Source organism: Herpailurus yagouaroundi, unplaced genomic scaffold (assembly GCF_014898765.1).
Source record: "Herpailurus yagouaroundi ecotype Mexico unplaced genomic scaffold, PumYag 203, whole genome shotgun sequence".
Taxonomy (NCBI): Eukaryota; Metazoa; Chordata; class Mammalia; order Carnivora; family Felidae; genus Herpailurus; species Herpailurus yagouaroundi.
The window spans coordinates 27,147,065-27,216,619 of NW_024412434.1; the positions used below are offsets into that span (position 1 = coordinate 27,147,065).

Genomic DNA, 69,555 nt, shown 5'->3' on the forward strand with positions numbered 1-69,555 from the left:
ACTGTAAGTCTTATTGTCTTAAACATGTCTAGAGACAGAAATGCCCTGAGGCAGCCCTCCCCACTAGCACCATCCCAACTCAGGGACCTCCCCAAGTGCCCCTCCCAGCGCATGTCCACCCATCCCCCATGATTCTATCTTCCATGCTGACTCGAGAACATTCTCCCAATCTGGGATATTTGTCTCGAGTAAATTATTCGGGATCATTTTCCCTGTGCCACTCAGCATCACATTTACACCAGTCCCACCATTGCCAACGATGGTGCTGGAGCAGTGGTTTCAAGTCCGCTGGAAGGTCCCAGTGGGACCGCTGGAAGGTCCCAAGCAGGATTCTGAATGACACTGACAGCACAAGGAAAGTATATCTCTCTAGCCCTCTGCTCTCCCTGCCCAAAGGATCCCTGATTGTCTACAACACTTCTCCTGTGACCTTGTCACTAGCTAATCCTTGCCAGGTAATCCACTGGTAACTCAACTCTGGAAAGACTTCAGTAGTTACAGGGATAATAATAACTCTTTAATATTATAGGCTGAATTGGTGTCCAACATAGTTCTAAGGACATTATATACATTAAGTGTCATATACATTAAGCATTTCACTTAATCCCCCACAATAATGAAATGCTTCGAGCATTCTCTTATTGCAGACAAAGCAACTAACACTTAGAGAGGTTAAGTAATTTGCTTTCAAGCGACAGATCCAAAATTTGTACCCGGGTCCTCTGGCTCCGGAGTCTTCTTTTTAGCATTCTGCCGTAGCTGGACATCCAAAGAGACAGAGAGCCACCTGTTACGGGGCCGACCCGGCCCTCGGCAGCCCAGTCTGCAAATCAAGGAATCTATCCGGGCCCTTCTATCCCGGCCCCTTCCCAGATCTTCCATCAGATGGGTGGCTCTGGGAAGGGTGTCCCCACGCTCTCACCCTCCCACTGCAAACTCACGGGGAATAAAGAAATGCATGCCTGGCACGCCACCTTTGGAAAGTTTGCCACACGGGCTGGGTCCTCTCTCTCACCTTCATTCTTTTTTCCAAAGCAACAGTGTCAGTGACCCGGGTCCTTGGAACCAATTTCAATCACTAACCAAACCTGCTTCTTGGCCAAGCCCAGCAAGCTTGGGAATAGAAACCAAACACACCCAGAGGTGAAGCACACAGTACACAGCACCACGAGCTGAAACCAGGCTTCTAAAATTCTGTCCTTATAGGAATTCTGTTCACACCTCAAAGGGGGAGGGGCACCACGTAAAGCCCACCATCTCCTTCCCCCAACACTCCCCAGAAGAAAGCCAGACTGGGCCCAAATATCACAGGAAGTCAGTGAGAAGGAGACCTGACAATTTGGGGGGAGTCTGGAATCTCCGTCCTGGATGTTTTCACCGCTTCCTTTCAATACGCAACTTTGGAATGCCCTTCCGGTCCTTGGACAAATGCTCCAGGGTTGCATCGCCAACTTCGTTTGACCACGCCAAGGGGCACCATTTATAAAAACAAATACAGTTTTGCTTCTTTTTGTAAGTCCATACACAGTTCTGACAGGGCAAGTCGTATTAATTAGCATTAGCCAGTCACCCTCAGATCCAGGATGAAAGGCAGGAGGCCCTGTACGGCATCCCACTATTAATAATATTATTATTATAATTATATTTTATGGCAGTTTCCCTAACCTTTACTGCTCAACACTGGTTAATTTCTCCATTGTAAAAAGTGGGTTCTTTTATTGGACTGAGTGTTTTGTGATTAGTTTGGTTGGATTTTACCAGCTATATATAATTAAAGGTGGCAAGTCTCCAAGTGGTGCCTGAAAACCCGTTATCCGCTCATGCGTGTGGGCAAGCAAGCAATTTGAAAGAAAATGACCACTCTTCACAGGCCATCCAAGACAGAGACTGCATGCTCCTTCTGTCGTGGAAGGGATTTGAAAGCCAGGGCTTCCACGCTGGAGGCTATGCTGGGCTCCTGAGGGCTCCCATGACAAGCAATGGAATCTAACCCCAACGTGCCTCTGCCGAGAACATTTTCCCATGGGACACCAGTCCCGCGCTCCCTAGGTGTGAATTTTTACTGCAGCCTTGACTTTTGCCTGCCATGAGGTCCTGGGCAAGTGATTCCACCTCTTGGGAGAGAGGGTTAAATGGTTAGGTTCCCTGACAAGAGAGAAACTATAGGACAGTTGCTCAACCTAAAGAACCAATGGAAACACTCAGGGGAAAAAAAGAAGAAAAAAAAAACAACCCAAAGCTTGAGGACACAGGAGCACAGCATCCTCTCCTCAGCTCCCGATTTGGGTTGACGAGTGGTGGCTACTCACAGTGGAGCGCAGAATGCAGCAACACAGCTCTGGAGTCTGACAAGCTGTGAGTTTGGTTACCCAATGGGCTTGGCTCCCACCAAGCCTCTTTGTCCACCTACATAAAGCGGGGACGGTAAATAATCATATCTACCTCCTAGGGCCGTTGGGATAATTAAGTCAGAAAACACGGAAAGCACATAGTAAGTGCTCAATACACAGGGTGGCCACAAAGTCTAAAAACATAGGCGAATATATCAATGACTTGTTCACATTAATTTCCTTACACGATAAAATAATTGCCACGTTTCCAGACTTGGAGACCACCTTACGCATTAGCCGATATTATTGTTCAATAAATCGCACCGGTAGGGGGTTGAAAGACACCAAAAGGCCCCTTTGCCCAAAAATATCACCCTGGCACTGGCACTTAGAATTCCCATGGGACTCAAGTACTTGATTTAAGTACTTCTGTGTGTATGTCTACATACACGCACAGTGGAATGTTAGCCATCAGAAAGAATGGAATCTTGCCATTTGCGATGATGTGGTTGGAGCTCACATGTGTATTACACTAAGGGAAATAAGTCAGAGAAAAAGAAATACCGTATGATTTCACTCATGCGGAATTTAAGAAATGAAACAGATGAACATAGGGGAAGTGGTAAAAAAAAAAAAGAAAGGGCAACAAACCATCTGAGACTCTTAACTATAGAGAACAAACTGAGGGTTGATGGAGGGAGGTGGGTAGGGGACGGGCTAAATGGGGGATGGGCATTCAGGAGGGCGCTGGTTGGGATGAGCGCTGGGTGTTACATGTAAGTGATGAATCACTGAATTCTATTCCTGAATCCAGTATTACACTATATGTTAACTAATTAGAATTTAAATAAAAACTTGGAACAAAAAAAATTCATTAAAAAAATAAAAATAAATCGAAAAGTCTTCTGCGTGCAGAGTTCAACAAAGAAGGGTAACTTCAAGCCTTTAAGAGTCATCTACACCTTAGGTCCAAGAGAGCCTGTTGGCTCTGACTAGCTACTAGCATGGAGTTGGGAGGGAAGATCAGTTGACATGCCCCAGAGTACAGGGAGAGTCTTGCATTGAGGTTCTGCAGCTAAATGAGGGACAGTACCAGGAGCTCAACACCATGGTGACAGATACCAAAAGGCACTGGGTGGGGATCAGCTAGAGGGGATGGAAGTGAATGCAAGGCAAACTTCACCTTCTGGAATCGGTCACCCATTCTCTATCCATAACCCATCTCTCAGCCCTAAAGTCAACATCCCACTTAACAAATCCTACTCTATCCCATCAACCTCCAGGAAAATAACCTTTTTTTTTTTTAAGTAGAAGATCACAGTTCACCCCTCCCTTAGACAGCAGTCCATCTTGACCATGTCATTCTCAGGTCAGCCTTGGTGGGACTTCTACACGGTGCCAAAGAAGTCCCGTTGCCACTGAGAACTGGTCTTAGACTTACACATAGCCTGAAATAAGCTATGGACTGGTGAGCATTCCACTTTGTTTTGTTACCTATAAGCCTTCTTTAAACATCCCCTGGAAGTGTCAGTCCTTAAGTTGAGCGAGGCCACGCCTACGCTCAAGCTATAGGCAGGGTGGTATCCAACGGGAAGCTGGAGCCATGTTAATTATAGGGCAAAAAGGTTGGGCTGAAGGGATGCACGGGGCTTCTGTATCAGACATTCCATATTTCACGTGGACGAGTTTGATCCTTTAAGCTCTGAAAACACCGGAGGGCAAACTGTCAGTACCATGCACAAGAATTTTGCCCTGAACAAAATGACCTTTGAGCCCTTAACCGGTTTCATATTCTCCAGGCTTCTGCGTACTTATTCCTCTTCGATCACTCCCCAACATCTTACGTGCATTTATTTGCTGGTAGGGTTGGCCCTCTCTGGCCAACAGCCACTGATTAACATCTAGTCTGCAAACCATGTAGAAACGTAATCCTTAACAAAATGGGGAAGTTCCGAACAAGCCAACATATTGTATTGATTTGCAAACATCAGCTCGTCGTGAGCATCTTTTCTCGCTACGTTACGGCCCTCTGTCTTCACTGAAAATCCACGGAGATGCCAGGATCGAGCTGGGGCTCTCCCACCACATCATCGCAGACATTAAATTTGGTGGCTGGGTGTTGGGTGCAAAGTACGATTCTAAGGCATCAAATGGAACATCCATTGACATAAATGAGACTTTTCTTTGTTTTTAAGACGTGAAGTCACGGTGACATCTTTCATTAGGGGCATCTTCATCTAGATATGTAACATCTTTTTCTCAGTGGTAAGCCAAAGCGGCTTTTCCCTTAGGTTTAAGGCTTACTCTGTAGACTTCCGTTTCATACTGTTAAGGCCGAGGACAGATACACTAGCTCTCTCGCAGTCTAGGACAGGCCCCAGGGGACAGGCCTTTCTGTGTCTTTGGGTAACTCAGATATGCCCATGGAGCTTCAGTTTCCTGGGTCATGACAGAGAGGGCAGGCCAGCAGTGTACCTTAGAGGACCAGGGTGATGGAAAAAGCGGATTGATACATGCCTCTTTCTTTCCTCCTCTCCTTTCACCTTTGTCCAGCCAGCTGGCTGTGGGGGCAGACACCCCACCAGCTCTTCTATCTGTGGTCATGGAAAGCAGAGACACCTAATCCCCAAGCTTCACCGTCGACACTGCCGTAGCTGAAAGCCTCTACCTTCATCAGAGCCGCTGGTGACCAGGGAGGCAGCCAGCACAGCTGGCTGTGCCACCTTTCCTTCCTCGTCTCTGAATGGACATGCTAAGCAGCAGAGGGTCGGGCTGGGTCTGGAGTTAAGAGGAAAAGTTGCCGAAGGAAGGGGCTTGTCTAACCCACAAGATGGAGGGTCCATTTCTGATGGACCCGGGGCTGTGGTAGGGGCAGAGAATCGGGCTTCAAGCTCCAGCCCTTCATGTCGCCACCAGTCACACTGAGGTTGCCCCCATGGCAGGTCTCAGGCCCGGATGCAATTAAGAAGGCATGGTTCTCCTACCTCCTCTCTTGTGAGCTTAGGACTGAGCATCAGAACATGCTCAACCAGTGAGCCAGATCTGCGGTCCCAATTTGTCCCCAGGCACAGAGAGAGTAAGCTTCTAGAAGAGGAGCTCACGTGCAGGTGGATTGGATGTTCGCTTGCACGTACCGTTTATTAGGGGCTGAGGTATGTCCCAGGTATGTCCTGCTCCTCACCCACCAGAGCCTCTGAAGTTCGATCCCAAAAGCACTTTCATGCGGGTGAAAGGCCGCCATTTATACATGACTAAGAACACTCAATCGTCCTGTTACACTTGCCATTCTGGACAAATCCTGAGTAGTGAGAAGACACAGAAAGAGGGCTTCTTCCCTGCCCTTCCTTCGTGAAGCCCTCCCCTCTGGGAGTTTCAAGATGTTCACGTGAAATGAAAAAGATCACACTCTCACCTCACCTTGGGGCCCAAGGAACCCGCCGTCACCCTGTGAGATTAGAGGTTGTGAATAAAACTGTCCTGGGCTTGGGTAAGGGCATTTCCGCCCTTCTGTATTTCTTTAGTAGAGTAGACAGCAGCCAGTGGAACTAATTTCAGCGGACTACCGCCTGATGCAGATGAAGCCAAGATGGCACCCCAGCTCCAGGTGGGGATTGTTCAGTTTGCGTAGCAGAAAAATTCCTCAGCTTCCTGTTGCATACCCAGCCCCGGAGGGGCAGGGGATGGGACCCTCTAAGCCATCTGTTTCTCCAGGTGGAGGAACAGCCACTCCCTTTTGACAAATGAGGAATTCGAGATGTGAGGATGGGAACCAGAGGCTGGCGCGGCACAAGGGAAGGGCCATGAGCCAAGGAAGCGGGAGGCTCTGGAACCTAGAAAAAGCAAGGAAACAGATCCTTCCTTGGGGCCTCCAGACGTGTAAAGAGCATAAATTTGGGCCATGATAAGCTACTACGATTTTGGTAATTTGTTACAGCAGCAGCGGGAAACATACAGATATTGCCTGCATGGAGGCATTGGACTTGACATTCATAAAAAGTTTGCCTGGAAGCCAGAGATTTAGGTGTTCCTCTTCTATTACCTTATCTATGACCAGGCATCCGAGGAACTTCGAGAACATCCTGTCTGTCTCATTCCCCGCCCCCCCCCGCCCCCAGCTACTCCTACCTGCCCAGAAGGCGGTCTAATTGGAAGCCACCATGCTTAGTGAGTAATTTTGACTTCTCCTCCGAGAAAGGGACTGATATATGTTCAAAGCAGCGTAGCAGAGTCACTCGTGTCTCCAACCACATGCTGAGCGTGGCCTATGTGCCAGGCACTTCCTCGCCGGGCTGCTGACGTAGATCTGGCTGCTCCGATGGGGCTGGGCCTCCATCAAGGGGTGGGTTCTACAACCAGTTGGCTGCAAGTCGAAGCAAAGCCACTTGGCAGATGTGTGACTTTGAGCAAGTTACGCCCACTCTACCCCACGGTGTCCTAAGCCACGAAAGGACAACAATTTTCCCACTCAACAGGGCTCTCCTGGGAATTAAGTGAGAAGATCCATCTGGGGAGAAGGGCACCCTTCCTTCCTCACGTCATGCGCTCCACGGAAAGGTTAATGGGTTATGAGCTTTGTCTGGTAGCCTAGGGAGACCGAAAGGCCGCCTCCCAGCCCATCTTCCCACTCTGACCCCTCGAACTGTCCCGGCTGAGTGAGCCCCGAGGGTCAGACGGAACGAATGACCCATCCACTCATCCTTCCAGGAGGTCTCCGTGGGTCCAGACACTTGTCAGGAGTCCTCGGGTCCTCAGAAGAGTGAACCCGATCAGTTGAGCGCTGGGAAATCCGGAATCCTCTGAGGGAGGCCCAGCTTGCTGCAACGCTGAAGACGTTCAAAGTGAAGAAGAGGGTGGCTTCACGCACTCGGTTCTCAAGTTTATAAAAGACAGGTCGGCCTACGTGCCCAGCACAGGATCGGTTTGCCTGCAGGAGAGAAGGGGGATTTCTGACTCAGTACTGTGGGACTGTCGCCGGCGCCGGAGCGAGTCCCAGGCAGCTTCCGCTGCAGCAGCAATGACCGTGGCTGGGGGCTGTGGCTGGAGCCCCCGCGTGTTCCGAGCGGCTCATCGGTGTTCAAGCATCCCACCAGCCGTTCTGGGTAAGGCTCCGGAATGGAAATCCCAATAAAGGAAAGTAGAGTCCCCGCCCCCGACCATAAGAAAGGAGAGAACAGCCCCTTCTTACAAGGTGGATTTTACCTAACGATCCCTTCCAGTTCAGGAGATGGAGTTTTAATGACCCTCAAAAAGCGAATGTTCTACCCGAGCCCCTCTCACCCCCACCCCCAGCCGGAGCCCAGCAGATAGGACAAGGCATTGGAGATAAACTAATTGAAGATCAGGCTGCACATGGCCAATTCAACAGCAGCTCCCCCGCCCCCCCAATTTGCAGTTTCTTCTGCTTCTTTTCCTTATAAAAACATTTTTTTTAGTACTTTACCAGTTTGCTCAATAAGTCTTAATGAATTTTATAGTCAGAAACCAAGAAAGCCGAGGAAGGAAACAAAACTTTCATTTTCCAGGAGGTTTTTATGCCCAGAAACCAAAAAGAAAGGAAGCCCAGATTAGCTGATTTCTTAGTGGACTGCCTAACAGTGTAGGCATCGTGTGCGCACCATCCAATGTTTCTGCAGTGGGGTCCCTTTCAGACCAATTCATCGAATCAGGATCCAGTTCCAGGAGCCAATGGCCTTGCCTGTGTCCACACACCCCTAAGAGGCGTGATTCTCCCCCCAAAGCTGCTTCCTTAGAACACAAACTCCCCTCCAGGTGTTTGCACATCTTTGGGCCGGGCCTGGGCCGGGAGGTACAGGTGAGTGCTTTATAATGCCTGCCTTGTGTTTAGCCTGAGTCCTGTAGGGGTGGACGAGGAGGGGGCAGGGGGCCTGGGGGGAGGGGCTGTGGGCCGGCTCTCCAAATCCCCACTCCAATGTGCAGCCTGCCAAACTGCACACAGACATGACAGGGGATTGTAAAAACGCACCACAAACAATGTGGCTAATGTACCGGGATCCCCTGCAAAGGAGCTCCAGGGTGAGTGAGGAAGGACCTAGAGACATCAGAATCTGTAGAGAGCACCCCAAAAGGAAGAGCTTTGGGGGGGGGGGGGACGTTGATCTCCTTCCTCTGCGTGTCCCAGTCTCCAAAGAGGAGAGGGGTCGGGGAGGCCCGGGGGAAATGAAACGCTGGACCCTGGCTATCTCCCTAGAATAGCCTGTAAGCGATTCCGGCAGAATTTCTTTACACAATGGATGACTGAAATGTGAACCACGTTGCCAACATCAGCGGGACAATCAAGTCCTGTGTATTCCCCTCGAGAGGGGCCCAGACACATGGCAGAAAGAGTAGGGGATCTGCAGACTAGGACACTCACCCCTGTCCGGGGTTGACAGTCACAAAATATAAATTAATTTTGTGTTTTGCAAGATTGTGCCACGAGTGGAATCACCCCGACCCTTCTGGAATCTTATGAACTATTACCACCCTAGGCTTTTAAAATACGCCGGTCAAAACACTGAAGGTGATGTGAGGACGTCTTTCCTAATAAAGGATATTCAAAAGAAAGAAAAGAAAGAAAGAAGAAAGAAAGAAAGAAAGAAGAAAGAAAAAGAAATCCAATGGAATCACAGTATTTGTCTTCTCCAGTGGTCTTGGAGATCATCTCGTCCAATGACACAGATCAAGAGCCGATTCCCAGAGAAATCAAACAATTGGTCTCAGACCGTTGCTCTTCGTTAGTGCAAGAGCCAGGGATGAAACCCAAGCTTTCGGGCTCCCGCACGGCTGTCTTCCTACATTCAAATGATCAGTGAATTTCTCTGAAATCTCAAGTTTTCCCTGCACTGCGCTTTTGCAAAGGATGTGGACAAGTCCGCTCTGAGGGTGTATTCACACTGGGCAAAAGGGAATAAACAAAAATGAAAGTGTGTTTCAGAAGTTCATTTGAAGGTGCAGGAAGGGGCTGGGGTGTGACCCAGCTGTTCTGGATAATGGTTAACATTTTTCGCTTCGCGGATAAAACTATATATCACGTACTATCGCTCCCAATGTTTTCTTTTGGGCTTTCAATTATTGCTTAATTTTCAAGTGATTACTATTATTAATTTTTAAATCTCTGCTTAGCTTGGTAATTGAAGGGGATTTATCTAGAGGAGTCCATCATGACTGCTGTCCAGGAGAGATCACAGAGACAATTCTAGACCTTGGGGTGGATTGGGGGTTGAGGACCGAGGGGGTGCGGAACAGAAGGGAGCATGGAGTAATAGTGCTTCTAAATCTCTTAAACGTAAATGGGACAATTCACTGCTGTGGGGAAGGTATCAGAGGAGTGGGGGGGAAGGATGGCATTTGAGTTTCTGGGTTTGAATTTTGCGAACAGATCTTTTTTTTTTTTTTTTTAATTTTTTTTTTCAACGTTTATTTATTTTTGGGACAGAGAGAGACAGAGCATGAACGGGGGAGGGGCAGAGAGAGAGGGAGACACAGAATCGGAAACAGGCTCCAGGCTCTGAGCCATCAGCCCAGAGCCTGACGCGGGGCTCGAACTCACGGACCGCGAGATCGTGACCTGGCTGAAGTCGGACGCTTAACCGACTGCGCCACCCAGGCGCCCCACGAACAGATCTTTTTTACTAAATTCAAGTCCGGCACACAGACGTGCAAAGGATTTGCTTCCTGCACACAGTTGTTAATTAGGAAACACTAAAATGAAGTCCCATGATGAGGAGGAAGCTTTTAAAATGATTTTAAGGCCAAAGAAAGGCTTAGAAGATAGAGAGCCACCTCAGAGGTGTGCTCTGGGGGTCCCCACTTCTGCAGCCTTCTGTCTGCCTGGCAAGTAACCCAGAGGCCGGACTGGGAGCCTCACCACGGTGCGTGTAGACAGCTCTTGAAGGGGAATACCATGTAAATGTCACACATGTAGAGTAAGACACTGGAGTCTTGGTTTCTCTATTTCCTGATCTGCTTTAAAAAAAAAAAAAAAAAAAGTGGTTTTAAATGGACTCCAACCTAGACGCTCACTAGGTATTTGTTGAAAACGTGATAGAAGGGCTTAAATTCCAAATTTTAACTTCATGAATTTCCACCACCATGTACGAGGGGTTCGTAAACAGCAAAAGTGTTCAATCCCTACGTGATTTATTTTCTTCTAGTATGTTGGCTTTTTAAATGGTTTTAAGAAACGGTCCAAATTTGCACATGTATTTCACACCTAACCTCGTAGGGAGGAGCGAAGGTAACTATTTCAAAAGTGAGGTCAAACAGGTTGAAAATTAATTAGGGACGACAGTTTCCTCAAAAAGATTCCAGCAATATTTTGGCTCCCCCATCTCGCTCTGTTTTCCTAGACTAAACCCTCTCTCACACTGCTCTTCTATTGTGCCTTCTACTGATTCTACGTGAAGTCAAAAGAAAAAAAAAAAAAAAGAACAAAACCATGAAAACACATGACAATGCTCCGAAAAAGTAACCGAATCATCGTTATCAGTATGTTTTAGATCTGTCACACCATCTTCTAGCAATATCTTAGCAGGTTCAATCAACGGACAGAATGATAAAAGGACACTTCTCTGAAGAAGTAGGATCAAAGATGCCAGAGTCCCCACAGTACCCAACACACAACGTGGCTGTGTGCGTCCTGAGTTTGGGATTTTTCTACGTGTGTGTGTGTGTGTGTGTGTGCGCGCACCGCCCCCACCCACCCCCCATCCCGCCCCAAGAATGTCAAGAATTTGAACTCTCTCTTCTTAAGGTGAAAGAGCACGGACTCAAATCTGTTCACGAAGAAAAGAGGTGGCAGGTCTTGAGGCATTGGAACCACACAAGAAAATCTCCCGAATTTAATACGGCAATTGATGACGATGGGAGCCCTCGGTGCTTCAAAAGTGGCTGAAAACAACGTCCCGAGTGCGGGTCATTAATCAGGAGCCAGTAAGATCTCCAGTTTGCAGCTCAGTAGGTCTCTAACTCCTTTATTTCAACATTTAGCCTTAGGTTTAAAATATTTGCTAAGAAAGCAGAGAGGCGATTAACAGAGATTTTAAAATGTGTGCCATGGTTACACATTCTGCCAACAGAGTAAAAGGAAACTATACAGCGTAAGTTACAAAAAACGGTTATTTTCGTGTTCCGCAAACATGCCAATAAACCCTCCACTGTGGTGTTATTCAACAGTAGGAAAGGAAAACAGAGATGAACTCAAGCACCGGCCCCGCGTCGTCACATCTTGCAGAGAAGCATGAGGAATCCATCAGCTGTAGTCCGCTGGTGCATCTCCACGAATTAATCTTCCCACTGCTCCTGCGAGGCGCCCGAGGCCCTGCGGGCCAGCAGGAGGGGCCGCAGCGCACTAGGGGACACAGAAGGTACTCCGGCCCCCCCTACCCCACCCCCCGAGAAAGCCTCTGGGCTGCACAGAGACCTCTGAAGACGCCCAGCCTCCCAAAGGAATACCTGTTGACTATCTGAGGTTTGCATGATGTCCTAGCCACTAACTTAACACGTTTGGGTTTTGTGTTTAAATTAGCGAGAGCTACCAGATTCTAGAAGAGCTTGGCCACCGCTTTGATACGATGTTACTTGGTTGTTTTCAAAATATTTTCACTTTATTGTGTACTTTTATATTATTATCCCAGCAGACTGGATGAAAGGCAGTGATCACTAACACAGAACACAACAGGGAGCTAACAATCAGGCAGGCCGCTCTCAGGACCCGGTCTGTCCAGCCCAAGTCGCTGACATGCACGTCGGTAGCTCGTACACCTGCTACCCTCATAGCACAGGCTGCGGGGTGCGGGAGGGAGGGGCCGGATGCTGCTGTGCCCTTAGAAGCTATTTAATAAATATCATCAAGGAACAAAATGGAAAATAGACCCTCCGGAGCACAGCCGCCTCAGGTCAACTGAACGTCATCTAGTTTATTCAACCAAAAAAAAAAAAAAAAAAACTGGAGAAAGAAGGAAAATATTAAAACAAAAAGTAGTTCTTAACACTAGCAGTAAATAAATTTGTACAACAATTCAGTCTGTATAATATGATGAAATAAATCTACATCTTTTCTTATTTTGGTGCTTTGAATTATACATACAAACAACAATTACAAGGGACTTGTTCACAAAGCGTGTGGGCCCGGAAAAGGCTTGCTGAGCCCCTCTACGGCATCGTGCGAGTGGTAACACTGATTGCCTGGGACTCACAGACTCTCCTATACAGAGAGGCCCACGGCTTTGAACAAATGATTTGCCTACGACTTTTTTCTTTTTTTTGTTGTTGTTTTTTTCCTTTTTTTTTCTTGTTTTTTTTTTTTTTGTTTGTTTTTCTTTTAATGCATCAAACAACTATGGCCAGTGAAAGGAAACAACACTGGCCGTTTGTCCATTTGAATATCAGACCTAGTTTCTTCTCCATTTCCACACTTGATTTCCCCGTATTCCTTAAAATTCTTGGCGTCCTTCATGCCTTTCTTACAGCTCCCCGGATGCCGTAAAGTCTTCTTCAAACGTACAGTATTTCTTACAATATAAGTTATATGCAACGTTCAGCTCAGTTGCTTGCTCGTTTGTTTGTTTTCACAGCACTAGAGAGACCCTGTTCAATAGGGAAGATGAGTCTGAATGGCTTATTCACAAATGGGATCCAGATTCAGTGACTGAGAACACAGAGGCCACAGCAAGCGCCTCTGAGAAAGTGGCAGACGTCATTTTGCTTTGTGCCTTCAAAACACGGGTATCCATCGGATCTCGGCTTCATGATACTGCTCCTGCAAAAACGCACGTAGAAGGGGCTGGAAGGACTCTCGCCCGGAGGCCTTGAAGCATCGAGCAGGGACTCTAACCCATGGCAGTGACCATACTGGACGGGTGGTGAGGTCCGAAGGAGAGGCTGGACGGCGGGTGCATGGGCGTCGGGGTGGTCAGCATGTGGCTGGAGTGGCTGAACGGGGAGATGTGGCTGAGAGAGGACATGTGTCTGGAGAGGGCGGCCGGGTTGAACGAGCTGCTCTTGGGGAAGTCCTCCAGCGTGTCATGTGCCTTCTTGCACTTTTTGGATTTGCTAGACATTTTCCGGTTTCTGGTCTGGATGCCTTCCTTCTTCATAGTCAGGGGTCTGTTAATCTAAACAAAGATCAATTTTTTTTTTTTTTTACACTTTCTGGCTGGCTCTGAAAGGGCACACAGGCTTTCACACCTCCACACGGCTGCTCTGACTGCCCCACACCGGGGGTCTTGCTTGCAGCCGGGCCCCCTCCTCCCCCCACCCCTTCCTGTCTCCTTCCCAGGGACCAGGAGTCACGCAGATCCAGTCTGTGGAGGAGCACTGACTGTCAGCCTCAGAAACCAAGAGACCAGGGGTAAGGTGTTCCAGGCAGAGGGTGTTATTTACGGGTTTGGTTATTTTTTTAATGTTTATTTATTTTTGAAAGAGAGACAGAGCATGAGCGGGGGAGGGGCAGAGAGAGAGGGGGACACAGAATCTGAAGCAGGCTCCAGGCTCCGAGCTGTCGGCACAGATCGTAGAACCGTAAGATCATGACCTGAGCCGAAGTCGGATGCTCAACCCACTGAGCCACCCAGGCTCCCCGGGTGTTATTTAAGTTTGTCCACATCAGTGACTTGGAGGAGAATCTGCCTTGGGAAACTCTGCGTTCCCAGGGACCGTATTCTAGAGACCCACCCACGAGGACTGCATTTCTCTGGTATCGAAAATACAATAACTGGTCTTATTTCCTTAGAATCTCCTTAGAACATTTCATGAGCGTGGAGGCACCTGGGGAATCTTCAAGAGGGAAATAACATCTTGTCTCCTTCTCCGACATCTGTGCTGTGACCATAAAACCACAGCCAACGCAATCGACCTTAAGGGTGTAGGTCTGTCTGCCCTGACAGACTAGCGTCGCACCCCTGTTCAAAGTAATTTTTGGTCGCCTCTCTCCTGCCCGGCTTTATCGCAGTAAGAGGCGCTGTACGATCTTCCCCTGGAACCTGAAGGCTCTGGGGTGGTGTTTTACCGCAGCGGGTCTCTCCACAAGGTAGTCTCTTGCCCCTGTCACAGCAACTTTGATGACTGAAAGTTGCAACTCCCGCCCGGTTCTGACTGTGCACTTCTACTAGACCCACGGCCCCCCAACCCGTCACCAAGGACTCGACGACCACTTTGGGGCGCACAGTACTGGGCCGGCATGCGGGCACCCTCGTCCTGGAAATTGTGCAGCAGGAGCGAGCTCCAGGAAAGAGACAGGCAAGGCCCTACCCCAAAGGTCTTCAGCTAGTCTGCGGCACCCGAGGCGGCATGCCGTTCTCTCTCTTTTCGAGAAGCTTCTGTCTGTTTTGTTTTTAAAATACATTTTCCCGGTGGGGGAGACAGAATCAAGACAGGGGACTTTACAGAGCATCAGAGACCGCTCCCCACAAGGAGTCAGAATGGGATTAAACTCAATTGCAAACAGGTGCCCCACACAGCGGACCACACATCGGGCCACACGTCGTCGGGATGTGGCAAAACAACTCAAGGAGGCGATGTCAGGGTCTCAGTCGTTGCGGACTCTGCAGGGACAAGTGTCATCTTCCACCCGGGCCCTCGAGGGGGAGAAAGACAAGAGGCTCCCTCATGCTCTCATGGCTCTAGGATCTACCTGTCCGCTCCCGAAGCTAGAAAGGGCAAGTTCAGGAAGAGAGACTCCAGCCGTCGAGAGAGAGAGGCCACCCTGAAGAGGGGCACAGAGCCACATGCTGGAGCTGAGACCCAATCCCCCCTCGCACCAGGAAGGCAGAAGAGCTAAAAGGTCACTGCCAAAAGCACATCTCAGGGTTCCTTCTTCAAAGCAACAATCAAGATAAAGACGCAGACTACAGAGGTGATAGGAATCTATTGTCACATCAAATCTTCCCCCAAGATAATGTCTAGACACACAGCTCTTTACCCGGTATCTAGATATACACAGCCAGATATCTAAATATAATATCTAGTTACCCAGATAGCAGCACAGACCCAGATAACTAGTCTCAACGCCACCTAGAGACACTGATCCTGAGATAGGTAGTTATCGAAACACCTCGATAAGAGGAAAGGAACTATACATAAACATATACAGGTATCCAGGTGGGCATAACAAAACATGATGTGATGAGAACGTTAATAGATTATAATCTCCTGCCGTTAAATATACATCAATTGCCTCCTTCTGTGAGGTCTTGCGAAACCAGCGAAGACAGAAAAGCCATGCCGGCCAGGGGAGCGAGTTTCTCTCCCAGGAGGGAGCAGCAAAGAGGGTTCCCTGACTGTTCTTTGAGTTGATGAGAAATCGATCTCCTTCAGAACTTTGTTTAGACTGGACACAACTGAGCCCGTATCTCATCGTGGCTAAGTCGTCAGAGAAATTTAGAGCCGGGTAACTTCCCATCGTTCCCGGGCTCCTCTGGGAATAGGAAAGACAATTCCTTGCTTTGAACTGAACTTCTGGCACATCCTGAACTGAGAAAGTGTTCACTTTCCACTGGTCCCTATCAGTCCTGACGCCACTGACCTCCCCAGAAGGCCTGTGCTGCTCGGAAATCGGTCCTGCCCGGCTCTTCCGTTCCATCGGCCAAGTCCGTTTGCACAAAACACTTGATTCTCTGAGTCATAACTTCTTCAAGTACAACGGAAATAGAATAATTTCTGCCCTGTCTACATCATGGGACTACCTGAGGCTCAAAGGTAATCAAGTAACTTGAAAGTTCTTTGAAAACCATGAGTTACAGCCAAAAGCAACCGGAGAGGCTGGGCTGATGACTGGCTAGACCATAAACTCTGATGCCCCGAACCTTCCAGATTTTAATCACAAATCTGTTTTGTTTTTTTTTTTAATTTTTTTTTTCAACATTTATTTATTTTTGGGACAGAGAGAGACAGAGCATGAACGGGGTAGGGGCAGAGAGAGAGGGAGACACAGAATTGGAAACAGGCTCCAGGCTCTGAGCCATCAGCCCAGAGCCTGACGCGGGGCTCGAACTCACGGACCGCGAGATCGTGACCTGGCTGAAGTCGGACGCTTAACCGACTGCGCCACCCAGGCGCCCACAAATCTGTTTTTTATCTCCACTGCAGTGAGCAAGTGAGTCCCCAAAGTGAAAACGGAACTAGGGTTTCATTGCTGATAAACAGGTATACACGGCATTCGGAGGATCTGAGAGACAAGAACTAGAAAGGCCAGTTCCGCTGGGCTGGGCATTGCATGGGGACCAAGTCAGGAGGGGATGACCCCAAAGGCAGGCACATGAAAGTTGCGGGGTCCCTGGGAAATCGCAGGAGCTTATTCCCAAGAGGCAAAAAGGGACCGGGATGCCGGGACCACCCTGAGAAGCTCTCTGGGACTGCCAAACTCTAAGCAGAAGAACTTCCTCCCGACTCCCAGCTAGGGTGAACGTGCCACGGAAACGGCCCTGAGCAAGACGCCCGCCTTCTCCCCGCACCGCTGTGGCCTCCGCCAAAGTCACACCGGCAAAGATGCTTTAGGAGAATCAGAGCAAAAGAGGACAGTGAGAGAGAGCCGGACAGAGAGAAATGGTCCTTCTTCCTCTGGGAATAATTGAACCTCAAGCCTCATTAGGTCATGGCCTGTCAGCCGGAGTTATTTCAGGGGAAAAAAAAAAAAAAAAAAAATCCAGGATTTTTTTTTTTTTTTTTTTAACGTAAACATATCGCAAACCGGGAGGACCCCCAGTGAAAAGACCAGAAATGACCCAGCGGAGCCCGGGTGACTGACGGGCAACTCTGCTCACTCTGCTCACACAACACAGAAGAGGAAATGAGGGTTTCTTTCAACCCTGCTCTCTGGATAACCTCACTCCACTGCTTCCCTCCGTTCTCTGCTGCTTAGGACAAAGACACCTTGGCCACATCTCGCAGACGCTTCATTCCATGTCTTTGCGGCTGAGAATCCACTTAAAATTCACCACAGAGGTGAAGAGGCTTCTGCCCCTTTGAGTCACCGAACTGTCCTCTGTCTGAAGACTTCCTGTGCCACGCACCACACTTTCTTGCGTGCCCTCTCTCTCTCTCTCTCTCTCTCTTGCAAAAAGTTGAAACTCTCAGGAACACCACGCTATCACCCAAGGGAGGACGGGGAAGCCCGGAGCGGGCCCACCGCGGACGCCGGGGCGCTGCATCGCACAGCATCGTCCACACCGACCTGGGGGACCCGCGTCATTCTCCGCCCCAAGCTCTCCGGCCTCCGCACGGCCGCGTTGTGCCAAGTCGCTTCCTTATTGCACTGTTCACCTGAGGCCTGTTGCTGAGCCCGGAGGACGGCCATCAAATGCAGAAGGAAGCCTGCGGCGGGTGACGGTGTCTCCTGGGTGCACCCCCCCCCCCTCCCCGGGCTGGCCGCCGGTCCCGGCCCCGTGACACTTACATTGTGTAGTTTGTAGTACAGCCCACAGGCGTTGCAGACGGGGTCTCCGTTGGCATTTCTTCTCCAGAGAGTGGTAGTGGTGGTCTGACAGTTTGCACAGGACGTTCCTGCTCTTCTCGCTGCCGACTGGGAGTAGGGGCGGAGAGGGAGGGAGAGGGAGGGTAAAATCAAACCAGATGTTAAATGTGTTTTCAGAACTACGGAGACAGACTTAAAAAAAAAAAAAAAAAGGAAAAGAAAAGAAAAGAAAAAATTGTCATTGTCATTGAAATCAAACCTAGTAAGTAAGTGGCCCCCGTGAAAATAACAAAGACCCCTAAAAGCTGCCCCAAGAAGAAAACTACAGGTGATCGCTGGACGAGAGCAGGTCAGACCGTGGTCCGGTGGTCAGGGCGTAGCCTGCCGCTCCCCAGGCTGGGGTCCAGAGGGTCCGAGAGCCCACACCACCTCCCTGGTGGCCAGATGTTTAAGTTTTGTGGGTGGCAACGCGGAATTCACCTGATTCGTTTTGGTACCGGGCTCTTGGGGGGGGGGGGGGGCGCGGGTCTTTGTCAAGGGCAACTGTGAAATAGCAATTCTCAATTCTCCACGAGGCAATCGGCCCATCACAACGCACGAACAGCACAAGAAGAGGAAGCCCAAACAAACATCGAGAGCACTTGACAGATCCCAAATGAAGAAATTCTGGATGAGAAAGAGAACAGAGGGCCAGCACAGTGGGAGAGTGTCCGCGCGTGTGTGTGTGTGTGTGTGTGCGCGTGTGCACATGCGGAGCTCACAGGACCTGCCCTCTTAGGAAGCACCAAGCACGACGCCCAAGCCTCAAACCGGCACCGGCCCATCCTTCCAGGCCGGGTCACTCCTGGTGACTGCCACCCTCACTCCCCTTAGCTGGCTTCCAGCTCACGAGACAAGCTGAAAAGCACGAAGAATTCGGCTCATCAACAGAACACCTCCCTGCCCAGCTCTCGTTTCATTTCACCTTTGTGAAATTAGGTATTTCCTACTCGCTGCTCACAGGGCAGAATAGTTGTAGGTCAGATGTCAGACTCAGCTTGAATTTTAATTATTCGGTTGTGTCACTGTCTTCATTTCCTTGAAGAGGGAGATTTTTCTTTCGCTTTTTGATGCACGTAAATTTACAAGGGTGCTATTCTCGACGTCCGTGCTTTAAAAAAAAATTTTTTTTTAACTCAAAAAGTTTCCAGAGAAAATGAAGTTGGACCTATTACCTTTGCTGTCAACCCCTCATCCCCTGATATAAACAGAAAGTTTTAACTGCAGAAGTATTCCCTGCTCTGGACTCAAATATATCATCAAAAGCAAGAGAAAGAACAAGAATTCAGCTATCTGTGATCAAGAAAGTTCTGGCATGTTTATAAAAGCCTGGAACATAGGGATCGTGGTGTGCTTTTCCATCAATATTTTATCAAGTAAAAAGTTAGGCAGTTGCCAGATATGGGAACCCTGGTGGAAATTCTCAATTAACCCGACTGACTCCCCTCCTTTAACACCACTAAATTGTCCCACAGACGTGCTCCTCTTCCTGGAAGCTTCCATGGCAGGGTCATGGGTTTCGTTTGTTTTTTAGATTTTTTTTTTCGGTAATTCTTTATTTTCTGTGTTCTAAAAAACTAGGAATTAAAAATAGTTCTCGGGGCACCTGGGCGGCTCAGTCGGTGAGGCGTCCGACTTCGGCTCAGGTCATGATCTCACGGTTCAGGAGTTCGAGCCCCGAGTCGGGCTCTGTGCTGACAGCTGGGAGCCTGGAGCCTGCTTCGGATTCTGTGTCTCCCTCTCTCTCTGCCCCTCCCCCACTCACTGCCTGGCTTTCTCTCTCAAAAATAAATAAACATTAAAAAAAATGTTTTAATAACTTAAAAAAAAAAAAAAACAGCTCTCATCTGTCATAAGTAAAAAAGTTCTACTTTCCGGCTGCCCGTTTTGGAATAATTCACCATAGTCCTGACCTCCTCTAGATGCCCATGCCCACCTGCCTTGATGAAATGTGCTCAGCTGAGACGCATATAACTTTCACTCGCATGCTCTTGGGAAGAAAATGATACACAAAATCAGCGCTTAATGATTCTGACAATGATGTTATCGTGTGATTATTACTATCTTCCTGTACTTTCTTCTTTAAAAGAGATACTCAGATATAGTAGATTAATATCTACCCAGGCACCAGATTTCCCAGCTCAGCAACTTTAAATGTGTACTCCAAGCACACACTGCCAGCCGGTCAAATTCAAGCTCCAGACGATGAGGTTCCTGGTGTCAGTCCCTCCCCGTATAGTGACAGTCACATAAATACAAGCAGCCTCAGAACACGTCTCTGGTCCACAGACTCTAGGCGAATTTATACAGACCCTCTAAAAGCCACAGTGTTTGGTTCACTAGCAGGAGACAAAGTACATTAATAAAGCAAACTACTCAGCGAGCCCTCAGACACCCGGAAAACCTGGCAACACGAGGGAAAAAATATCGTATGGATCTTCTCTGCAGTCACCTCTTCTCTTTCCTGCTGGAGTGTATTCAGTGTTAGACAGGCATCATGCATAAGAACTAGCTCCAGGATGGGCTGGGTGTTCTGCATTGAATCTGCAAATGTGCAAAGCAAAAATAGCAAACCGGAGACACGGCACTGGCACGAAGGAACAGGCATTATAGGAAAGAAGACAAAGAAAGTTCTAGGTACTCAGAAGTCAAATACATCTAAGGACGGGGGAGAAAAAAAAATAGCTCTCTATCCTGAATGCGCTTGCTCTGAGTTGCTCTCTGGAGCAAATGAATTCTATGGAACTAAAAATGTAAAACCACCCAGAACAGATGAGTAAGAAAGAAAAGACACTTTAAATGCGACAGCCAATGAACTCCGGAATTAAAAGAAATTATTACTCAGAGTTCTGGAGACTTATGAAAGATGAATGAAGACACACGTCTATAAAATGCACGTAGAGCCTTCCTATGCGATCTGCCCAGACAGTAGAAACCCCAAGAAAATGTCAAATGCACTCTCACTCATCATTCAGCCCATCGTCTGAGACTTGACACCCTCTTTTTCCTTCTTTATTTTTTTACCTCAGAAAAAAAGTCCAGTTATGCTGATGGTACCATGACTTATTTGAACGAGAAAGTTTTTGTTGTTAGTTATGTTTCTTTTCCTCTCTTTCTTTTTTTCTTTCTTACTTTTTTTTCTTTCCTTCTTTCTTTCTTTTTTTTTTTTTTTTTTCTTACTAAGGCCAGGTTTTGAGTGATTCAGAACATTCTTTTGTGGTGCGATCATATTCATTCTGTGCTAACACCTCCAGCCATTTTTTTTTTCAAACACGTCTTGTTCTGATATGTTCAAACATCTTGATGTTTAGGTTGGGGAAGCTGAGTTGTTGTTTATGAGTTATCTCCAGTGCTCAGATATCCGGCAGCTTTTTCCTAGGAAGTTAGCTTTGCACATGAGAGAAAGGAAAAAAAAAAAAAAAGAAAAACCCAAGTGCATGGGGACAAGCAGGGGGAGGTTGAGAAAGGCTGGCGAAGGGGGCAAAGATCAGAAGGAATAAAGCTTAGAGACCACGGATCGCCAAAAATTAAAGTCACGTGGGCACTTCCATCCCTAGAAAGTTTTTCCTTCTGAAAAGGATGCGAAAGGTGTTGAGTTGCACTAAAATCTGATGGAGATGACAAATAATTCTTTGAAAAGAATACAGAAGATTTGTCCCCCCCCCCCCCATCACCATACACACACACACACACACACACACACACACACACCCTTAGAATTTGATGGATGCTACCTTTATCCATTAATCTGCGTGGGGAAATTCCCCTCCTCCCCTCTCTGCTTGGTGAATGTCATCACCACAAAAAGCATTTTGATCTCTTGACTGTGGTTAGGGTTGTCATTTGCCAAGCCTGCTTTTATTTGTCTGTTGCATACACTTGGTACTCAATCCGAGCCTGAGGTACCAAAGACAAGCTTACAAATGAACTTCTGTTGATTTTCTTTATAAATGTTTGGTGGTGCCAGGTTTCCTTGAGTATTATTCCTAAAGGTCGAGACATTTAAGAAAGAAAGAAGCAGGGATCAAAAACCCTCACCCTACTGACAGGAGTTCAAAGGGAAACTAAGACCAAATGCAGGAGACAGGAGACCAAGAGGCAGGATGGGAATCACACAAGTTTTTCCCAAAGGAATTAGCTGTGGCAAGTTCTCAATTCTCAAGACCACGGAAGAAGGCAAACTCTGCCAGATTCACTGGCTGCTGCTCAAGAAACTCAGTTAATTGGCCCCATCAATCTTCAAGCATGGGCTCATGAGACTCATCCACGGCACGAAGGAAGCGCACTGAGACCGTGCTCACTAGGAGCCCTGGCACTTAGGGACACGCCCTAGATGGTGGCTAGAACATTCCGTCTGCGTCCTACCTGTCACAGTGATTATCTGCGACTCTTACATCGCTTGCTCGCGTCCCGTTAAAGCTCTCACGTAAATACATTAGGGATTCGATCACCAGAAAGCCAGCATCCCTAAAAATTTGGTAAGGGACTTAGGAATTGTCAAGACGAAAAAGAGGGGGAGCTTTTCCGTATGTCTAACTTGAGAAAACAAAAGGGGAGGGGGAAAAAAAAAAAAAAAAACTATCCCAAGCAAGCTGACATGATTTTGAGCCTGTCCTGCCAATTTCCTGCAGAAAGCTCTCCTTCCTGAAGAGAGGAAATTAACAACACACAATGGTTAGTGTTAGATCAGTGCTTCTCCGGGGGGACTCACCAGCCTTCGCTTGGGCTTGATGAGGGGTCGGTTCTGTCCGTTCATTTTGTGGTAGAGCCCACAGGCGTTGCACAGGTAGTGCCCGGTCCCGTCACGTCGCCACAGCGGGGTGGAGGTGGCCCCACAGTTAACGCACTCCCTGCCTTCTGGAAACAAGATCGCACATAAGTCACTTATGGAGGAAAAACACACAGAAAACGCTGACAGCGCTCCCTCGGAACGAGGGAAGGAAAGTAGAATCAAGAACTTTCTCTCTTCTCCCTCCTTCGGGAAACTTTCCTACCCCCACCTCCCTCCAGGTGGCTCCCAAGTGGACAAGGGTCACCGTGTGGCCCCGTCCACATTCAGCTCTGGCCCCAAGAAGGGACACACGAAGAAAAGGCAGCAGGACCTTGCTCTGGGGCTGCCTGACTTGACGAGGAAGATCAGGCACAGCCAAGGAGGAAGGCAGATTTGAACTTGAAATAGTTCCCTGAGAAAATTCTGAGGCCTGGGCAACGGCAGAGCAAAACATTCCACTCATTTCCTTCAAAGGAAAATAAAGGTGCCTCGTTATCATCGCCGGGTCTGTCTCGGCAGATTGATTCAACCACAGAGATTAGGACGGTGGTGGAAAAGGAAAGAGTAATCGATGGCGAGATAGATAAACAGATAATAAATAGATGAAGAGATCGATCAATCGGCTGATTGATTTTAGGACCCCAGGCTTTAGATTTTACTTCCAGTAAAACTGCAAACGTCCCTGGCTGGCAAGTAATAGATGAAGACCCAGCGGGATCCACTCATTTCTCCCACCATCTTTTTTCTCTCCAGAAAAGGCCAAGGTTTTCTAGAATTTTCCAGCCACTGTGCCAGAGACTGAAGGGTAAGTGTGACCCCAGCTGGACCAGGCCAGGAGGTGTTGGAAACAGTGCGATCTGCAGGCAAGGCCCCTGGAGATGTTGGCGGGAGGAGAGCGGCGTGAGGGGCAAGATCAGAACAGGCCAGTTAAGGAAAAATGGGGTGGGGGGGGGGCTCCTGGTCGGCTCCTTAACCTAGGCCTCTCTACAGTTGCCCTTTTTCCAAAAAAACAAATAAACAAAATAAACAAAAAAACCGGCCAGGCCGGTTCACTCAAGGGCCAGGGAGAGTGACCCAGACCCATCTCCGGAGGGAAAGCTGCTGGAGAGACTCCCTCAAAACGGCACTTGAGGACCACAGGGGAGAGTCCAGTCCCTGATTTCTTTGCAACTTCTTCGGGAGAAGGAAGGGGAGGCAGTTTCTAGGAGAACCTGCCCAGCTCTTGGGGGGGGGCCTCATCCTCCAAGGCCAGGTGTGGACCAGTGGCTCCGCAGGCCAGGCCACACCCCAGACCGGGAGAAGCCCCCTCACGCCTACTCCCCCCCTACCCCCCACCCCCTGACCCCCGGAGGGCCGGCAGGAGCCAGGGGCCCCACCAGAGCTGGTCTCTCTAGGGGACTTTCTCTGGAGGCGCCAGGGGGCAGGTTTGGGAGGAAGGAAGGGGAGAAAGATGTGCCCCCAAAGGTTGTTTCGTTTTAGGAGATTAATCGGCTAACTCCAAACCACCAGGGAGACAGGGTGGAGGAAGAAAACCGGGCAGGCTGCTTGGGAATCTGGCCGGCTCCCTGTACAAGGAGAACAAGGCTGGCTCGAGGGCTCTGGGACCTGTTTGGCCTTTGGAAACCCCTAAACCAAGTATGAAAAACTTGGGGGGGGGGGGGGTTCAAATCTATAAGCCTTTTTTTTCAGGTTTTTTTTTTTTTTTCCTCTAGGGACAGGTTCTGGGAGAGGAAAAAGACTTTCAGAAATGGAGGGGTTTTGCCTGACATTGGAGTTCACGATGGTACTGAATAGTTTTTGTCCATTTTCCTTTTGCAAAAAAAAAAAAAACAAACAAAAAAAAACATAGGGAGTTAAGAGAAATTCTATATTTTTTTTCCTCCAAATTCCATAAAAGGTCTACAGAGAGCCTCCCAAGAGCCCCTGAGATTATTACAAACACGGGCAGTAGTGTTCCAGGAGCACATGGGCAGATGTCCACCATTTCCACCAGACCTCAAAAAGGCTGGGGACTGAACCACATCCAGACACCTTGCACTGGGGTCAGAAGCCGAGGCCAGGCCAGGGGCAGGCGAGGGGGAGGCAGGGAGGAAGGAGGAAAGGGCAAGTGGTCCAGGAGGTGCCAGCCAGGGGGCGGGTGGGCCACGGGCCCCAAGTAGGCACTGGGTCGGCCCCTTCTGGGGTGACAGCAGTCTGGCTGTCACCTGGGGTGACGGGCCCCGGCTCGGCCCCCAGGCCCACTCCCCGTGACCTGGTGAGACGGGGCCTCTCAGGTGCCCACGTTTTCCGTCCCTTTCTTCAGGCAGGGGCTCAGGCAGGGGCTCGGGCAGGGGCTCGGGCAGAGGCTGGGGTGGAGTCACCCTGCGGCTGGTGTGGGGCGGGCAGCCCCGTTCCTAGGCACCTGGGCTGGGGGATCTCCCAGCCTGACGTGAGCAGTCAGATTTCCTTTCCTCTGTCAGGCAGTGGGGACGGTGACAGCTTCCTTTTCAGAGGGACCTTCAAACACGAGCAACGGTTGCCTCTTCAGCGAGGCTCTGCACACTAGAGCAATTTTCTGTCTTGCTTCACTCCGCAAGCTTGCGATTGCCTTGTCTGGGTTTTTCTTATTTTTTCCCCCCTTTCTCATTGTTGCCAAACAACCGATTTTCCTCACGGAGGCCCCGACTGTCTCCTGCTTTCTTTCCCCTCTCCTCGCTCACTGCCTGGTGTGAGCTGTTCAGACAGACACCTCTCTCTTAGGTGACAAGAACCACAGAGGCCTCCTGACATTCGACCGCCATTTTCAAACACCCCCTGGCCTCCAACTGAAATCCTGAGAAACTGGGCTGGACGGAAGGGTGGGGGGGGGGGGGGGGGGTGCGCGCAGAGGCTTCCAGATGCCCGAGATCAGACAAGGGTAGGGACAGCTGAGAACTGGCTTCTTTGCTAAAAGGCTTGGTCTTTTGTTTGTGGAGGGAGACCCAGCATTGACAGCCCGGGCCGGCGTTAAAAAAAGCACTAGGTGCCCTAACCACTGTTCAACCGTTTCTCCCAACGGTGACAACCCTCCCTTCTCCCGTCTCCACCTTCGGCAAGTGCGTTTGTGAAGAAGACTTGAAAAAAAAAAAAAAAAGCAACCACTAAAACCCAGAGAACTCCATCCTCAAGAGAAGTGTGCCACTGACACCCCCTTTACCCAGAAGGGTCTGGAAACCCTCCTTCCCGCTCCCACACTCCCGAAAGTCCCAGCTCCCTGGCTGCCCAGATGGGCTGCTCTGGGGTGTCTGACTGTGAGAGAGGGATAAAAAGGGGGAAGTAAAAAGCCAGATTGCAATGTCTTCTGTCTTCTCCCTCCTCCCCCAAAATATAAAAAGTAGATGATAAAAATAATAATAATAATAATAATAGGAGCATAGGTGCTCCTGGTTCTGGTTTAGGGTAACTGCGGCTCTTCCCCCCCCCCCCACCCGCCCCCAAAAGTTCAGGGGAAAGAGGGAGAGAAAAAGGAAATGACTCTCGGAAGACTGAAGGTGTAGACGCAGAGGGCGAGAAACCAGAGGCTCTTGGAAAAGTCGCTCTGCTCTGTCCCCTCCCCCCCACACACAAACCCCCACGCCGGCCGCAGATCCCACGACCTGCCCCCACAACTTGGCGCCGCCCAGAAAAGAGAACTTTAAACAAACAACCCAAAAAAATCCCCTCGCTAACCTCAAAATGCACCGGTTTGCTCTCGGTGCCATCAGTCCTCAAAGCCTTGACCTAATCCCGGCTTTTCTGAGCAAAGCTGAACCCCATTTCTCTCGAACCCTCCACCCCACACCCCAGCCCAGCCCCTGGCGAGGCGGCAAGGCAGCGTGGCCACTTTCCTCCGCCCGGTCTCCCTTCCTCTTGCTTTCTCTTAGACTCCACCAGCTAGCCTACCTCCCTCTCCCTCTGCCGACTTTCATGTACTGAACACGCAGGTCAGAGTTCTTCTGTCAGCCTAACCGCATCCGGACTCTATTAAAGTTCCTGGCGCGGGATAAACAATGCGACTGTCGCGTGCAGCAGTCTGAAAATAATTGGATTAGCTAAAACATATCAACTAAATAGAGACAGTCCTGCCCAGGCAGTCAGAGTGAATGTCACCCTGGAAAAAAAAAAAAAAAAAAAACCCTGAAAAGTGATCTCATGGTCACTGGGCTCCCAGGGTCCTCCCTCGGAAGTTTCTGAAACCGGGGTTTTGCAAACCCTGTGTCAAGACTGCTCATCCTACCCCTAAAAGAGCGAGGGATCTTCATCCCGTCTTTGTATGTTGGGAGCTCTATAGATAGAGGGCAGAGGTGAGACGTTGGAAGGAGCCAGCACAGAAACACCCACCCCTGAAACGGAGCCACCCGAGGAGACAGAACCCTCTTTGAAAAAATCGTCTTTTTAAAATACAGTTAAAGCTCAAGGGAGAGAATCCCGAGGTCTCTCAGCCTCTTTGGTTACGAGCAACGTTGGCGACGGATTATTTTATTTTGAAAGCCAAGATATTTTGTGGGGGCTGGGTGTCTTGTTTTGTTTTCTACAGCAAGCGTCTACACCAAGAGAATAAAACGCAGCGCGCGTTTAGACAGGGGGTGCTCGTTTGAGGGAGGATGTGCGGAGGAAGCAAAAGAGACTCACACCTGGGGAATGTTGTTCAGTCCTCCCTACCTCTTCTGGCTTCAGCTCAGGGGAGGACTAAGTCCTACGACGCCTTCCTGCCACCACCACCCTCACCCTCCCGCCCTCCACCCCCCTGCCCCTGCCTGCGTTACCGCTTTCAGGTAGCTGGTCCATCTGCCTTCTGATTTGCCTTCCGGTTTCCCCAGGGCAGAGCCCCCCTCTCTCCCAGAAGTTGGGATGACAGCCCCCTTGTCCATGCCAAGAACGCGTGTGCTGTTTCTGCCAGGGTCCCGACCACCCCCTCCCAAATATCCCCACGCCTTCATCATACACGTCTGTCGGAGGGGCTGTCCCGTGGGCAGGACCCCCTCCGAGCTCAGCCTGGAGGAAGAGGCAGCCGCAGAGGCCAAGGGGGGAGGGGGCGGTCACAGGACGGACCTGTGCTCGCTAAGGTTTCGTTTCAGCATTAAACACTAAAGATTTATTCCCTCGGCTTCCCATTTGGTCTCGGAAACGGACTAAAGGTTACAGGCAGAACCCGGAGGTCCCCAGGCAGGCAGGACAGGGTATTTGTTTTTGTTTGTCTTTTTCCTTTCCAGCTCAAGGGGATGAGGTAAATTGGATCCCACTTCCCCTCTGCTCGGAGGACTGGAATGAGATAGGACACACCTCATTCTTTCCCCGCTGGAAGAATGGGAAGAAATCAAATCTCAGAAGGGTCTGGAACACCAGCCAGCTCCCCTGAGGGGCCAGACTCTAGCTCCCTCCTCCCTGCCCTGGATTTAGGGGAAGGGAGAGGTGGGGGGAGGAGAAAGGACCTGGCACGTAGGGGTGGGGGGAGCGGAGATGGGTCCTACCTGTGCTGGATCTCGCCTTGGGCCTCGACTTACATCCGAAGCCGGTGGGGGAGCCCCCCAGCAGGCTGCTGGGCGGGAAGAGTCCGGAGCTGTATTCGGGGACGTAGGGCGGGTAGGTGGTGATGGGGTGGTGGGCCGACGAGGCCGCCCCTCCCAGGGTGGTCATGCTGCCCCGCGAGTGCGTGGACTCGAGCTTCATGCTGTCGGGGAGCGGCACCTGGTACTTGATGCACTCCTTCTCGTCCTGCCGCGCCGAGCCGGCCGAGCCCGGGGTGGACAGCGACGGGTCGGGGGAGACGTCCTTCGGCGGGGTGGGCGGGAAGGTGAAGAGGTGCGGACTGGAGTGGCCCGCCGACAGCGAGGAAGACGAGGCCGGGGGGTAGACGGAGAGGGGCCCCGGGGAGCCGTGGTGGATGGACGTCTTGGAGAAGGGGCTGAGGTTCCAGGGCGAGGCGGTGTGGTGGCTGCCCAGGGCTTTGCCGCCGTCCAGCCAGGGCAGGGATCCGTGCAGCAGAGGCGGACGGCATACCTGACTCCCTGCGCGGGGACGGGGGATGCAGGGGGAGGGAGGGAGAGAGAGAGAGAGATGCCCGTGAGAGCAGCTTCGGGGGGGGGGCCCTCGGACGCATCTGGGGTTCCTCCCCTCCACCCCAGCCTCCCCACCGGGCAGTCCCAAACAGTCCCGGGCGCAGGCCCGCTCCCTCGTCCAGGCCGGCCCGCCGGTACCTTGGCCAGCACGCCCTCTACACCCATCTGTGCCACACCAATGTCCCATCAGATCCAGCAGCACGAAGGGCCTGTGTCTGACACCCGAGAGGTGCTGGGAGGGAGTGGAGACGGCCCCTGGGCTTATTTGGGCTCTCCAGATACACTTTCTGAATGGCATCCCTGCAGTCCCTCTCCAGAACCTGACTTGATTTATTGGTTTCCATCAATGGCCCAGCGTCCCCCTTCCCAGACCTAATCCCAGCCAGCCTGATAAGAGAGTCGGCTGTGAATAATGAGGCCTGAAGGGGTGAGCCTGGCCGCACAACTGCTCCGCACCAGGAAGATACTTGGACCCTGGAGACAGGCCCAGCTCCCCGGCCCCGGTGCAGGAAGGAGAGGGCTTGGAAGGGAGGAGGGGGAGCCTTCGGGGGTTCCCTTCAAGTGACCCCTCTGCAGTGCCTTCACGACTGGCAAGGCCTGAAACGCGATTTGCAAGGAAATAGTAATTGCTCAGACCACTGGAGGAAGTTTGCAAGGCTGGGCCCTGCCTCTCCCACTCTCCCCAACCCTTTAGAAAGAAAAATAAAGTAACCCTCATACGCCCTCAGAGTTGTGATTCCCCCAGGGCCACATGCGAATTTTCACCGGAGCCCCCGAGACACGAAATTCCATCTTATGTATTTACAGCTGACTTATCCACGCAGCACAGTCAGCCTGCGTTTGAAACACGCAGTTTTAAGATGACCATAACTCAGACAACTCCATCCACTCCGAGAAGGGGGCAAATGCAAACCGTAAGTGCAAATCCACACACGTATTGATCTTTTAATCCACTACCTGCCTCAGCATTTGACATTCTATTTAACCATTAAGAACAATACTGAAACTAAAATCTTGAGAGAGGAAGGGGAGGGGAGGGGGAAGGAGAGTTCTCTGAACGCCAAGGGGTCAAGATTCATGTTATGCAGGAAGTAGTATAGTAAATAATATTAAGCCTGCTTCTACGTTTCCACTTAACTGCTGATCTGCACCGAACCAGGGCAAAGAGCGCCCCATCCGCAGAGACAATGGTTCAAAGCCCGGTGACAACAGGGCAGAGGATGCCTGCTGCAGGAGGGACTGTGTCATCGGCGACACGGGGACCAGGGAACCCTCGGTCGCCTGGAGAGAGGCTCCCATCTTCTCTGCCTGAAATTGTGCCTGTTTCTTCTTCACCAACCCACGGAGGCTGGAAAGCTTAGAGCTCCCCCCTGCCCCCAACCACACAGGGCTGGATTTCTTAACATTTCAGAACTCTTACCAACTTTTCAAGGTGAAAGAGAAAGGGGAAAACAAAACAAAACAAAACCAAAAGACAACTGGAATCGCCCCCACGTAAAAAAGAAGCCCTGTGGTGGATCCTAACTCTTCTCCGCGAGCCTAATGGGACTGTCGTAGGCCGGAGGGGACAGTAAGGCAAGAGTTTTGGGGGAGCAGGCAATGGGGCAACCTAAAAACAAGACGCAGGAAAATTCTGTGCAGCCGGGAATCTAGGAAAACTCCGAATGTCTCAAATTTAAGACAGCAGTGTCTCCAGCAAAACCCGCTCAAGTTCCAGAATCCCATTCCCCAGAGCCAGGAAGCAGGGGACCTGCCTGGCCACCGAATGCACTCGCTTTGGGGAAAGGTTGAAAAAGTAATAATCATAAAACCAAAACAAAAACAGGGCTGCGGATAAATCTCTCTCGGGCCTTTCTGCAGAGGTGCCGGAAAAAGAAACTGAGGCACGCTGGCCGAAGCCCCTGGAGACAGAACTCCAGGCCAGCCGGGGGAGCGGGACCCTCTGAAGGAACCGAGCGCCAGCCGGTTTGGCGGCGTCGGCTGCGGGCCCGGCGAGCCGCGGCCGCAGAGGCAGAGCCCGGGCTCCCCGCGCCCCGCACCGCGGAGGCCCCCCGGGACGTGCGGCCGCCTGGGGAGAAGAGGGGGGCGGCCCGGCGCCCTCCAGGTGAGCGCCAGGCCCCAGGCGCGCCGGCCGCGGAGAGACGCCTGCTGCGACTTTTTAAAAACACACTCTCGCGGCGGCTGAGGCTGCTTCCTCGCGCATTTCCGGGCCCCAATTTAAAAAAAAAAAAAAAAAAAAAAGTGGCAGGAGCGGCACTTGGGGGCTCTCGCGGGGTCTGCCCACCCCCTGGTCGCTCCCCGCCTCCGGGACCCGGGCCGGGAGTGGGGAGGTGGAGCGGCGGCGGCTGGAGGGCGGGGGGGGGGGGGTCCCCGCACCCGGGGCGCACTCACCGTGGTGGGTCGGAGGGTACCTCTGCACCGTGGCCCTCACTGAGTTTCCGTAGTAGGAAGGGACGTGGTTGCCTTGACCGTCGATGTTAAAAAGTACATCCACCTCCTCGGGCAGGGGGTACTGCGCCGGGTCCATGTAGGAGTGGCCGAGGCCCGGGTGGTGCGTGTCCGGGTGCTGGCCGTTGAGGACCGCGGGGTGGTGGTGGCTCACCCAGCGCGGCTGGTCCGCCGTCACCTCCATGGCCCCGGCTGCGCTCGCGCCCTCTCGCCGGGCCCGGAACCCGCGCGCGGAGAGGGAGGGCGGTCGGGCTGGGAGGTCGGGGGGGGGGGGGGGGGGGGCGGGGGGGGGGGGCTCCGAGGCGCTGCAGGTGCTGCTGCCGTCGGAGGGGCGGGGGTCGTTTAACGATTTGCTTTCAGTGGGGCAATGTTGGAAAGGTGGGAAGGAAAGGCGAGCAAAGAAGGGGAAGGGGAGAAAAGTCTTTTAAGTGGTCGCTTAGCAAGGAGAAGAAGAGGAAGGAAAGAGGAATCCCCCAAAACCAGGGAGGGAGGGATAAAAGGGGACCGAATTTGAAAGCGGGGGGTGGGGGGCGAGCGAGGGTGGCTGGACTTCTGCAGAGACGAGGCTCCTCTGCGCCGGGGCTTCCTCAGCGGCTCCGAGGCCGAGGCTCTGCTCGGCTCACCTGCGAAGGAGAGAAGCGGGGAGACCTGGATGAGCTCCTGAGGACCGGAGCACCTGAGTTTATGAAGTGGCACCACCTCCCCGCCGGCCGCCCGGCCCCGCGCCCGCGCGCCCAGGACACGCGCGCACACACGCGCACTCGCGCACGCCTCCTCCCGAGCGAGGCAAACCCGGCCGCGGCCGCCCAGGGAACGAGTCCCGGGCACATCCCCGGCCGCCTGGCCCTGGCGAGGGCCCTGCCCTGACTGAGCGGATCCAGTTCGGCCGACGGCTCCCTCCCCCCCCGGGGACGGCGATCCCGGGACCTGCCTTCCAGCCTCCCAAAAGAGCGGGGCTGAGTTTACAGTATTTTGAAAAGTCCTCCCAAACGGAGCAGGGGGGGAAAAAAAAAAAAAAAAAGAAAAATCAAACTTAAAAAAAAAAAAAAAGTTGCCAGTACCAACCTGGGTCTCGAGGAGCAGAGAGGAGGAGGAGGAGGAGGCGTGTGACCTGGGAGAGCAGAAACTGCTCGGTCAGATTGCGTGGCTCGCTCTGTCGCGCGCGCTCTCCGTCTCTCTTTTCCTCTCTCTCTCTCCCTCTCTCAGTATTTTTTTTTTTTTTTACAGGGAATGCATTCTTTCTGAAAGTATCAAGACGGCGCCAGGCAGCTCAGTGTTCGCAGACAGCTGTGGCGCGACGCAACTTAAGGAGGTCCTAGTGTCATCCGCGCCGAGGGGGAGGAGCCTGGCGCTGGCGAGGAGGGGACAGGATCACTAGCACAAGGAAACTGCAACCCAAACCCGCTCCAGGACCTCACCCCCACCCCCCCCCCCGCACCCCTCCGCCCCTGCCCCCGCCCCTCCACTGACCGGAAGGGGGGCGCCGCGGAGGGCGGCCCGGGGGCGGGGGGGGGGCGGCGGGGCGGGTGGGCAAGGCCCGCCGGGTTTGGGGCGGAGAGGGGCGGGCAGGAGGGAATGCGCGCTCTGGCCCTTTAAATGTGGCTCCCGCTCCAGCCAATTCATTCCGGCCCAGTGGATTATTCCGTGCCGGGGAAACCGGCCTGCCCCATTCATAAAGTCAATTTCTACAGGCAGCCTTTCTTTTTTTCAGACTTTTCTTTTTTTTTTTTTTTTTTTTTTTTAATGACCAAACTTGTTTTTCAATTCAATCCGGTATTGGGGACGTTATGGATTTGGGGTTACGTGCCTATAAAAACCGACGAGAGAAAAAAAAAAAAAAGGTTTTCATGCCAAAGGACTTTGGGATTTGCCTCCCGAGAGAATTGCTTAAGAGCTGGGGGAATCGCGCAAAGGGAGCGAGCCTTTATTGGAAGGTGTGTGTTCCTCGGGTGGCCGCCGTGCACGGTTTCCCCAGCCTTTTGTGTTAGCAAGCCTCTCAAATGCACGCTTCAGCTGTCGTGCTTGGCCTTTCCAGACCTGGAATTTGCAGCCCCTGCGTGCTTCCGACCTGAGTGACCATGGTGATGGGTGAAGAGGAAAGGGACAGAAACAGGCACGCCAGCCAGGTCCCTCAGTACAGTGAGAGCGGCCGCAAAGCAAGAACTCGGGGCCTCTTTCCACTTACCCAACTTTTCCCTTCACCCCGCCCAGGGCCCTACTTACTCCGGCTCCCGGCGTTTTTCCCCAGCCGAGGAACCGGCCCCTTTCCAGCGACCCACATCCCGGCCGGCGGGCAGGACTGCGGCGACCGTCCCCGGACTCGCACCGCCCGGGCCAGGCAGCCTGGGGCGGAGGGGGTGCGGCTCCAGACGCCCCGGCGAGGGGGGCGGGGCGGGCGGGGCGGGGCGGGGCCGCGGAGGGGCCAATCAGCGGGCGAGGCTGCGGCCGGGCCGCGATTGGCCGGCCCCGCGGGCTCCAACCTCCCGGGCCTCTCTCGGTCCTTTGAGCCACTGCATCCCCTAGCGGCGCCCTGGCTCCTGCAGCCTGCAAGCCCGAAAACGCGGCCGGGGCGAGCAGGGGTCAGGCGGGAAAAGAAGACTCAGGTTCCACCCTCTCTGCTCACCCTAGGGCAGAGTGTGGGTTCTCCCGCAGGCGATCCCACGGCCGGCACTGAGAGCTTGATTTGGGGTTTTCTCTGAGCGGAAGCCATTATTCCCTCTTGTCTCCTCCACCCCATAAAATTCCCTGCAAACACAAAAAACTCGAAATAGAAGAGAGCGTCCCTAAAAGTAAGTTCCGGAGGTGGCTTTCATGAGATGAAGGAAAATCATCAGCATTCAACCTTAACGTGGGGTCTGTGTGTATGTGTGTGTGTTAGAGTGGGGGCGAGAGATGTCGTGTTTTAATACACAATCATTGTAGAAAGATTAGTAAAATTTATTTGAAATTAGTGGAAACGTGGGTCCTCCCGATCTTGGGTTTGGAGCTTCTCTGGAATCCCCGTCTTCTGAAATCTGATGTTTGTTAGAAATCAGGGTTGAGTTTCTAGATACGGGACAGGAAGAAAATTCCTAAATTAAACACACACACACACACACACACACACACACACACACACCGCCTCCCTCCTAATGTTTCTCCCGAGCCCATTTAGTTCCCGTTTATGAGAGCGGCCCAGTAAGGAAGCATCGATTTTTTTCTTCCACTCTGACCACTTCCCTCTAGGGCCGGCCAAGCTCCCAGCCTCTACTCCTGCACACGGTGCTCTCCAAACCTTTTAATTATTTAGTTTCTGTCTAACATTCAGCGGAAACCGCTTCATAAACAAGGACAGACCGACGCGCACACATTTTTGCTAAAAGTCCCCGAGATTTAACATTAAGGATGCAAGCAGAGAGAAGAACTGAAAAGCGCTTCTCCTCCGCGCGTCGGCCCCGGACCAGGAGACGCTAGACCCGGACCCCAGTTCAAAGTCACGCGGGGAATCCCAAACGTGGCTTTTTGGTCCGGAGACCTGGAAGCCACGGGGGGGGGGGGGGACGACGAGAGGGGGGGGAAGCCATCCTCGGGTGAAAACAGCTGCTGACGCCAGGACTTGAAAATGTTAACTTGAGAGCTTCCAACAATTTTAAAAGACAAAGAGAAAATATTTGAGAAAATGAGGCCTTCCGGTGTATCGGCGCCTCTCCGATAACGCACAAAAGTTGGGGGGCGGGCATTTATTCGTTTTAATTAAAAGCACCGAGTCGGGCTGCACCGAGATGGAGAGGCCCCCCCACCCCCTCCTCCCCACACCTTGGAAAAATAAAAGATCTTGAAGGCCCTTCTTGGTCTGGGTGGTTTGGAGCTGGCAGAGAGGCGTGGGGGGCTGCGGCTGGACGCCCGGTGTAATGGAGCCAGCCTGTAGGGGGTATTTAACATTTAATTCCCAGCCGGTCCGCCCCTGTTCCCGGACTGACAGTGGGTAATTGGGAAAGAGGACGTTGCTCTTTTGATGGCCCGCGCCGGCCAGTCTCGCCGACGCCACACTGGGTTTGACGTCACGGGCCCAGCCCCAGAGCCGGGAGCCCCGGGAAGGGGGGTGGGTAGGGAAAAGGAGGGGAGGGGGCTACCCGGCGGGGAGGGCCGAGGTCGGCCCCGGGACCCGTGGGGAAGCAGGGGGGGGGAGGGAGCGAGGCCGGAGAGACGCTGCAGCGCGTGGCCTGAGGCGGAGAGCCGGGCTGCGGGGGTCTGAGCCAGGCCAGGCGCCGGCCTGACCCGCCTCGCCGGCAAATGCAGGCCGGGCTTCCTCCTCCCAGTGCGGGCGGGGGAGGGGAGGGGGCTCGAGGCCGGGGGGAAGGGGGGGGGAAGGTGGTCCCGACTCCCCCTCCGCCGTAGCCCGCAAAGCCGATCCTGGCCTCCTGCAGAGACGCCTCAGCGCCCTCCTGCAGACCTGACGGCCCCCTCCCCGGGCACCCCGGCCCTGGCCGGGTCTCGCGGGTACCCCCTCCTCCCCGGGAGCCGCCGGCGGAGCGCCGGTGGAGGAAGCGAGGAGACCCAGGAGGATGCCGCCGCCGCCGCCGCTGCAGGGCCCGGGGCTGCTGCAGGGCCCGGGGCTCCTGCGGGGCGCGAGGCCTCCCTAACCAGGGTAAGGGGCTGTCGAAGGGCCTGGATGGCCGGGACCCCGGGGGCGAGCATCCCGGAGCCGAGCCAGCGACGCCGCAGCCACCGGCTCCGTCCCAGGAGCCGGGTCCCGGGGCCGCGCGTGGGGCGGCGGGAGCCAGTTGGGCCTGTCGGAAAGGTCAGGCCTCGAGGCGGCTGCTGGAGGCGTCAAGTTGAGTGGGGTGTGTGTGCCCTCTTGGGGAAAGGGTAAGAAATGGAGCCTAACTTTCTCTCCTCGGTTGGGGTAAGCTGGGGCACACACACACACACACACACACACACACACAGATGCCCAAGTACAGGTCCCTCCCACCCCCCCTCCCGGGAGCGCAGAAGCTCTGTCCTGGAGGAAGTGGGTCACCCAGTCCGGCAAGGGAACCGGAGCCCGCGACGCAGAGGGGAGGAGCGCGCCCCCAGGTTCACCCCTGGGGTCGCCGCACCCAGGGAGCAGAGATCCACGCGGCCAGAGAGCGTCACCCACCCGAGCCTGGCGACCGGCGCATCCAGGCGAGCTCCGCGGGGTCGAGGCGCCCGCGCGCTGCCCGCGGAGGCTCACCCGAGAGCCGAGGCTCACCCGAGAGCCGAGCCTCGGGGTCGAAGTCACAAAGTTACTAATCCCGCGCAGGGGGAGTGAGCGTGCTTCGCGCCGCCTGGGGCGGTCATTTGAGCGTGTTTACTTAAGGACTTTGCAAGCGGAGCGCGCGCGGAATAGTCGGATTTCCAGCGAGGCAGCAAATATTTGCAGGCAGGAGAAAGAAGCGGAGCCGGGCCGCGACGCCGCGTCCCTCCCCCCGGAGCCGCGGCGCCGGCCTGGGCGGACCCGGCCGCGTTGTTAAGACAGAAGTGAAGCCGGGAACCTGCGGGGCTGGGGGCAGGGAGGGCGCGGAGCTACAGCAAAGGCCAGAAATTGGAGCGCGGCCCCGAGGCCCCGGCGAGCCGGGGCTGGGGGAGGAGGAGTCCCTTCCCATTCCCGCTCGATCAATCTTCCTTGGCTGCGATCGGTCAATAAAAATGGTGTGAACCGGCCGCGGTGGCTGTACGTCTGGGGAGGAAGTGGAGGCCAGAGGTGCCGAGGCCGGCGCCGGCGCCCCACGCCAGCCGGGTCCGCGGCCCGCCGGTCTGCAGGCTTCAGGCCGGCGGCCAGTTCGTCTCCCGGAGCCGAGCGCTGCCCGGCGGGGCCTTTAATTGGGTGTCTCCGTTTTAATAGTGGCCATTGTTGGAGCAATTAGCGAGAGACAATAACCGCCAAGAGGCGTTTAATTCGATTCCTTGCGCTGGCTGCGCCCGGCACCGGGGCGCTCTGGAAGGAGAGGCCCGGCGGGGAGGAGCTGCTGAAGGGCCGGCTCCCGCCCCTGGTACTTGGGTCGGAGGTGTGGGGGTTCAGAAAGAGAGCAAGCAGGTCCTGGTCCAGGACGGAGAAACCAGTCCTGGGCCTCGCCAGCCCCGCGCGGCGCCTCCGGGGCGGCCGCGCTCGCGGGCCGCGCGCGTCCACGCTGCGACCACCGCGCGGGCTCCCCGATGCCTGTTCGGGGGGGGGGGGGAGAAAAGCAGAGAGCACACGGACGTGGAAGTCGGGCCCCCTTCCTCCGCAGCCCTATAGGGCCCCCACCTCGATCACCCAATTTCCTTCCCAATCGGGAAGAGAGAAGAACCCCCTTCTGGCGCGTACACACCTTCCCCTCCTCTGCCTCGGCCCTGGGATTAGGTTACCGTGGCCGGGCGAGGATTTCCACGGGTTAAGAGAATAGCACAGGTAAAGCTGTATAAACAGCTCGCAGGCTGCGGGGCGGGAGGGTTACGCCGCGGACGCGGCCCAAGGCGCCACCGCCGGGCGTGAGCTGCAGCGGTGAAATGACCAAGGAGCCCGCTTGGACGCGGCGCCCCGGGACCGCGCAGGCTAAACACGTCCTGTGTTGTATCTGTATCTCTGCGGTTCCCTTCCAAGCCCCCTTTCTCTTTCCCGCGTGAACTGAAATGCAGAGAGCGGGGAGAGGAATAAAGGAGATGAGAAAGCAGCAGGCGTTGGCTAGTGCCCGCCGTTCTCCCATGAAACACGGCGAGCAGGGGACCCCAAAACTCACTGTCAGAGGGCAGATGCTGGAGGTGGAGACGTCAAAGGGGAAACCCACGGGAACTCAGGCGAGGAGAGCCCCGACCCGCACAGCTCGCTTCCCGGTTCCCACGCCCACCCGCCTCAGGCCTAGAGTCTACCTGCCCAGGGGAATGAGCCATCGCTTTAGGGGTGGTAGGTGGTTTAATTTACTTTTTTTTTTTTTTTTTTTTTTTGCTTATTCATCTATCACCATTTAAAACTCGGAAGGAAACCCGCCCAGGCCAGGAGGAGCGGCTAGAGCTGTGGAGAGTCAAAGAGAGGAGATGCGCTCAGAGATTACCCCCTCCTTCTCCACTCCCCACCACCAGGCTGGGCCCTCCAGCTTCGGGGGATCCTGGCCCTCCCTCTGCCACTACCCTCTTCTCCTCGGGTGAGAAAAACCCCGATGGTATCGAGATTAAAGAGAAAAAAAAAAGGGGGGGGGTAGGTAGGGGTGTAGCGGAAAGAGGGAGGAGGAAGGGAGAAGGCAGGGGATTTCTGTGTTCGAGTGTAACAGGGCACAGGCCGGCGGGTGGCTGTGGGGGCAGCCCCGGGGTTGGGTAGGAGAGAAAGACCCCCCCTGGAGAACGATTAGAAAGGCCTTGACGTCACCCCGAGGAAGGGCGCACCTCCCAGCTGCCCCTCCTTCCTGGCCCCGGTGGTCTGGGGGACAGGTGGGAGACCCAAGAGAGGACCAAGGGGCTCCACAAGGTCGCATGGTCCCTCCCGAGCCATTAGCCGTTTATCCGGCTCCCAGCAGTACCACTGGCCCTTAGGTGGAAGCTGGCTGTGTCTAGACTCAGGCTCTCCTTCCCTGGGGGGTCCTCAGGCTACTTGGCTGAAGCATCCCGCACTCCCCAGGAAGGGAGCACCACGGGGGCCAGGAAAGCGGCAGCAGTGCGGGATTCACCCGTGTGAACTCCAGGCCCCAGCATTTTTCGGAGGAGAAGGGGTGCACTTGGGACACCTGCTCTGTTCCCCGCAGCACCCTGGCCCTCCCGGCTTGTTGCCCCCAGGCGGCCCCAGCTCGGGGAGCCTCAGGCTCTCACCTTAGCCGACTCTCGGGCCACTAAAATTTGGCATTCCAGGAGGAGGGCTTACTCTTGGAGCTATTGTGCTGTTTCGGTTCTCTGGATTAGCCAGGAGACCGGGGTGTGCTTGTTCCTGGATCACGGACGGTGGGCTTCCAGGAAAGGAGGCAAGTGGGGGTTCGTAACAGGGAGAGGGAACATGGGGAAAGATCATTTCCTTCAGATCAGGAGACAGGAGAGGCCAGCTTCTAAAAGCACGAATTGTTCACATCTTCCTTCGGACACGCTGGAGACCCCACTGTAAAATCTGTGAACTCAGGGCTCTTAGGAGAGGGCTTCCCGCAGACGCCCTCCGCCTTCTCTTCCCTCCGGAGCTGCACCCACCCGCCCGCCTCTCCCCGCCAGGCCCCTGGCTCGCGCTTGGCTCTCCGCCGTCTGCCACCTCGCGGACCTCAAGCAATTTGTTATATAAAACAAAACAGCAACCACACACATGAGCCTGCAGACCCACAGCGACGGACACCCAGGGAGACCTCTGCTCTGGCACCCTGGGCAACGCATCTCTTTCTCGCCCTTCCAGCGGCCGCACCCCGCCACCACCTCTAGTCCCCGCTGCCCAGCGGCCACAAGCAAAGCGGGGTTCGGCCTCCAGCAACGAGGCTTCCCTGGCCGGATCGCTGCGGCTGTTAAACCTCCCTCCGGTTACCCCAGCCATTAAGAAAAAGGTGATCGAGAAATATTTGGTCCACACACAAAGACATCCAGCGAAACGAAGGCACATTTCTGTGTGAAATGGCACAGGAGCGGAGGAGACAACGCGTCAGCGCAGCCCAGAAATGATAAGAATAACCGGGTGCCAGAGAACAGTGGGCTTTTGGATTCTGCCCCCGCGCACCTTATCAGGATCCCTAATTCCCTGCCACCTCCCGGGGTTCCCAGACACAAACCGCCTCGAATTCCCAAAGAGGGGGCTCTCAGCCACCCGCCTCCCACATACCTGCCCCTTCCTTAGGCTCTCTCTGTGTGGCCCTGAGCTGCTGGGCGGCCCAACACAGAGGCTCCACCAATGAGTGCCCAGGGGCGCCCACTCCCATCCACTCACTGCACCCCCGACTTACCCCCACCTCATATATCAGCTGAAAAAAAAAAAAAAAGCCAGGGTGGAAATATCAATAAAGGAAAATGCAGCTTCCCATGTCTCTGGGCTTTTGGCTGGATAGACTAACCCCAAGCCCGGGTCTCCCCGTGGCTGGCAGAGGTCCCTCGCATAGAATGGAGGGTGGGCCCGCAGGGATTGTGAACCAGCGAGCACTCACCCGTCTCCTCAGGACCCAGCTGGTTTCTCAAGCCAGGAACCTTAGGCCTGGCGGGGAGGCTGTCTGGAAGCTGAAAGCTGGACCCCCTGCTGGATCCCACAGGGGAATCAATAATGGGAGCCCAGGGGACCTGACCCCGACCTGGGTCTTGGTCTGGCTGACCTGGACACCATGACTCTCTCCCATTCCAACGGGCAGCAAACTATCCTCTTCCTTAGAATCACACAAATGTTTAAAGGGTTTCATGGGAAGCCTCCTCCCCACACTCAGCCATTTGGGTGGGCCCTGCAAGCGTCGGGGCGCATCAACTTGGGTTGACTCCCTGCCCCAAGCCAGGCACGGGACCGCCCCACCTCCCCAGCCCCCCGACACACACCCCTTTTCCGCCACAATCGCTAAGGGGTGGAGAGCTGCACGTGCTACTTCACTACTTGCCGCCTGCGAGTCCATAAGCTCCTTCCTGTCGTGACCCCGGTGTCCTAGTGAACGTGGGCAACAGGGGGGGAGAAAAGAGCCGAGAAACACGGGAACCGAACCGAGGGAAGATCCTGCGGGTTAGACTCCTTTCCATCCCCTGCCCTAGATGGAATCACCGTGTGGGTTTCCCCGGGTAGTGTCCGTGAGGAAGAAAACGTATAGCAAGGCAACTCTCAAGCAACTTCCCATGCATTTTAACCGATTTCTGTCTTTGTAGGGAACTGCCTCTGACTGAGTGACTGTGGGTCCAACGTCCCAGGAGAAAGTAGAGTTCTCGCCCCTCTGCCCGTCCTGCTCCCCCACGACCCTGGGCGCCCTCTCTTCTGGGCCGTGGTTTTCTCACTCACCTCAGGGTGCTCCTGGAAGCAAAGGTGCCTCCCGGCCACCAGCTCTCCAGGGATGCCAGATGCCCACACATCTGGATTCCCACCTTGTATCTCACAGTACACAGCTGTTTCTTTAATTGTATGCAGAGACAATGAGCCTAAGCAAACACTTGTAAGCAAAGGGAAATAAACACCCAATCCGCACTGGAACCTTCCGCCCGCCACCTTTGGGAGAAGGCTGAGCTGCTTTTCCCTAATGAGTTCTTACCCCCAATCCTCTGCCCTCCCTGAAGTGGAAAGCGTGTGTCCAGCCCTTCCGGAACATCCCCGCCGTCTCTTACACTTCTGTTTAGTTTTTCTTCGCATGCTTAGCTCTACTAGCTTTTTCCTCCATACAAGGGCACACACACACACACACACACACACACACACACACACACACACCAGCTCGCCCAAGGTCATTGCAGAAAGCCAAAGACTGCCAATGACCAGGAAAAAAAAGACAATAAAGACTGGGGTCTAGTTCACTTTCTTCCAGGGGCAGCTGTCCCTTTGGAGTCGAGACCTCCTCTTAATTCTCTCCACGTGGAGCGGGAAAGCGAGTGCGGAGTTAGAAGATAACGATATTCACTGACCTGGGTATTTTGCTCCCGCGGGCCAGCTGTGTTTTATTTATTTATTTTTTCCTGACTTGCCGGAGATCCGAAGGCAGAAATGACAGGCAGACTTGGCCACTGTTGTCGCCGCTGCGGTCCTGACCGCCCCAGCTGCTTAGGGCATCTCACACAGCCTTCCAGCCAGCAGTAAAACCTGGGTGATGCGCATCCTTTCTAGGAACCCCCTCCCTCCGCCTTCTTCTGCTCACTGTAGAGAGCGGAGCTCTTCCGGGTTGCGAAGGGGGGAAAGGGAGGGAGGAGAGAAGACGAAGCGAGGAATGGATTTCACCCCCTCTTGCAAACGCGCAAACCGCACATCAGGGGTGTGTGAAACCGGCAGAGGTGGGGGGGGGAGGGGGGAAGACTGCCTGAAATGTGACCAGCCCCTGGCGCCTCACAGCCCACTGTCTCTGGCAGGATTGGAATCAACACTGCAAATGGCATCGGTAGTGTTGACTGGGTCCTTACCTACCGTAGATATAAAAAGCTTTCGCCGGAGTCTCTGCCTCCCATTTTTGGAGCACGTGGGGATCCAGTGGGAGCGTCTAGAGGTACAACCCGGAGCCACCACAGCAGGGCCTCTGCCTTTCAGCGCTCTCCCTCTCCCTTCTGACTTCCTCCTGTGTATGCAGACGCCTTAAAGATGCCTGTGCTCTGCCTTCATCTGTCTTGGGTCCGGCTGGCCAGTAAAAGTTTAGGAAAGAATGGTTGGGAGTAGGCTCTAGGCTCGTTGGTGCCCTTTGTCCCTCCTCACGGTGGGCATAAAACCATTTGGAGGTAGGCATATCCGTGCACGCACTAGGCACACGTTTGGGGAGGAGGCTCTCTAGGGGTCCCAACTCTTTTTAAGAAGAAAAGAGGGAAATTTACCATGTAGGAGAGTGAGATAAGGGAGCGAGCATCGCAGGGAGCGCCGGGGAGAAAACGTCTGGAGGAAAATCACCCTATTCGTCTACCCGCCAGCCCCAGCGCCCTCCAGCCCTCTCCTTCAAAGCCCCCTCTCCTGTACCCTCTCTGCTTCTGCTGGTGGGGGATCAAAAAATAATCCACGGAGGGGGCAATCTGTCGTAAATAAATTCCTGCCAGAGTGAAAGGAGGCTCCGTGAACACCGGGGTAGAAAGGTCAGGGTCCATTTGTTTTGACAGGTAGCGTTTTCCCTTCACAATATTTACACGACAAGAATGTGGAGACTGGCTTTAACAATAAATACATCTTTGGGACGAAATAAAACACAATGTATCCATTGCTGGGCCAGGAAGTCAAGAACTTTCTTGCGCGGGACCCAGTTCGGTAGTAAGGAGCTGCCCGGCTTAATGCTGCCAGGGGGTTGGGGGTGGCTGGTCCTAGGGGGTGTCAGTGGGGGGCGGGGAGAACGAGGCCATTGGCCAGCAAGGGCAGAGTGAGGGGTGCAGAGGTGGGCCGCGCGCCCCGAGGAGGGAAGTGGGGAGAGTCGAGGGGTGCGGCGTGAGCGTCACGCTGCAGCGCCGGGTACGCAGAGGAGGTCAGAGCCGCCCCCTGGCCGGGGGGCGCCGGGTTCGGGCTCCGCGAGGGGCCTGCGTCCAGCCGCTCGGAGTCCCTCGACTGCCACACGCCGCCCAGCGGCCCGCGCCCTCCGCCCCCACCCTCGGGGGGTGGGGGTGGGGGTCCGGCTCCGAGCCCAGGGTGGGGGCAAGCCGGCCGGGAGAGGGGAAGGGGTGTCCCCGCCACGGAGGGAGCCCCGAAGCCCACCTGGCGTCACCATCTCAGCCCCTCCCCGCCCCCCTGCCCGCTCCCTCCCGCCTGCCGCCACCCAGCGGCGGAGCCAAGTTCTCGGGCGCCGGGACGCGGAGTCTGCAGGGCTGCGCGTCGCGAGGACGCAGGACAGAAGGTCACCCGCTTGCCAGCTTGTACCCAACCTGTTGCCCCGGCCCCTTCCAGGTGGCTGCGCGGCCCGCGGCGAGCGGAAGGTGGGGGGGGGGGGAACGGGGGCGGGGCCCCCCCCGCGGGCTCCCCGGTCCCCCCTGGCTGCTCCTCCAGCGCTGCCTCGCGGGGAACAGGGGGCCCCCGGGAGACGGCGACAGTCCTCTCCTCGGCCCGGGCTTGAGCTGCGCCCCGACCCACGGGGCCTCCGCACTGGCGTCCCTGTCCGGGCTCCCCCCCTCCTGCCCCTCTCCCCGCGCTTCCCGATGGAGAGTCTGGCTCCCTCCCGGGCGGCGGCACCCCGCCCTGCGCCCCCCAGGGACCCCCGCCCCTCGGCTCCCCCTCCCCACCCCTCCCACCCGCAGCCTCGCCGCCCGGTCCCCCGCCCGGGTCCGCGGGTCTGGCGGCCCCTCTCCGCGTGCCTTTTCTGCTGACGCGGGCACTCGCTAGACTCCGGGTCTAAAGTGACGCTTTGGTCGGGGACGCAGGAACCTGATCGCGGGCTCCGCTCCCCCCCATCAACCCCAATACTCCCTTTAGCAAAGGAAGGCTTCATTTTAGGAAACTCGACTGCCAAAGACACTCGGGCTTAGAAGGACTTAGAATAGGACCGATTTTCAGTTTATGGTCAAGCCGGGCAAGATTCAGGGCATTTCTTGTCGCGATGGAGTGGACTTGGGGGGCGGAAACGGCTGCTGATTTGGGATACAAGCGCGAATTAGTACTGGAGGGTTGGGGGCGGTTGGATGGTGGGGGGTGGGGAGGGTGAAGAAAGGAGAGAATTTATCCTGAGAAATGAACAGTGAGGGAAAGACGCTGGTCGCTCAGTGAGACGCTGAAGGTTTATTCTTGATTCGTGGACACCGGCCCTCGCACACTGTAAAGATGTTGCTTTAATGAAGCTACAAGTCGCTTTCTGAATTTTAAAAGCTACCAGTCCGGCTCACTGATTCGCGGTTCAGGTCTCTGTGTGTGTGTATATACCTGTGAGAGAGTGAAAGAAAGAAAGAAAGAAAGAAAGAAAGAAAGAAAAAGAAAAAAAAGAAAAAAAAGAAAGAACCCCCCGCCCGTTATTCAAGGGCGCTGTCTGTGTTCAGCGCTGAGGGGCAGCGGATCCCAGGTGGTCAAGAGCATGTCCTATTCTAACAAGTCTGAGGGGACAGGTTGCCTCCACTCCCAAGATGTCGGGACTCTCAAGGGAACCTTTGCCTTGAGGAGTCCTTCTTTGGTGAGCACCAGGAGCGTCAAGGCCAGAAGGCAAGAGACCCCCTCACACTGGGGGGTCCTCACCTATTGCCTGCACCCCGCGCCCACGTGCCCTGCTTCGTGGCTTCCCTGACTCCTTTTCCCCTCTCTGGAGCCCCTACCAGCGGCCTTTTAACCCCTTAACCCTGGGCAAGCGAGCATCCTCCCCCCCACTCTAGAATTCAGAGGCTGGAGGCAATCACGACACCCTAATTGGTGCCAGCACGAACTGCATTAAATCCTGTGCTGTGTTGGGCCACATTCCTACAACCTAAGGCATGTGATTGGATTTTAAGTATAAAAGGAAGTCACTGGGCATGTGGAGGTAGAAGACAGATCAGTAAATGACTAATGGTAATGGAAACACTGTCCCGGATCTCCGCCATGGCCGAGTAGATAGGAGGTTCACCTGTTGGATAAAGAAAAAGGAGACCCTGTAGGAAGAAAAAATCGCTGGCAGTATCTCCAATCTTTCTAAGGATATGTGGCGACTTAGAGTTGTTCGAAGCAGGGCTAGGGGAACCGTCTATTTATTCTTCCAGGTTTGCAACATCCCATTTCTTTTCCCTAAAACATAGGTAATAGTTTTCTCCCTGCCTATCGGTCTCCAGCATCATTCCCCTTGTCAATTTATCTACCTTCCTGGATGCACCCTCGGATTGGTTGAGTTCCTTCACACGTGCTCTCTAGCAGATGAAAACATGCTCCATATTAACCTGGGTTTAAAAGTTCCAATCTTTCCTTTCCACTCATTGAGTTTTGTTTTATTCTAAGTGTGTTAGGTTGGGGGGGGGGGGATTGGGAGGGTATAAAGGGGCCTGGGGTGAGGAAAACCAGTTCTTTCATTTTTCTTTTCTTTTCTTCTAACAGGACATTTTTTTTTATTAAGCTCAACTTTTAGGTCTGTGAATTTGCCTATGTTTCCGTGACCAGGAATTGCAGGCTGGTTGGAGGTGGGTGAGTGGGTGGGTGGTGCAGGGCCTGGGTGGTGTGGAACCAGGGACATCTCAAATGAAAGTTTCACAAAGCAGTGACTGGAAATTAAAAAAAAAAAAAAATCAGACCTATTCCACCCAGGCGCCCTAAATAAATAGCCCCGTTTGCAAATTCCTATCAATTATTACGTGATGGGAAAAAATCCTATCTGAAAATAAAGCACGTGGACGTGGAGAATTTTAATTAAATCTTACTGTGGATATAATAACATGGAAGTGATTTTTCATCCGGCGCTTGCCTGCTCACCAGTGTTTTATGGCGTTTTCTTGCCTCTGACTTTATTTTAAAATATTAGACGAGGTGGAGAATTATAAACGACTCTTTCCTTATCTGTACTGCTCACATATCCAGGATCAGAGGAGCTGATTAAGAAAGAAGTCAGAGGCAACGTTGGATTCATAATGATTTGGAATAATGAATCCTTATCTCTGCTTTCCAGATTATCTGCCTTTCAGCTCCCAATGTTTTGTTACATGGGATAATTTATTGCATCTAATACATCACAATGAATCTGATGGTAGAAAGTGATGGCCAGCGTTGTGAAAAGGGGGCCCTTATTTTTTATCCCGGGGCAATGAAACTGCTTTTTGCAGTTTTTAATTGGGAAAATATAAGGTAGATCTGATAAAAAAAAAAAAAAAGAGCTGGGTATAATCTTGCCTGCTCGTGCCTTACCACGCGGCTCTTTAATTACTGTGTCAATTTCAGGCTGAAATTAACAAGATCGACCTGAAACCAGCCCTTACTTTCTCTCCAGCACCTAGATCCTAATTTTTAACATGATTTATTTTTATGAAAAAGGAGATAATTAATCATAAACACTGACTAAAGCACAGAGCCAAGTTAAGATAAAATGCCATTTGCATCTTTATATAGAAAGATACCAATAATGTTAATTTTCCTGAGATTTCCTCTCTCCTCACCATCGCCTGCCCCCACACAGCTCCCGCCCTGACCCGCTCCCCACTCCAGCCTCATTCCAAGTAAACAAGGGGGAAAAAATCAATTTCAGGTTTCTCTTATTCCCTGCTCTCTTTTTTAAAGTACGTATACATTGTATATATTTATTTATATATTCAGCTCTTCTGGCTTTGTCTGTTAACACATGCAGGATGTGCACAGGGTCCCCCCCCCCACACCCCCAGGAGCACAGTGGTGGGTACCTGTTCTCCCAGATCCCCCCTGTACCTACCCTCACCATCTTCCCTCCATTTTGGAGCTGGAAAGAAGACGACACACATCTCATTTAATGGTTAATTAGTTACGATAATTGCCATTTTTGTTTCTTTTGTATTTTGCCCTAACGCCAAAGGAACAAAAGCCATCTAAACGCAACAGGCTTCACTCTCTGCCTGTTTCAGGAGGGATTTCAGAATCCAAGGCTACGCCGGGAGTCCCCTCCCAACAGCTAACAAGAGCAACCTCCCGGCTTCAGGAAGTAGAAGGGGCAGGAGTCACTGGTAATTTGTTCTTTAAGGTTTTTGTGCCTGTTGACTACTTTCTGGTTGCTTGGATTAAACAATCGTTGCAAATATGCAAACCAGTGAGAGGAGATTCATACATATTGGCTCTCCAATTGTTCCTCCTGACGTCAGATCCTAATTTCTTGGTAATTGGATGGCTTGTACCCGAATAACGCTCATCTGAATTTCTCTACCTTTCTCTAGGTCAAGGTAGATTTTGTACTGGGAGATGGGCAGGGTGGGGGGTAGGGGGGCAGGGTTTGATTTTTTTTTTTTTTTAAAGAATTCATTTCACCACAGTCTTATTGTCTCCCTTTCTTCCCCACACTTCAGAACATTGACTTCTGAAGTGACTCGGTGGTTTGCTTCCTGGGAATGTAATTTCCCAGACAGTTCTAGAGTGGGCTGAAGAATGCTGAACACAGGTGGTAGAGGTGAAGGGAGTGGGGGTGCACTTGGGGCAGAGGCAAGGGTAAGGTTCTGTAGGGCCAAATACACTTGTCCTCTGCCTCGACCCACAAGAGTTATGCTCAGTCACCCCTTCCCACCAGACAGCCTTCCTCTCCTGAGATTACCCTAGGTTCCCAGCGATGTGGGGTTCAAGGGTCAGTTCCTGATCCGGTCCCACACTCTTAGGCAGAGTTGGCAACCAAATAATGCCAGAATTTAAAAGCTCGCTTCTTGATGATGAAGATACTTCAGGTTTTAGGCGGGAGTGGAGAGGGAGAGACCTGATTTTCTGGGATACTCGCCCTTTATCTTTCGGCTCCCTTTGGCCTTACTACAGGGGATTTCAGGTGTCTGGTTCCAATTTTGTATTAAATATCGCATGACTTCCCTCTCCAACCTCTCCCTTCCTCTCTCTCCCTCTCCTTCTCCTCTTCACCCCTGCCCCCTCTCCCGTTTCCTCTCTTTCTCTCTTCTGTCTCTTTAGGACACATCACTCCAAGAATTTCAAGTATCAATTATAAGTAATATTAATTTCTCAGTCCCAACCAGGGAAGTGAGGATGATCTGATAGGGGCATAAAAACGGTGCTTCCCTAGATGAAACAGACCAACGGAGCCTACTGGGCCATTTCCCATGCCCAGATGAACATTCAATTTTCCGGCATTATCTCCACACTTAAACTCGCGTTCTCCATTTCTGTGCCAAGATAAATTTGCATAATATTTGCAGCTGTAATTAGCTGATGAGCATCTCTCAGCCTCCGCCTTTTGTCTCTCTCTGCATTTGGTCTTCCATTGATGCCACATTTGATCTTTAATATTACAGGATTCCCGATAGAGGATTGCATATCTTATCTTCTCGGCTCCAAAATCTTTTAAGAAGGAGGGAGAAAGGGAGAGAGGGGGTTTGGGGAAAAGCGTGAGTGCAGAGAATGAAGCTTCACTAATCAGAGTTTGAAAAGGTTACGTCGGAAGAAGGTATAGGTAGAGACAGAACGAATAAGAGAGAGAGATGGAGAATTATGGTGGATGGGGGTGGGGAGAGCTGGGACCAGCCTCTTGGAAGGGGGGAGTCTGGAACAAATGGGTTATTATGGACAGAATTCAGGAGTGGGCTTGGGGAGGTTGGGCTGAGATCTGGGACATGGCTGAGGTGGGGGACTTTTGTTGGTTGCCAGCCTCAAACTGTGTGGCCCTTCCTCCCCTCTGGGAAGAGGGTCCTTGTCCGCCGGGGCTCCCAGGAAGGAGCTTAATGGGGTAGCACCCCTCAAGCAGAAACTGGAACTTCTGAAACCAGGTGGCTCTCTTATCTGTTCATCTGGTTGTCTCTCTTTAATAGAGAGCACAGCACTGCTGAATTTCTAATATGTTCCAGGCATTTTCATTCTCTGCATTGCTGTTTATAAGAAATAAAAGCCCACCCCCCCCCCAAGAAAAGAAGGAAAAGAAAATGATAATAAGAGCCAGGGGCGGGAGGGGGGCGGGAAGCAAAAGCAAAGAGATAGGAGAGTCTACGGAAAAAAGGAGACAGGGCAGTCCGTCCTAGGGAACGGTATCACCTCCATAAGTGGAACAAAACCAGAAAAGTCCCCCCCCCCCCCAGCCTCCTCCTGGTTGTTATTGTCCTGTTAGTTTTCTCCGATTAAGTTTTCTGACCTGGGTGGCGGCAGGGTGGATGGGAAGGCGGATTAGAGGAGCCACTGGTTGAATTAGTATTTGTGGGAATCCGGAGGGGTAGAGAGAGAAAGGAAAGGAAAGAGGGAGAAGGAGGAAAAAAAGAAGTCAAGACAGAGTCGATTTTCATGCCAATCATTGGAACAAATAGCTAACATTTAACGTTTACACCCGCACTGGCGGCGCCCTGGCGCTGCGAGGGCCTGAAGCCGGGCTAAAATGTCCCGAAAGCCTTTGGAGAAAACGAGTTTCCAGCTATCAGGTTCTCCCCATCTCCCCCCTTGCACAGGGCTTCGGTTTCAGGCCGGACTTGTCCAATGTCTGCGTTACCGCTGCGCGCTCCTAAATGAGTGTCAAGGAGGCAAATATCAAATAGCGCCGGGGTCAAGGCGGTTTAGTTAACCGTGCAGGGCGCTCGGGACTCGAAACTTGTGTGGGACCCACAGGGGAGTAAGGCCGGCGGAGGGAGGGTGGGCGGCTGGAAGGGTGGAAGGGCGGATGGACGGATGAGTGGGTGGGCGGGCACGCGGCTGGGTGGGAGGGTGGAGAGGTCCGCTGAGCGCACCTCCTCGCACCTCCTCGCCCTCTCAAGGCAAAGTAAGGCTCTCAGTTTGAGAAAAGTTCCTTCAAACTTTTTCTTCTTTTTTTTAATGAGGCCAGTTTTCCAAATCGAGGTTGAAGTTGGTGTCTCCTCTCGGCCCTGTCGATGTGTACCTTTAGTAATTCTTATCAGCTCAAGGCCTCAGTTGCTAATTGAGGGGGTTGGACAAGATGATGGCCAACGTCCCCTCCTGCTGGGAAAAAGAGCAGGCACTGGGCCCAGGGCGGTTAATCGGGAGTGGAGGGCGCCTGAGGTGACCGCCTCTCCAGCTCCAATGCACCCTGGAGACCCTGGGACGGCCCCCAGCTTGGCCCTCAGGCGCTGGCCGGACAGACTTTCAGAAGACTGAGACCAAACACCGCCTCACGCGAGCACTGAGGGGTTCCACCGAAGCCCAGGGTTCGGTGGCCAGGAGCTGTAGCGACGATCCTGGGGTCACCGCCCCGGGGAAGTCCAGCTTTCCCTACCGAGCCCACCCAAGGTCCTGCGGCGCTGTCTCCTCGCTGTCTTGTGCTTCTTAAGTGTTTCCAAAGGAGAACATCTTTTTGGGGGGGGGGGGGGGCGGATGGAGGTTGCTCTCAAAATGCCTGACTCCGAGCGCCAGAGCGGAAGTCCCAGCAGAAGCAGCCTTGGGGCGGAGAGCGGGGACCCGCCCGCGGTGTCAGAAATGGATTAAACCGGAGCGCGCTGCGTGGGATTTAAGGGTGTCTCTTTTGGCCCCGATTTCTGACCCGGCTGTCAGCGCTCAGGGTGCGGCGCGGGTGGCGCGCTCACAGGTGCGCCGGGTCTGCGTGCGCGGGGGGCGCAGCCCTGCTCCGCGCGGGTGGGCCGGGGGGGGGGGTGCGCCAGACTCAGCCGCTTAGGTCCCCCAGCGGGGAGCCGAAAATCGAGGGGAGGCCAGAGGTTGCTTCGAAGGCTGCTGTCCAGGGCCCAGAGCTGGGATCCAGGTCCGCACCGTCTACGCCCTCACCCTCAGCCTGCAGCAGCCCCCAGCCCCAGCTCCCCACTCCTCGTGCATGGCTGGGGGTGCGTCCCAGACCGCCCAGGCCCCAGGCCTCTCCTCGAGTGAGTCTGTGCTCCAGGCAGGAGGGACAGCGGGGGCGGGGTGGGGGGTGGGGGTGGGACACCAGAGCGAGGTGCCCAGACTGTGCGGGGGGGCGGGGGGCGGACCCGCGGGGGGGGGCTGTCTTCTTAAACAACCCTCTTTGGGTGAGTCTCTCCCTTCCCTCGGTGTAATTCTCAGTGATAGTCATGAAGACTAATCACGATGCTACTTTCCCCCTTCTTTCTCAAATTAAAAAGACAGAGAGAGAAGGAGAGAGAGAGAGAGAGAAAGAGAAAAAAAAAATACGCACCCGACTCCACTACCGTTCGGGTTCCGGAGAAATTCTCAAATAGAGCAGTGTAATTTCTCAGTTGATTTTGATTGACATACTGTCCCTGGGATCATGTGTTAATCCCTTCTTCACTCAAGCCTTTTCATAACTCATTTCTCTCTTGCTAGATGGGGACTCTGATGGTTACCGAGGCAACGACGATAGCACTAAGCTATTTCCCTCTCCGCAAGGAGACCATTATTCCGCATGCATAGGCCATTTGCAGCAGAGGTCGTCGCAAAGTCATTCACAACACAGCACACGTTTATTAAACTTTTATTCTCTTTTTTTTCCCCCAACACAGAAACTAGTTTGCGCTTGTACCCGGGGGTGTCATTGTCCCGCTCTGTGTCGGCGGTGACTGCGCTGAAAGGGCGCGGGCCCCACGGGGACCGTCAAGTGCGCGCGCGCGCCCACACCGCACCCCGGCGGCGGCGGCGCTGGGGCCAGAGGTGCGTTCACTTCCCCGCCAGCCCTCGGGGTCTCCTCCGACGCCACCTCTGGGACCTTGAAGATAAGAGGCAGGGGCAACATCTCAAGTGTAGACCTGGGAGGGGGCTTCCCAGGCCGCGGACCTCCGCTGCGGACTTGGTTATCGGAGGCTCCCTCTTTGCCTACTTTGATGTCCAGTCACCTGCCCCCCCCCGACTCCCCAGGCCCTCGGGGTCCCCCCTGGGCAACATCCCTTTCTCCTCTCCAGCCTGGGCTCTGCCTGTCCCCGGGGGTGCCTGCGGGATCCGCTGGGACGAGCCGGCTCCGGCTCCGCTCCGGAGCGCAGGGGTCTCGGGCCCTCTCCAGGGCCCGCTGGTGGCCGCTTCAGTGTCCAGCACGTCGGGGAGGGGGCGCTGCGGGAAGGACGGCTCCGGTTCCCAGTCTTGTCCGCATGGGCCTGGGGCAGGGGCCGGTGTTCCGAGCATGGCAAGCATTCTCTTCCCCAGTTAGGAAAGCCGCGAATGACAGCTGCCTCTTTCCCTCAACGTCTCCCAATTCCTCTCTTTCCTTCCTTCCCTTTCTTTTTTTTTTTTTTTTTTTTTTTTCTTTTGCCACTTTCAGCCTCCAAGTCTTTGTCTTTTTTGTGTTGTTGTTTTTTTTTTGAATAGGGGTGGTGGATGCTAGGGTATGAGTCTTGGGCTTCAAAGGCCTCTGTGAACTCAACCCGGAAGGCCTGGCCTCCACCCGCTTCTCAGCCCGGTCACTGACCACTTTCCTGGGCTCCTGCAGCCCCCACAGCGCCTACCCCGCCTCGTTCCCGCTCAGCCCACAGCCAGGGGCACCTCCCAAAGGAGCGCCCTCCAGGCACCGCCATAGCTGCCCGTCGGGGGCACCCGGCGGGTCAGCAGCTCAGCGGACACTGGTGGGGACCCTGAGCTGCTCAGGGACAGACGCGTGGCAGGGTAGAAGGTTAGGGGCCGGGCTCCTAGATCAGCAGGAGGAAGGTGCCCCATGGGGCTCCGAGGGTCAGCCTCTGTCCCCAAGCCTGTGATGGCCCAAAGGTCTGTCTCCAAGAGCAGGCGGTGAGGAGGGCCAGAGTCTCCCCCACTCCTGTCCTATTCCTAGAGTGCGGCGGCACTCTGCTCTCGACCGCAAAGGGGACATCGCCTGCCCAGTGAGGAACGCGCCTGTCTCAAGGTCAAAGATCCCACGGTGGGTCCCCACAGCACCTTCACAGCGCCCCCACCCGTGGGGCCGTGGGGCCCCTAGTGCAGGCGAGATGCCGGGCAGAAAGGGAGGAGACCTTTCCCACACCTACAGACCTCCTCCAGGAACGTAATCCAGAGAAATGAACCCTCGGGCCAGCTGGCCTTCCCAACAGGATCTAGAACGTCCTGACGGGGCTGGGAGGGGACGTGGGGTGTAGGGCGGGCTGCGGTGGCCCCAGCAGAGATCCCGAGTATGGATGGGTGTCAGTGTCTGGCCCGGCTTTTTAAAAGAAGATTCCAGCTGCCCGGAGAGGGTGGAGGGCAGGAGGAGGCCCAAAGAGGCCACGTCACAGTCCCCTTCCCCGCGGTGCCGGGTTGGATGGGAGGGTGTGGTCTCAGATCTGGGTCTGCGTGAGTGTTGGAGCCAGGCACCTGCAGGGCGCGACGGGAAAGGCCATAGATGTCTGGGATGTCGGGGGACATATAGTCAGTGGGGGTGAAAATCCAGCGGTGGCCACGGGAGTCTTCCTCCAGGGTCAGCTTTAGGTCTGACCAGTCTGCCCTCCTGCATCTTAAGGCACCGAATGTCACCCCTCACCACCCAACTGTGTCATCCTGGGGAAAACCAAACTGCCAAAGTCCTGCCCTAGGAAAACGTCCATCCGGATTACTAAAGCTTGGGCACTTGTACCAAAACCCATCACAATATTATTATATGGTATTAGTAACCGCATCCGTCATAAAGCACATAGGTTACTAGATGATGCTCCTCAAATACTTAGAACAGCCTCTAGTCGGGGCGCCTGGGCATCTCAGGCGGTTGAGCGTCCGACTTCGGCTCAGGTCACGACCTCACGGTCCGGGGGTTCAAGCTGACCGCTTAGAGCCTGGAGCCTGCTTCGGATTCTGTCTGTCTGTCTCTCTCTAAAATAGATAGCACTAAAAAAAAAAAAAAAAAAGAAAAAAGAAAAAGAAAGATAAGCAAATAGATATTTATAGAGGCACCAAACCCTCCAGTAAAGGCAGGACATGTTGGTGTGTAAGCCCAGAGGAGGGACTGCTCGGGAGTGTCCCCACAGGCCGACCAAATTGGTAACACTTGATCTGGGTCTCAGCGGATGCTTAGGAACTCGAGGAGCAGAGCGGGGGCAGAGGGCGTTCTAGAAAGGCACAGGGAAGTTCGGCGGCACGGGGTTGAGGAAGGGGCCCAGAGAGGCCAATGAACTGTGAGAAATGTCTGCCCCGAGCAGGGCAGAAGTGGCAGGGGCAGGAACGCACGTCCGTCCGTGAAGGGCCTTGAAGGCCAGGCCAAGCGGCTTTATCTTGCGGGCCCTGGGGAACCGGCGCTGAGCGTGTGGCCAGGGAGCAGCGCGATCGGGAGTTAAGCTATAGATTCTAGACGCCGCTCTGGTCTGGTCGGTAGCTTCTCTCAGACTCCCCCCCCCTGGAATGCAAACTTTGCCTCCACACTTCCAACCGTATCAGGTCAGTGGGCGATAACAACCCTGTGCTCTTGGGTTCGTCTTTCCGGACGCTTGGGCAAAACCAACGCGCCGCAGGGCTCGTGTTTCTCTGTGTTGTTGTTGTTGTTCTCCATTTTGCCGCGCGGGACCTTCATCCAATGGGGTTGTGTACGTGTCCCGAGCCCAGCCGCCCCGGTCGCTGGCTGTGCTGTGCTGGCCCAGCTTGGCCTGGACCAGGGGCGCTCGGACGGGTTGATCGGGGAGACGAGGCGAAGGCCAGAAGGTGGGCAGGGAAAGTGCCCTGCAGCTGGGGCTCAGCAACATATGGCAGGTATCTACAAACCCTCACGCTAATTGATGGGCTCTCTATATATCATCCTAGATAAAGGGCCCCAGTGCAGTAAATGCTGATGTTTAGAACATCCTGATAGGGCTTTGTTAACAAGAAGATAACGGAAAAGCAAGATATGTTTGCTTAGCTGCCTATAGATAAACCCAATAGGTCTTTGTTAAGTTTTCATGACTGATGGCAAGCAGTCACCATGATAAATAATCCCGGAACAGGGAACTTTATTTAAAGTGCCAGGAACGGGGCCCAAATTTTTAGCTCTTTTGAATGAGCAGGAAGCATTCTCTGCGCGTGAGGACACGTTACGTCATCGGGTATCAGCACTTGACTCGCTCGAAATTATTTATTTACTTATTTATTTGTTTTTATTAAAAATTTTATTTTATTTTATGTATTATTATTTTTTTAATGTTTGTTTATTTTTGAGAGAGACAGAGACAGAATGCGAGTGGGTTAGGGGCAGAGAGAGGGAGACACAGATCCCGAAGCAGGCTCCAGGCTCCGAGCTGTCAGCACAGAGCCCGACGCGGGGCTCGAACTCACGAGATGTGAGATCATGACCTGAGCCGAAGTCGGACGCCCAACCGACTGAGCCACCCAGACGCCCCTAAAAATTGTTTTTTAATGTTTATTTATTTTTGAGAGAGAGAGAGAGGAGAGAGACAGACTGTGAACGGGGGAGGGGCAGAGTGAGGGAGACACAGAACCGGAAGCAGGCTCCCAGCTGTCAGCACAGAGCCCGACACGGGGCTCGAACTCACGAACTGGGAGATCACGGCCCGAGCCAAAGTCGGACGCTTAACCGACTGAGCCACCCAGGCGCCCCATATTTTTAAAAGCCGAGGAAATAAATTTTGTCACCAACTTTAAATAAGTCTTGCCTACTGAGGTTTGTCACTGCATTATTTCGATGAAGCCACAAGTAATGCTGTGCCCAGAACGCACCCAAAGTGAAAGCCTCAGCGTACATCGAAGGCAGCCGTTCCCTAATCTGGTTCGAAAGAGACCAAACTTTTGTGCTGTTGACGAGAATTACCATTATGCTGTTGTCTTTAATGCCATCTTTTAAAAGAAGGCGATCATTTTTACTAAAAACATCATTTGAATTTCATCTTTGCGAAAATGCTGGGGAGGAGGGGTGGAGTTGGAGCTGTCCATATCATCGTCCCCAACCTGCCGTCTCCTCAGTTTTGAGGGCAGAAGTGATCCTGGGCTTCGGAAGTTACCCAGATTTGCCACCGGTGAATGGAGGTCCTGGCTGAAATGATGTTTCAGTTAATAAAAGGAATATTAAAAGGAACTCGTTCTTAACGTAGAACAGTTACAAGTTGCAAGAGCCACGGGTGAAATATGTCCTAACATACTAGGGAAAGGTTTCTTCTTCTTCTTCTTTTTTAATGTGTCACCACTAAGAAAGAGCTATTGTCACTCAGTTCCCATTTTGGTTCTAAGAGAGAACTCTGGCTGGATTCTCTCCATGGCGCAGCTCAGTCCTGAAAGCAAGAGATTGGGTTCCCCAGACTCCCTGGAACCACAGACTCACATCCCAGAGGGATTGGGCCCAACCCTTCCTCCTTCCTAGGCAATAAATAGCATGGAAACCAGGTTATCTCCGTGGCCAACTTTCAGGAAAGACCTTGAAACCAGAGCCCGGGTGGACCTGGGCGATCACGTGGTGCTTTGCATTTCCCGTGGGGCGGGGGGTGGTTACTGCAGGGTGGCTGAGCCGATCGGGGCGGACGTTGATCCCAGGAGATCCTTCAGCTGGCTTTTTAATAGAAGTCCATTGAAAAGCCATCAGCAGACTGGATAGACGGCTGAGCAGCCGCTTCTGTTTACCCCTGCGCAGACTCATCGGGTGGCTCCATCAGATTAGGTGTGAGAGGGGCAGGGAATCTGGAATGTTCCCTTTCATGTTCACTCCGCGGCCGCATTTCCACAGCACCTTAATATCTCAGCTCCATAGTTGAATTCCCGATCCTCAGGTTGGCTTAGGTACATGATTAATCTTTTCTTTTCTTTTCTTTTCTTTTCTTTTCTTTTCTTTTCTTTTCTTTTTTTTTTTTTTTTTTTTTTTTTTTTTTGGCCCAAAGAGCTCGTGTCCTCACCTGAGTCTAAACAATCAAGCTCCTGAAATTCTAGCACACTTTTTAAACCTCAGTTGCTCCTTGACATAAGGCGCGCCGTTCCCACTAGTCTTCTGCACACACGGTTTGCCTGATTTCTGACACGACTCAGTACGAAAGGCTGGCTTCTCTGGCTGGAGATAAAGGGGAAAAAAAAAAAAAATCTGACCACGCCAGCGAAGACCAGCGAAGGGCTGTGTTGAAGTTGGCTTGTTCCAGTGATGTGGGCTGTCGTCACATGTGAGCGGTGACTGGGAGAGGTGGGGAGCTCACCTGGACCTTTCCTTACTATTCCTCCAAACCTTTTATTTTTCTTCTGATCTCCGGGCACTAAAGCCACATGCTTACCACGTGGGAGCTTGCAAAGTCTCATCTTGTCCCCATGGCAGCCAGGTAGTGTGACTTTTGTGCCTGCAAAAATTGTACAATTGTACAATTGCAAAAATTGTACCCAGGTATATACGTACGAAGGGTTGTGAGGTGTACGTAAGAATGACACGATGTGCTTTTAGCTAGACGTCCTTCAGAGGAATCCACATACACAAAGTTTCATATGCTTTCCAGGGAGAAAGTGGGCACCTGCCTAATATCAACATTAACCAGTTGCTGGGGAAAAGAGGTGAGTAACCTCGTATGGCAGAAATACCATCCATCTTTCGAATCCGGTCAGGATTTCTGCTGCCTTAAATTGCTGTATTGTCTGTGACTACCAACTGAAACGTGGGCCAGCTTTGTTTTGGCGGTCTGGTAATCCGAAGCCCTCGAATCGGCCTGGTATTTTGTAATCAATAAGCGGACCTCCTCTATTGTTTTTCGGGATCCGAAACAAAGTTCAGGGGCAATCATTTGGATGGTAAAAATGCTTGAAAAAAGAACTAGCCATCCAAGAAATGAGGTAGATGTTGAAACGGGCTGTGTTGCCTCCCGGATGCCGCGGACGTCAGGAGAGCGGTTCAGATGTCGACAGATTGAGTGCATGTCTACGGGCCCAGTATGTCTCGTGTTCATCTTAATGGGTAAATCAATGCGGTACAAAATTTTCGCTAAAGTCTAATACAAACTACTGACAAGTGATATTCTGCACATAGGTTCAGAGTCCTGGGGACATCAAGTATGTACTTAAAGAAAAATTGTTAGTAAGTTGAAAACAAACTCTTTCTCCCACTTGCCTTTTTCCGTTTGATTGACAATAAGCCATCTAAATGCTTCTATGTTGTTTTATCCGACCCTTTGTAATTAAAGATACTGCCTGTGCAGGAAATGTGAGTCAATATACTCACTCCCCCCCCCCCCCCGCCCCTGCAGGCCACAGCCTGTTGGAGAAACGTCCTTCTGCTGTTCCTTATAAAATTTGCTCTTGCGGGACCCTGGGTCGGTTGGGTGTCCGACTTCAGCTCAGGTCGTGCTCTCCCAGTTCGTGAGTTCGAGGCTGGCGTCGGGCTCTGTGCTGACAGCTCTCAGAGCCTGGAGTCTGCTTCGGCTTCTGCGTCTCCCTCTCTCCCTGCCCCTCCCCTGCTCATGCTCATTTCTCTCTCAAAAATAAACAAACATTGAGTAAAAATAAAAACAAAATAAAATTCGCTCTTGCGAGAGGTAAACAATCTGAAAAGGACAGCTTCTGTGCCTACTTTTTGTCTGCTAATTTGCTTTCTTTTTTTTTACGTAAGGCCTATTTGTCACCTGAAACCACACCCACACTTTAAAAGTGTTGAGGAGAAGGAGTTTCCAGCGGGTTCCGTGACCCAACACACACATCCCTTCACCTATGGGTTTGACAGGGTAACAGGCATCGGACAGACTTCACGCGCGTGTCACTGCATCTCCAACAGAGCGAACCTAGAACCTTTCAAACCTCAAGCATGGAATGTTAGAGCTCCAAGAGTATATAGATCTCATAGGACACCTTTGCTTCAAACGGAAAGCGCAGAACACAGCGTATGGTTACAACGTGTGGCTGTGATGTTAGTGCTTCTCACACAGTGTCCGTACGCATACGAACCCTGGAAATCGTAAAGATGTTCTAGAACTGCGCTACACCGTGTGGCAGCTGCTAGGCGCCTGTGGGTATTTAAATTTCAATTCGTTAAAATGAAGTAAAGGTAAAAGTTCAGTTTCCCAGGAGGCACATCGCAAGGGTCAACAGGCCATGTGGCCGTGGCTGCCATATTGGACAGTGCAGAAATGATAGAACATTTCACAGAAGATGTTCCTCGGCAGCCTGAGCCCCGAGGTTGAGGGCAACGGCTAAGGAGCACAAATATTTGTGTCCTGAACCAAATACTCAACCCCCAGAGAAGGGCTGCAACGGTGTCTCCTCTACTAGAGGGTGTGCTGTACATGAATGCGTCCCTACAGCTGTATCACATTTCTGAGGCTCAGAAAACTCTCTCCTCATCTGAAGCGTAAGTTAGGTCTCCTTATCGGATACATTTACTGCACTAAAACCTGAGGTTGTTCAGGAGAGGCTGCATCCACGGGCTGACGTTCGTCAGCAAAGCGACGGTGCCGTGTTCTCCGCGATTGGCTGTTCTGTTTAGTTCCCCGAGACTGCTTAGCATAACTAGAAAATGCCAATGCCAAATCAGTTGCATTTTGACTTACGGCATGTTGACCTTGGTCTTACGGCCCCGCTAATGGATGCGATGCACGTGGGTGTGGGACAGTGACATATGTCTCCCTCCGCTCTCTGCCTCTGTTTACCACGCACACGTGATCAAAACCGAGCCACACCGGCCACTCTGGAGAAAGAGGGCACTGGGAGGAAGCTGCTCTCCTGGTGATCTTCTGTGTCTAATCATCAAATCATTAGAGAATAAAATGGCCTAGTTACTGTCTTGTCCAACTTTTCAAGTCTTGACTGTAATATCAAGATCATTCTTGGGGCGCCTGGGTGGCTCAGTTGGTTGAGCGTCCAACTTCGGCTAAGGTCATGACCTCGTGGTTCGCAGGTTTGAGTCTCGCGGCGGGCTCTATGGGGACAGCTCAGAGCCCGGAGCCTGCTTCGGAGTTGGTGTCTCCCTCTCTCTGCCCCTCTCCCACTCCCTCTCTCTCTCAAAAATAAATAAACATTACAACAAAATAAAAAAGCCCATTCTCTTGATGGGGTGTTGAAACCCATAATCTGAGGCTCGTAGACATTCCAGAATTTGTCGAACACTAAAAATTCATGGAAGGAGCAAGATAATACATATTCAAGGATTAAGCTCAAAAAGAATGGGGCGCCTGGGTGGCGCAGTCGGTTAAGCGTCCGACTTCAGCCAGGTCACGATCTCGCGGTCCGTGAGTTCGAGCCCCGCGTCGTGCTCTGGGCTGACGGCTCAGAGCCTGGAGCCTGTTTCCGATTCTGTGTCTCCCTCTCTCTCTGCCCCTCCCCTATTCATGCTCTGTCTCTCTCTGTCCCCAAAAAATAAACGTTAAAAAAAAAAAAAAAGCCACAATAGATACTAAGCTCTTACCATGAACACGATGGTATTCGATTTGGTTCAATTTCACAACAATCTAAAGCAGGTGTCCTTAGTCTTTTTACAGAGAAGGAAACTGAATTTAGAGAAACAATGTATTCAATTTCATTCGGCAATTGGGCATCGGAGCCGCTATTCAAATCCAGGTTCTGACTTAAAACAAAAAAAAAAAGAAAGTGTGCTCTTGGCTACCATCGTGCGAGATTCCTTACAATTCAGTAAAAAAAAAGTCTAGACGCGTGTCAAAGAGAAGATGTGAAAAGCAGCATCAGTTTCGTGTGCAAAGCCCATCACAAACACCGTGAGCACCTGGATAGGGACAGAGCTGGTCAAACAGCGGGCAGGCCTGGTCCCCTTCCCGTCAACTTCCGGCCGGGATCCATTTCGACGTGGGGGACACGTTTCCAGCGTGCTTGCCGGTGACAGCTCTCTACAGCCCTGGGGACGTGTCTCCTTTGGCCTTTGCACCCCCGTGGTGTGTGAGACGTGCCTGCCCAGAGGCGGAGGCTGTGGCAGACGGGTGAGGATTTTTTGGAGAAGGGCGAGGATACGGCTAAGTGTAAGACATTCTGGCCTGTTGTTTGTCTTTGTGAAAGTGGTATTAACGCAACCTCAAGAGGAACAGAAGAGAGGAAAGGTGAGGGATTGGTTATTTAGACATTCATTTACAGAGAATTCGCTTTCTAAAAGCTAGCAAAAGAAGTTTAGCGAACGTTCCAAACGGTATATAAGAAATGATCAGAGGGGCGCCTGGGTGGCTCGGTTAGTTGAGTCACCAACTCTTGATTTTGGCTCAGGTCAGGGCCCCTGGGTTGTGGATCGAGCCCGGCCTCGGGCCCCGCACTTGAGTGTGGAGCCTGCTTGATAGTCTCTCTCTCCCTCTGCCCCTCTCCCCTGCTCACGCACACTCTCTCCTACAAAAAAAAAAAAAAAAAAAAAAAATTTTTTTAAAAGATATAGTTTTATAATAATAGTTTTGGACTCCGTCTCATAAGTAGTTCTATGGGTCTAAGTGAGATAACTAGAGGCAGCACAAATATTTCTAAACTTTTAAAAATGTTTATTTATTTTGAGAGAGAGAGAGAGAGAGAGAGAGAATCCAAAGCAGGCTCCAAGCTCTGAGCTGTCAGCACAGAGCCCGACGTGGGGCTCGAACCCACGGACCATTGAGATTATGACCTGAGCCGAAGTCTGACGCTTAACCCACGGAGCCACCCAGGTGCCCCACAAACATTTCCTTCAGAGCATTTAACTCGGCGATAGGTGACTCATTAAGAACAGGACAGTGACGTTCTTCAGGTTTGTATCATTTTGCCCAAGACCGTCTCATTGTAAACATTCAGTTAGTCAAAAATAGGACCAGATCCCAAACCCCGACACAGCTTCAAAAGGTTACCATGATATGGATGAGTTTGCAAGGACGTAGCAGGACGTTACCGTTTAGGGCAAAGGACCTCAAATATCTTGCTCCTGTTCTGAGAGCCTCACGCATTTAGATCTGGTGGCTGTAGACGTATCTAATGTCAACTCTGCCAGCTCCTGCCATAATGGGACCACTTGCTAAGCTTTTAAATGTTTTGTTGTAAATACGAACGTTCTGAAGCGTAAAGTTCTATACGAACATCAAAACCACTTGCAGTCTAGGTTGGGGTGAAAGGCTATGTATAGAAAAAAGGCAGAGGAATAGCACGGAAGGTTCTCAGGATTCGACGAGATGACATTTTAACGCCAAGTATATTGCGGCAGCGGCCCGGAGAAAGAGGAGCGGCCGGCAGACCTCGCGGGCCAGACCCCGGGGGAAACCGAACTTGGGTCTAACCCATTTTTGTGATTTCCACGAAGGGCGCCCAGGAAACTGCCGACCGAGCAGATGGAAGCGTTGACAACTGTTCTACAAAAGAAACTAATGGAGGGGTTGTCCCGGATGCAGAGGTAAGGAGCTGCCGAGCATTCGGAAGCCGCATGTCATGTTGACGTGATGTTGCGCGGGAACTGTCCAGCTGTCCGTCTAAATATCGAATTTCCAGTGTCCTCTGTTGGGCTGCACGCGTGGACGAAATAGTCACTTCGTACGTCTGAGCTACCACTGATGCGAGACAGGAGCGGCTGACCCTGCTGTGGAAAGAGCCCTTATTCGGAACATTATCTGTCTCCTTCCTCCATCGGGGGAGCTCCTCTACTCTCAGACTCAAACCTTTCAGAGAAAAGTGCTGTGATTTAAAGAGATGGGCCATAAAAGCATTTGTCTTGAAAACCTAGCCCGCGTGCCTTTAGTGAACCTCACTCATTAGCATTCCCACTGGCGACGTTTCCACATCTCGGTGTTCATTTTATGCTTTACTTTGGTTGGTAGGTCTTTGTTGGACCGTCCTATTGAAAAGGGAACAAAGGCGGTTTAGGTGATACAGTGAAGGAAGGCACTGTATTTTATCTCTGAAAAGAAGCCCGACGAAGCCAGAACGCTCTGATACCCTCCGATTTTCTTCGGGACGTTTGCAACCACGAAATCAGCCGGAGGATAAAGATCTTCACTGTACTTGGCCGCAGATGCCTTCGGAGGAGAAACCCCGTGTGGGTCCCAGAAGTCGTGCTCTGCCGGCCACGTGGGGCTCCGCAGGCAGACGGTCTCGTCCCCGGAGTTTGTTTCCAAGAGTGAGGGTGTCTCTGCTTCTTAAATACCACCTCCTTCGATAAAATCACTACCCGGATGTGTCCCCCCCAGCCCCCCTCGGCTAGAGTGTGGACCGGCCAGGGCAGATGGCGGTGCAGTGAGGACACCGGGAAGCGTGCCACCGCTGCAGAGGCAGAGCCTTTCCGTCCCCTGGCGTCCCGTTCTGTCGCGGCACTTCCTAACACTGCCGCTGCTCTGCTGGCCTTCGCCGGTGGGAGTCGAGACGCACTGTCCTCTCATGCCTGGAGCCCCCTGAAGCTTTGCTCCGGCCTATACGGTCTTTCCCGTGTCCCTCTCCCCTCCTGCCCAGTATGGGCCGTGTCTTCGCCGATTTCTTTGGGCTCCATTAAGCAACGTGAATCCCCTCCACTCTGTACGGTCTGTAAGATACAGATCTGTTTTTCTGCATGCGACTCCACGGAGCAGGGCTATGCCCAGCCTTCCCACCCTGCTTTGTGACACGGGTGTTTTATTTTCGTGCCCACGTTTCCCCGTGCAGTTTCTTGAACTTCCTTTGGTGGGTGCCCGGGACTGCCGTCTGCTCGAGACTGAGGCCACTGGCCCGTTTCGCACAGGCCGCTGAGCAGCCAGAAGATGGTAACGACTCTGAGTCTCTGGTGACCTGGACTGGATTCAACTCACTGACCTAGAGGTGAAAGGCTCTGTATTCCATTACTAATCCCTCGAGCTCTCCGGCCCCCTGAAAATGATTCTTTGGTTTTATTATTGCAAAGGCCATTTATAAAATCATGAACTGGATTTAGGAAAGCAACCATGAAATAGCAAGGGACAACGACTGATTGAAATTCCTTCAATGTATTATGGGCTGAAGTCTCTCGACAGTAGGATTGGGGAGAAAGTTATATATAGGCACCTCCATTCTTATTTCCGTAGCATGACCGGCTCACTTAAACGTGGCAACTTCAGATCCACTGACCATGCCTCAAAAACTAAATCCTAAATAAAGAAAATGGAAAAGCAAACTATGAAATAGCCAATAATCTTTATTTTGCACTTCCCCACCCCCCATCCCTCTCCAAAAAGCACTAATGGGTATATTTGTGCATGTGAAAATACTGTATAAAGTATTTACGATGATCTCAAATCAATAAAACAAAAAAACACATATCTCAACATGGATGCTTCGTTTCCTTGTAGGGAGAGAAACATTTTGGCTTCTAGAACAAGGAGGACAGTGAAATACTGCGCCCTTAAAAGGTCGGTTCCATTTCCACTGATTTGCAATTTAACATTCATGGCAGAAGACCTCATTTCTCTAACCACATAATAAGTTTTAAAATATGACTAATTCATACACTAATAGCAATTTACTTGGCTTTAAAAAAAAATCACAATTTCTATTAATATATTTGTATTAGGTTCAAAGCCCATATTCTAGCATTCAAGATATCCATTACACTGGCCCAAATCGGGATTATTTCAAAATCAAGTAAAAGTCCATATTTATTCCAAAGTTGCTAAAATATGCTAATAAAGTTAAATTTGATGTTTTACATTAAAAATAAAATATTTGGTTTATCTCTCAGACATCTATAACATATAATAAATAGTGGGCAGTATAGGAATATAATAAAGTTTTGTGATACCCTGAAATTTGATGAGTTTTCTTTAAGAAAAAAAATTCATAATATACTTCATTTCAGCCTTAAACCACAATCTCCATGAACAGATTTGCAGAAATAAAACAATATAAACACAAAATGCTACAGTATATGTTTTTTGTTTTGTTTTTGTTTTTGTTTTCTCTCGGGGGAATCTACACGTCCGTTTAATAAAAGTCAGTCAAAGAGACGTACAGATACCAAAACAATTTCGAATCATGGACTACAAATTTAAATTGCCTTGTTTTCCTTTCAACTGCTAGGGCCCCGGTGCCCACGGCGTGCGGGGGCCCGGTGCGGGGCCAGCTCAAGGTAGATCACTCGGAACTATGGCTCTGTTTTCTAGCCTTCTTCGCTTATGTACAGCAGGAATTACAGACATGGCTGAAATCACGGTGGATTCCAGAGAAAGCCAGAATTAAACACGATAAAAATTTAAAAAATAACTACTTCATAAATATTTATTATTTACAGCAGGGGAGATCTTCTATAGTCTGGGAGGTTTTATACAAGTCGGTGAAGTGTAGGAGCGGTGAGGAGAACGCCAGCAGTTTCGAGAAGGGCACGGCTAGGATGCGACCAACGTAGAAAATGCGTGCGAGTCAACAAAAATAATCTGCGCCAAAGCAAACGGGACATGATAGAAACCTTTTTCTTAAAAAATAGAAGGTATTTCACAAAAGCCTGAACATTTTACATGTTAGTACTAAAAACGGGGGGAGGGGGGATGGGGAAGCTTCATATATTCTCGTCACAAAAATATTTAGCAACACTCCGTCCGGAGCTCCTTTTCTGGTATTAGGATTATCTCACTAGAGCGGGAGAGAGGTCGCAAACTGTATACAGACGGACGATGTCCTTAAATTACAGTCGAGGCAGCTTACACTTTATCTTCTCGTCTAATAACCTTCATGAAAAGGCCCTGGAGAGAGAATAAAGAAAATCAAAAGGGAGGATTACGGTCTTTTTATTAGTAATACTTGTCACTGGTAATAGAAAGCGGGGGCGTGGCCGTCCTCGCCCGTCACGCGTCCCTCCGTCACACGCCGCTTGGCCGGGGCGGAGCCGGCGCCGGCGCATGCGTCCTCGGCCTCCCGACGCCGGCGGCCCCTCCCTCCGAGGCTCGCGGGCGCCGCGCGGCGTCAACGTGCCCGGTCAGTGTGCCCGGTGCTTCCGCTTCTTGTGCTTCTTATCCTTCTTCTTGTTGGCGCACTTGGGGCAGAACCACTGCATTTCTTCCGGGGGTGCGGCCATTATTCCCACACAGGGCCTACGTGGTTGGAAAGGAGAAAGAAAAAGGCATTTGTTTGGATAACCAAACTTCACTTATGTGTAGATTGCCTCCCTATGTTCTGAAGCGACTGTTTTAATTGAAAAAAAAATTTTTTTTAAGTAAGTTGAAAACAACTGAGTGATTTTTACGCCTCTAGTACGTTCAGCCGAGCCCAGGCCACAACAGCTCTAGCTCCCGGAGCAGGGCTGCCGCGTGGCCTCCCCCGTCAGGCTGTGGCCTCCCCTCTCGGGCCGGGGCCCTCCCCGAGGCCCCGCTGCAGGAATGAAGGAGGGCTCCCTGCAGCCACCAGCGGCCTGGTTTTTCCGAGCAGCGGCCCGTGTTTATCTCCTGGGTGTCCTGTGTCCTGTGGCCGAATGGATTTCTGTCTGTCTACATCTGATCTTTACACTGTACGGTGAGAGGGTGATTTGCACGCATTCTGGATGCTTCTCCACTGTGGGGGAGCTGGCGGGGAGCTGTGAAGAGCGGACACGCCTCCGTTCATGCCTCCGCTTTGTGACGTGTATGCCAAGGGGTTACCTCGATGTTCCTGTCAAGTGCTGCAGCTTATAGAAAGTTACTGGAAAGAAAGGAAAGGGAAACCTTTACCCCCCCCCCCCCCTTTTTTTTAAACAAGAAGGACATATAAGCTAAACAAAACATGTGGAATTTAGGCTGCAGAACAACCGTCCAGAGATTCCTGATTTCTGCACTTAACACTAATGACGTCGTAATCTTATCGTGCTGTTGCTCCTCAGGCGGCTCCCAGGACAGCAGTGGCGCCGGGAGGGGGTCCGGGAGGGACCCATCACTCGTGCGCCTGCCCGAGTCCCGCCCGCAGCGCTCACCAGTGGTACCAGTCGTCACAGTCGTCACAGCCGATCATGGGACTGCCGTCGTCCGGCTTGTTGCACCCGGGACAGATCCAGATCTGATTCCCCCACTCATCTCGGATCTGAGGTTTTTAAGTAGGGGGTGGGGGGGAGGGAAGAGGGGGAAACCAGGCGGAATGGGGGGAAAAAAAACCAAAGAGAGGGCAACATAAGAATGATTACTTTACACTGTGAACCTAATAAACAAGTTAAACTGAAAAGAGAAAAAGTGACTTGACAATTTGCTAAGGCCATGATCGCGATCATCAGTACCCTGGGATCCACAGGAGGCAGAAAGGAGCTGCTAAATACTCAAGGAGAAGGCATTTCTAATGAGTATTTTAATTTTTTTTTTAACATTTATTTATTTTTGAGAGACTGAGAGACACAGAGTGCAAGTGGGGGAGGGGCAGAGATAGAGAGGGAGACACAGAATTAGAAGCAGGCTCCGGCCCGGAGCTGTCAGTGTAGAGCCCGACCAGGGGCTCGAACTCAGAAACCGGGAGATCATAACCTGAGCAGAAGTCGGACGCTTTAGCCACTGAGCCACCCAGGCACCCTTCTAATGAGTGTTTTAAACTCTCTTGTAAGTCACAAAAACAAGGTGTTTTTATAACCAGTTCTATGAGCAGTATGACCCATGGCCACTTTTATCTAAAAAAACTAGTGTCAACATGTTAAGTTGGTAACGTTTAGGGTCATTATGGCTGTAACAGTTGATATTTTTGAAAGCTACAGAGCTCAAGTATATGCAATTTCCTCAGTCACGTTCACAGACGTGGAATTACTGAATCCAGCCAAATGTGCGTGGATCACCTTATTACTTATTAGCCAGGCACTTGTCCTGAACTAGCTGATAAGATCAAGGATATAAAAGAGCTGTTACTAAGTAACTTTCCATTCCCTTTATGACATTTTCAGTAAAGCACAACAACTAAAGGGCAAATAAAAGGGGGGATGCGAGAGGCCGAGCTACACATGTTAACATTATTCTGCCATAAATGTGCGGTGCCCTGGAGTTTGCTTCACTTAACTGAGCTGTTCCCAATAGGAAGCATCCCTAATGATATCACTGCCTCAAATTCCACGGTTACAAAACCAGTTTGGAAGAAACAAATCTAGGATGAGCCTTCAAAACCCAGCCACGACTACTAGCTACTTTTCCAAAGTGTTTATAATAACGCGGCCAATAGTCTCGATGAGTTTGTGCTGCAGGTGTGGTCTGTGCCTACACTTGCAGATAGTACCCTGGCTAGAATGCAGAAAGAGTGGCTTTCGTGGCGTGCGACGGGGGTCGTGGGGGAACACGTTTCATTCCACTGATGGGCTATTTGAAGGCCACCATTTTTGGAAGTCTACTGAAGGCAAGCTACGTGATACGGAAGCTTCCTAAAGAAACCTGTGGGCAGCTGCATCTGATTCAGCCCTCTCTAACTCTGAGGGGAGAGAACCACCTGTTACCGTGTGCCAGCTCTCTGGGGTTAACCCTGGTCCAGCACCCTATGCCCTGAAGCTGCCATGCATGGCCAGCCCGGCTGGCTGGCTGACCTCTCTTGAAATTAGGAGGCCGTGACTCTGTTGCTGCTGAGAACTTTGCCAGAGCATCCTTAATAGCTAACAGCAACCAGGGTACTGAGTTCTTTCAAACATCTGGCTTTGTTCAGCCATCCTGAAACAAGCACTGGGTAGGTTAAGAATGGGGGGCTGGAGCTAGGGGAACCGAAGTGACAGTTCCAAAGTCCCACTGTTAGGCAGTCACGAAATCAACCTTTTTTGCCCTTACTGCCTATGTTTTTCCTCCCGATCACACGTTTTGTCTTCTGTCTACAAAATGTCGCCGAGGAGATAAAGAGGCTTTGCTTCCATGTTATCCATGCCAATCAGATTCATCTCCGGGGAGTAAGCCCGAAAATCCACTGAGAACCAGAAACTGGGCTATAACATCCTGTACCGATCATCTAGTCTCACTGGAGCCCCCTAATTACAGATGAAGCAATGGAGACCGAAGAGGTTAAGTAAACTTTCCTCATCAGCCCATCTTGGGGTGATGTGCCCTCAGTTAAACACCTAGAACTTGGTCCTTGAATGGCCCAATTTCTTTTAAATGTTTACTTTTGAGAGAGAAAGCATGAGCAGGGGAGGGGCCGAGGGAGAGGGGGACAGAGCGAAGAGGGCTCTGCGCTGACAGCAGAGAGCCTGAGGTGGGGCTCGAACTCACATATGGTGAAATCATGACCTGAGCTGAAGTCAGAGGCTCAACTGACCGGGCCACCCAGGTGCCCCAGGTCAAAATTTTTTTTTTAATTAATTAATTTTGATGGAGAGAGAGAGCAAGCAGGGGGAGGGGAAGAGAAAGAGGGAGAGAGACAGAATCCCTGGCAGGCTCTGGGTTGTCAGCATGGATCCCGATGTGGGGCTCGAACTCACAAACTGCGAGGTCAGGACCTGAGCCGAAATCAATCTGTACCGGATGCTTAACTGACTGAGCCACCTGGGTGCCGCTAGAATGGGCCAATTTGATGACCACAGATTTTTATCACATCTTCTATTTTTGTCTTGAGTTGCCAACTTAGTATTTTTCTGTTAATTTTTCACATCTTTATGTCGTCTCTCAATACCTTTGGGGTTTCCTTCTCATCCTTTCTATCATTATAGTGCCTAAACTATTTATTGAAATTTCCTCCTAAAACACCTTCAAGAATGTGTAGCAAACACCACGAGTCCTACTGGCCGATCACATCTATTCAGACGGATCTGGGCCATCAGTAAGCGGACAGATCCC

General features: G+C 52.3%; 2 protein-coding genes and 2 long non-coding RNA genes across 8 annotated transcripts in view; 1 reads left to right on the forward strand and 3 right to left on the reverse strand.

Moving 5' to 3' along the window:
• Positions 1–11,274: 11,274 nt before the first annotated feature.
• On the reverse strand, positions 11,275–33,384 carry GATA3 (GATA binding protein 3). 3 transcript variants are annotated; one of them, XM_040451482.1, is made up of 6 exons: positions 33,277–33,384; positions 30,997–31,676; positions 28,018–28,554; positions 22,490–22,635; positions 17,722–17,847; positions 11,275–13,444 (listed from the first exon to the last, which is right to left on the reverse strand). In XM_040451482.1, the coding sequence occupies exons 2-6, from the start codon at positions 31,235–31,237 to the stop codon at positions 13,160–13,162; spliced, it is 1,335 nt and encodes a 444-aa protein (XP_040307416.1). In that variant the 5' UTR covers positions 31,238–31,676; positions 33,277–33,384; the 3' UTR covers positions 11,275–13,159. The 3 variants fall into 3 exon arrangements, with proteins under 3 accessions (XP_040307416.1, XP_040307418.1, XP_040307415.1); XM_040451484.1 differs by lacking the exon at positions 33,277–33,384 and adding an exon at positions 32,119–32,342 and having other exon boundaries at positions 22,490–22,632; XM_040451481.1 differs by lacking the exon at positions 33,277–33,384 and adding an exon at positions 32,119–32,342.
• A 2,032-nt stretch (positions 33,385–35,416) lies between these two features.
• Positions 35,417–40,010, forward strand: LOC121014839 (uncharacterized). The gene is made up of 2 exons (XR_005783459.1): positions 35,417–35,680; positions 38,015–40,010. It is a non-coding gene; the product is annotated as an uncharacterized LOC121014839 (long non-coding RNA).
• A 1,544-nt stretch (positions 40,011–41,554) lies between these two features.
• On the reverse strand, positions 41,555–42,490 carry LOC121014596 (uncharacterized). The gene is made up of 2 exons (XR_005783298.1): positions 42,065–42,490; positions 41,555–41,817 (listed from the first exon to the last, which is right to left on the reverse strand). It is a non-coding gene; the product is annotated as an uncharacterized LOC121014596 (long non-coding RNA).
• Positions 42,491–65,071: 22,581 nt separating this feature from the next.
• The window catches only part of TAF3 (TATA-box binding protein associated factor 3), a 183,844-nt gene continuing 179,360 nt past the window's right edge, over positions 65,072–69,555 (reverse strand). For all 3 annotated transcript variants that reach the window (XM_040451487.1, XM_040451485.1, XM_040451486.1), the window contains exons 6-7: positions 66,750–66,856; positions 65,072–65,898 (exon numbers count right to left, since the gene is read on the reverse strand). In XM_040451487.1, coding sequence (XP_040307421.1) covers positions 65,784–65,898; positions 66,750–66,856 — 222 coding nt within the window. In that variant the 3' untranslated portion in view covers positions 65,072–65,783. The remainder of the gene's footprint in view (positions 65,899–66,749; positions 66,857–69,555) is intronic.

Bases quoted from the DNA above. Each gene is read 5' to 3' on its own strand.
- GATA3 (XM_040451482.1), bottom strand. From the start codon at position 31,237: ATGGAGGTGACGGCGGACCAGCCGCGCTGGGTGAGCCACCACCACCCC. The intron at 17,848-22,489 runs GTGAGTCCCCCC...CCCTACTCCCAG, and splicing joins TCAAGCCCAAGCGAAGGCTG to TCGGCAGCGAGAAGAGCAGG. The intron at 13,445-17,721 runs GTAAGTGTCACG...ATCTTTGTTTAG, and splicing joins TGTACTACAAACTACACAAT to ATTAACAGACCCCTGACTAT.